Source organism: Nannobrachium achirus (assembly GCF_963921795.1).
Source record: "Nannobrachium achirus genome assembly, chromosome: 4".
Taxonomy (NCBI): domain Eukaryota; kingdom Metazoa; phylum Chordata; class Actinopteri; order Myctophiformes; family Myctophidae; genus Nannobrachium; species Nannobrachium achirus.
The window spans coordinates 28,534,046-28,606,134 of NC_137813.1; the positions used below are offsets into that span (position 1 = coordinate 28,534,046).

A 72,089-nucleotide genomic window follows, 5' to 3' on the forward strand; every position below is an offset into this window, starting at 1 on the left:
ATGACAGTCCTTAGGTCACCAAGTCCAGGGGTCCTTTAGGGCGTTCCAGGGGGTCCCAAGCAAATTAAAAATGTTTTGAAAAATGTGGAGGGAAAAAAATAAATATATGTATATATATATATATATATATATATATATATATATATATATATATATATATATATATACATTTTAACAACACAAATCTTGTATGGGGGTCCCTAGCACGAAATGTTTTCAAATGGGGGTCCGCGGCCAGAAACATTTGTTGGCCCCTTGATATGAAATGAGAACTAGGCCTACTGCCTAGTTCTCAGGATATTGATGTAATCCGTTCAAAAATAATATAGAGTGAACAGCAAGAATAATCCGAGCAGCAAGGAACGTGAAGTTATGCATACATAAGGACAGAGGTAGAAATAATTCATTGCACTGTCACTTAGATAATCTGCGACACTACACCCACAACATGTGTTAGTTGTTGTTCCATCTGTTTCTTTCTCGCCTGGGTAAATAGTGCTTTGGTTTTGGTGTGTATGTGTGTGTGTATATGCTTGTTAAATGAGGCTGTTTGAGATAAACTGGCCTTTGTCTTGTTGAATGTTTGTTTGTGTGTGTGCTGGGTAAATTGTTCTCAGAGTAGTGCTTGTGTTTTGTCTGCGCGTTTGAGGTCCTTAACACATAGGATTTTGCTCACAAGTACTGTTTGAACATTGTGGTGTAGTTGGAGTGTTTGTTCATTGTTTCTAAGACAGTCTAAATGTTTGCTCGTCTCTTTCCCGCAGCCGTTACGGGTCGCCCCAGAGTCCAAAGCAACAGAAGAACTAAAGACAGCAGACCAGAAACAAGGTACTGTATCAGTATACACTGACTGACTGACTGACTGTACACAGCTCATACCATCCTTCAGAATACAGCACATTTGCTAGTATAAACAACAACATCCTAAGTGTTCCTTTAATCTGAAAATATACAAATGTATAGTATCAGAGTTGAATGAACACTCAGAATGACTTGCCTAACCCCATACACCTGGTTGAAGATCATAATATGATCTTCAACCAGGTGTACAGTATGGGCATATTATGTCCAGAATGTGCGTTTGATATTGATGTAATTTGTTCTAGGAAAAGAGAAGAGAGTGGACAGCAAAAGGAAATTGAGCAGGAAAGAATAATGGTAGAATTATCTAAATGTCATACAGTATATTGCATGCGTTTCAAGCAACCAGTAGTATTTATCTATTTTAGAAGGCTCAAATTTGGAGCACCAAAACACACAAAAAAAAAAAAACTACAATGTTTTGGTACTGTAGTGAAAAGCAGCATTAGTTGTAGAAATAAGAACTAATCAAGACTGAAAAGCATATCATATCAAAATCATAAGAACGACATAAAAAGAAAATAAACAAAAACTCAAATAAAACAATTCACAGGAGGTTCCGAGTATAATTGGCTTGCATGCTTTCTGACTCCTCAAAGCTACAATGCCTGTCTCTTACTTTGCTATTAAGCATACATAGATACAAGCTTTGAAAAATAAATGAATGGGAAGAAAAAGTAAAAAAAAATATAATTGGACTAGAATAGGAAACCAACTGTGGTCAGCAGTGCGGCAGCATAATATGTGCTGTGCGTTTAAATCTGCGGCCATGACAGTCAAGCAAAGCTACGGAAACTAAACCAGTCCAGAAAAAGGCCACTTTCAGGGCAACAGGTACTACATCTATTCGAGTGCCTATTACACGCCAAAGCAACATCTGTTTACTTGACAGTATTATACATTTTCCCACTGGATCATGTCTGAACATGACTGGTCAAAATGAACAACACACGTCACGCTCACAAAGTGCAGCCAATCAGTTAACCCCCCCACTGACCTCATCTGGGAGAGAACAATGGTCATCCTGTTGTCTATGTGATTGGCTCATGAATATCAGTGTGACATCACCAGCATGACCCTAACTGGCCCTCATTAGGTCAGTCATCTGCTATCTCACCATTTCAACACAACACAATGCTGATTTGCATGTGTAATAAGTTAATGAATGCAACATTAACGCGTGAATGCATGCAGAGCACCTGCATGCACATACAGGTGAGCAGAGAAACACACAGACATGGATGCTCCTGGACTACTGCATAATAATATAAAGACAAGGCCGTCATTGGTGGATTCAACAGTCTCATGAATGAGACAAGCGTGTGTGGGTAGTGTGCACACACACACACACACACACAGTGCTGTCACGCTCCAGAGTGTTCCCATTAAGGAGTCCTGCTGAATAATTGACAGCGCCACACTCAGTGGCTTTTGCAAGCTGTCACCAGACTCTGTCTCTGCTGGTCAGGACCAACAAGCAGAGTGACTGGAAACCCGAGGTTTTCACTGGCTCGTATTCTGCTAAAGAATGGAATGAGCAAACGGGAAGAACATTTTGTCGTTATCCCTGTCAAAGTCAAACATAAAATTGAGATAAACACAGTTTCCAGGCTATATTAATGCTGTATTCATAATTCTACCATTTGGGATCTTTTTGTTTCGTGGTCCCCAGTCTGCCAGGGGACTATATTGGTTGATGTGTCATTGTTTTCCAACTTATTTGATTCAGACAAAGTTTTATAACCATGGATACTGTTTGTTGTGTTTTCACCCTAGCCCAGAGCCACTGTCCCCACTGTCATGCAAGCCTGCAGCAGACAGCTCCTGTCCAATACAGTGCAAGGATCCCCAACAGATACAATGTAAGTGCGGTTGATGATCAATCTCGTCTTGAGGTCCACGACTCCCCTGCGAGGTTTGTTTCATCACTTACGACTTCACTTGTTTATCCTCTATCTGTATACAGTGTGTATCCCGACCTGAAAATGTATTTTCTATTTACTAAAGAGCTGGAGAGGCGGGTAGACCGGTTACTGAACAAACACTATAGCAACGATTACTGTAGGAACCTGTGTGTTCTCTGTTAACTCTGAGATCATAGTGTCTTCATACTTTTATACAGAATACGGATTTCAAATTCTGTGGTGGATTGGAATATAAAATGATGCCTGTTCTTGTTTTCAGTCAACACAGTACAATCAGCAGTGGTGAGGAACAGAAGGACAGGAGGAGAGGGAAGAGGATCAACTTTTGTCCCTGCAGATAGAGGGAAAACTAAATTCAAGCAGTAATGGAAAAATAAAGCTCATCATCAACCAAACTGCCTGTTCAAGCAATCACAAGAAAAGTGAAACATACCTACAGTACATTACAGTACAGTACAGTACAGTACATACAAAACATACCCATTGTAATGCACTAATGAGCTTGAGCTATATTGCAGTGGTCAAGTGGACCACTAATAAAGTGATGCAAATCTGAGAACTGCAATGAAAAACCCATTTTTATTGCAAATGTTATTAAAGAAAAAGGGACGCTTAGGGAGTTTAAGTGGATATTAATAAGGGTTAGGAGGTTAGGGGAAGGAAAGGTGAATACCATTAAGTAGAAATTATCTTTCCTAATCCTCTGCAGAAATACTTGTGCTCTACCTACACGGTGAGCAGGAAGCTCAGTGTGTAGCTAATAACAATGTAAGATTAAGAAAAGCCTAATGAAATGAACATAGAAATTTCTTCCAACAGGCAGCGAACTTGAAATACACTGGCGCCATCTGTTGGAGAGATGTAGTACAGCATCAGAAATAAGTAAATTATATGTGCAATTTACATTTTAGGCCATATCTTTTTTATTTTATTTTGTACAGCAAGTAAGTGTTGAAGTATATAGCCAGATAATTGAACAACAGACAATTATGTTATGAAGTATTGGTTTCACTGACTTTTCAAAGATGTTGCCATTTCAACATTAACATCCTTTAGTTTCATTTGCAATATTCACATTATCAGATGGGACCAAAAGAAACACATTCCCCATCCTGATGAAGTAGAATAACCACAAGTTATTTTATACATTGTTATTTCCTTCAATTGTATACAACAAAAATAGCTGATCTACAAGCTCAGAACACGCCACATTGTGACATGTTATGAGCGTGTAGATTTGAACTATTTTAGAAAGTTTTCACCTATGCCCAAAATAGAGACGCCAAGTCTAAAGTGGTTAAAGGGTAGCCTTGGGGCTTAAATTAGGGTTATCTTTTTAATATTCGCTGTGAAAACTAAACTAGTATATATATATGATAATTAGTGGAGCCCTAATATACAGTGCATAGCCTTTTATTTATTTTGTGCTTGAATGTTACCCACCCCCCAGGCCTTCAGCCACCATAAAATGACCCGTAACCACTTTATCCTGGTATCCCTATTTAGGGCAAGTATTCTAAAAACGTACATGTTTTAAAACCATTTCATTTCATTTCATTTTATTTTGATATGTGTGAAATACATGTGGCTTAAGAGGTTAAGAGCCCATGGGAACATACTGCTTAGACAAACAGAAATCCATCAACTGTTTTAAGACGTGGGAGACAGATGCCTTAAAGGGAAACAGAGACGTCGCTAACGGAACAGCTACTAACACTGTAAATTACACATCAAGTCCTCAGTGTTCATTCATCCATTTGAGTGCACAAATGCGACCAAATGGACAATTACGGGTCCTTAACACTCAGGATTGTACTTCTACTTCACCATATTCGAAAAGTTCTCCCCCTACACCTCACACCTGCTAGATTTATTTATTTATTTATTTTACAAAAAGATAATCGAACCCTTCAGGGCGTGCCGGGTGGGGGGCTTTCCATCACTCTTTCCATACCGAAAAAGGAACCGATACTTGGGGCTGGGGCCGTGGGGGACATTCAAACGGATTCAGAAAAATTGTGCAGTGAGTTAGTGAAACTCAAAACCTATGCTTTTTCTGGCTTATGATTTACAGGGTTTGTGTCAGAACACATGACCATCAGGATGTTTTGAGCCATCCCATGACTTGTTTTTCCATTTCAAGGAGTCTGCTATAGGATACATGGGACCACTGCAGACTTGGAGCAGACAGATCTATGACCCAGACCGGAAATAACCGTATAAAAATAAAAAATAAAAAGCCCCACACAGACTGAGTGCTTTTGTGAATTTACCGTTACAAATAAACGTTACATTGAGATGGTTTAATGAATAAAAATACAAATATGATATAATAATGGAAAACAAGGCAGGTCCACCGACAGTATTAACGCTTAGGCTCATGAGTCCCGCTTGTCGATGCAGGCACTCGCTCGCCTAGAGTCTCGGTTGTCCGAGCTGGCAAGCCATGGTGGACGGAATAGGTTATCACCCGTTTTAAAATTGCACGTGAACTGAACAAGTGCTCCCCCATCCCCGACATACACAGGATGTTGAGTAAATATATATATATACAGTATAAACAAGCACTCCCTCTGTCTGCTGGCTCATACATCAGCAGGGTCCTGATACTGTCTGGGACGCAGATCGGACAGGGCTCCAGGTCCGCAGACACCCCAACCCCGTTGTACCTTATTCTCATGACAAAGAAATGCAAACATTAAAACGAAAAATTAGTTGAGGAATTCCTCGACCGTACTACTTGTCTATATTTTAGGCACAACACGATACAGTGAAAAATGTTCATATTCTGTTTCTGATGTGTACTTTTTACACTCCTTGTGATTAAAAACGGATGTCTCTTGTGATTCAGAGCAGTGCCTGTTTTCTTCATTGTCGTTTTGATCCCCGTTTTACTTAAGGCAGAAACTTGAAGCAATGGTTAAAGTGGTGCGTGCTTATCCTTAAGTCCTTCCTTCAACCCATCCATCCATCCATCAAATCCAACTGATCCTTTCCGTCCAGTGTCACTGTAACTGGATCTATTTGTCCATTCAGCCTTCAGTATAACAGAAGATGTGGTGGGATAGGGAGGAAAAGTATCTGGGTCTTCACTTGATCATTTCATCAATCCATCAAGCTCCATAAGGTCAATCTATCAATTCATCTGTCTGTCTGTCTGTCTGTCTGTCTGTCTGTCTGTCTGTCTGTCTGTCTGTCTGTCCATCCATCCATTCGATCCATCAAGGACAAGAGAAGGTGGCGTCCATATAACATTGAACACCAAATATGTAACACATCAGCCGTGTTAATTACATATAGCGGGACAGAGTTAGGATATATAGAGGACGACGATATATTTATTTTTAAAACGCCCACCACTGTGCCACTGTAAAAAAGGTTACAATGGAAACAATGCCTCCATCTGTCCACCCCTCTGTCGTACCATGGGTCCAGCCATCCATCTGTCCACTCTCTAGCCATCCGTCAGTCCATCCATGGGGGCGGAGCCGGGTTGACACTGTGTGGCACGGTGGTGTTGGTTCCACAGTCAATGTACTCGTACGTGTCCAGGGAGAGCTGCTCAAAGTGAGCCAGGTAGTACACTGTCAAGGACATCCTAAAGAGGACAAACACAGCACATAGGAACAATTATTAGAATTATAACAAGATCTAGTTTTCTCTTTTTTCCCCCGTCATTCCGGCTTTATTTCTGACAGTAACAGTGAGAGTGTGTGAGAGAGAGAGAGACAGGGAACTAGAAAGATGCAATTCTGGGAAATTGCAAGTGTGTTTTTTTGCGTTTTCCCATTCAAGTCAATGGGGGAAAAAATCCATTAATAAATGATCTCAACATCATATCTCTTAGCAAAATCCAAGCACACAATTCCCGATAAGGCCATCGATTTTACATAATGACTCGAGTGTGTGCTGCCAAAAATGTGCTACAAGTAGTCTGGCAAACTTTTGGGGTTACTCTATAAAGAATAAAGTTGGACAAGTACTATAATGTGTTAGCCATGTGTTAACCACTCTAATGACATGCAGCAAAATCGGATCAGACTCGAACCTGGGCCAACTGCAGTAAGGGCCATAGCCTTATTTATCTGATATGCAGTCTTACCGGACGAGAGCTACCTGGGAGCCATATTAATTATATGAATGTATGGTATATTATTTACAAGCCAACAAAAACCTCAGAGAATCTGTGAGGTCAAGTAAGGCTTGCGTTTGCAGGGAACCTTGTGTGGGTTTTGGCATAGAAACAAACGAATTATCATAATCACAAGCTGTGTGTGTGTTTTGAAGGAAACAAGGTTATTATAGCTAACTAAAACTAATGAAATAAGGGAGGAGAAGGGGAAAAAAAACTAACATTTTAGTTAACAGAAATCAAATAAAGACGAGGCTTTATGGGAAACAAAATGGGGGTGAAGGATGAGCCTAGTGGAGTGGATATGAAATCTTATCTTCCAATTCTTTGTGGTACATTTTGCATCTACCCAATATCCTGCTCCAGTGTACTAATGAAATAAAGTTTAACATTATACAGCATTGGAGGATCCAGCCTATACATTGTTATACCTTTAAAACGGGAAAGCATCCGTGTCATTTTAGTGTTGCTATGTATATAGCAACAGGAATGTATTAATTAAAAATATATATATTTTCTGAAAACCCTATACATTTAGTTTACCAGGGTCCCGTGGGGGTCTGTACTTGACCCCCTCTTTTCTCCCCACAACAAATCTCTTTCCCCGAAAACATGTTGGCCTAGGATGACATGCCCAGAATAGGGATGCTAGGGTGTTCATGTGGTTAAGCAGCATGGTGGAATGCACAATCCTCTTCACACAGTGAGTCATGTGAGTCATGTTCAAGTCACGATGAGAACTGGGCTGGGAGTCAACAGGCAGATAAAAGACTACTCTTGTACCTCCTGCCTCTGCTCTGAGATCTGCTTCTCTCCACTGTTACCAGATCTATAGCAGTGGTTCCCAAACGTTTTAGTTCGACACCCAAAAGAGAAATGTTATGTCTCGCCGGGACCCAAACTAATGAAAATAGCCGATCTACAAATCTTTGAATATATCTATTTTTAAACTGAATATTTGTAACTAAAATATTGCTTTTGGGGGTCCCTGGAACTAAATATTTGGAGATGGGGTGGCCAAATACATATCATTTTGGGGGTCCTTGAAATGAAAAGGTTTGAGCACCACTGACATAGAAAAATAGGTTTTTCAGAAACCTGTTAGGATTTAGGAGACATTTATTATATAGAATTGGGTAACTTGGGTTGAGTCGCACCAGCCCCATTTTAGCTGTGAGAAGTGGTCGTCAAAACTCGGATGAGGAGCTACAATAACAGAAATCCAACAAACCAGGTTAGGGGGATATGTTTTGGTCTGGATTTCCCCTTTAATGGGTTATGGTCTTAAATCGGGTGTGGAAGAATGCAAATGATGAAAAATGAGATACACCTGTGATCCGCACATATCAGGGACCAAGACCCCCTTTCATGAACCGCATGATAATATGTGCTTAGAGAAAATACACCCCACTTTAGTCACTTTATTTACACACTATTCACAAACAGCTTAGTGAATGAGGCCCAATCAATGTTTATTTCAGACTCTAACAGGTCCAAATAAAAAACAACACAACAAAGATTAAAAAAGAAAAGAAAAAACATATAACATAAAAAAAGAATATGTAGAAGAGTTAAGTACCTAACGCCGCCCCTCTTATAGATGGTTAAAGCCGATATGATTCATTTGGAGTCATTCAACCGCGTCATAAATTGTACATAATGATTCCTGATGGGTGAGGACCATCTAAAGTGGGAACACCACTATGTACAAACAATTGGCGGTTACTGGAGCTACAGTAGGATTCTGAGAGCATCATTATATGCCACGCATAACTTGTAATATCTACCTTTATTGTAGCTGCGTCACAAGTGGACAGTATTCAGTGGTGTACAGAAGGCTTTAAAAAAGGGCAATCTTGACATCACCAGTAAACATAAAATACAGTACAGTAGATGGGAGCCGTTCTCCAAAGTCTTGTAGAGAGTTTATTTATATACAACGTAAAAAGCACATGTGAAGAAGTCTCACCCTGTCCAACTGCATTTGTCACTATGAAGGGCACAGATGTAATATCACCCCATCTAACTTGCATGGTTTGATCGGAGAATCAGAAATGTAAACAGTAGGAAGGAACCTCTCACTCTCGTAGTTTTGCAAAATAAAAAGTTTACCATGGTCAATGCAGTGATCGGCTTAAGAGGGTTTAAGTAGTAGTTAAGGCTTAGGGCCGATGCATACTCCATTTTTAGAGACACATTTATTTCAGTTTGGTTCTCTAAAAGTGTAGTATGCACCAGCCCCTTAGAATGTAAGCATTTTAGGCTTAATGCTACTTTTGTTAAATATGTCAGTATTTGCTTGCTGATGAGGAATTAATTAATTAATTATGGCCAAATGAAGCCACGTAAACTTTTACTGTGCAAGAGGCTAGCAGTCTATAATACGGTCAGGCTGTGTGTCTGGAGCCAACTTGCAAACGGCTGTTTCTTGTTTGTTTTTTTCTTCACGTTTTATACTTGAAATATTTAACTTAAATGTATTATGGAAGTCCATGGGGATTGGATCAGGCTGAAACCGTATGTCACGAGCCTGCAGGCATACGGTAAAATCACGATATTCCGACGTCCCATTAGTTCGACTAAGGGTTATGGTTAGGGTTAGGTTTTGGGGTTAGTTTTATGCATAGTTTTACTGAGGTTAGGGTTAGACATAGTAGCATTCACTAGGTTAGCATTCACCAGCGTCGAATGGGACGTGGAACAAATGCTACGTCGTAATATGGCTACGCTGCCCAGGCATACCGGGTCATACTTACTGTAGGTGTATGAACAGAGTGTGGATCTGGATGGAAGTCGACTTGCAGTAGTTACTGAAGAGGCAAAACAGGGGTAAAAAGTATTAATGAGGGATTTCTTTGAGAAGGAACTATTCAGTGGAAGTAGATAACAATAATGAAGATGATTAATTTAAAGTTAGGGTAAGCGATTTAATTTAAATTCAAATAATAATAAATGGGTCTATGTTCTGATAGTATAAATCATCTCAGATAGATAAACTGATTGGTAGATAGATTAATTGATCAATCAATTGAAATAAGACAGGACCACTTCGCATTTACAATCTGGGAGAATGTTACAGATGAATATCTTTACTCTGATGAAACTGTATGCATACCTCATGATGTTAATTTATCAGCAGTAGCCTACAGCTACAGCTCTAAATGTTGGTGAATGCTTTCATATTCAATCTGGAATGTGTGGAAATGATCCAGAAATACACAATGCTAATGGCTTTACCAGCTAAGCAGGGGTTTTGTCACAATGCTTGTAAAAAAACGCCAACTGATTAATCTGATGAACCTTCTTATGAACCTCTAATGTTAAAATAGTTACATGCATTCCATCCAGGGTTGCTGCAATCCTTGTTGATTCAATAATTTAAAAATAGGTTCTTGTTCCCTGTTCTCTGTGTACTGTGGTTAATTGCCTTAATATATACACTTTCAAAAGACTACCTTTGCAAAACTCCAGTTTCTCCTTTTTGTAAATGTATACCACTAAAACCAACTGAGAAGAAATGTCTTTCATCATAAACGTCCGTAATACAACATAATGAAACACTGTGTAATGTTATGCAACAACAAATCACAGAAAAACAGCACCATGAAAGGAAAGCTACCTGTCCTATATGCACTGTACTCAGAAGAGCACAACACATGTTTTACCCAAATACATTGTTTCTTGTGTTCAGAACTGGTGGAGTAACTGCAGAGTAATCCAATCAAAGGTGGACATGGATTTGTGAAAGTATGCGATAATTATAGCTTCATAGCAGAGAAAGAATCCACCATCATAAAGAAAAGGAATGATTTGTGTTACATTTTCTGAATAAATATGTGCTTTAAAACTGCCATTTTAATGAATACATTTATATTTTAACCAATCTGTATAGATTGGTTAAAATAGACTATGGGCACTGTGGAAACCTAGAACCAGAGATAATCCCATTTCCCTGCAGAAGTAGTTATTTTTGCATGCATCGGTCTCCTAGCTACCGCGGATCATTCTTTCAGTAGCGAATGGCGATATTAATACGCTTGCATTAAAAAGATCAAGAGACAGATCTCTGACCTCTGCACAAAACCGATACTTAAAAAAAAACAAAGATCTGAGTCCTCGGCCCGGAATGTGTTAATACAGTATAAATAGCAAACCTAAAGTGTGCTGGAGGGTCTACATACTCTTCTGATGAAACATTTTAGACCCTGGTGTTGGGTAGGACACCTACTGGTGACTAAGTGGTACTGCCTGAAGCCCATAAGCACAATAACTCCCCTGGACAACTGACCCTTTGTCAAGTCCCGCCCGTGGTTGTGCCCCTCTTTGCACCCATTGGTTGCAGTTTCTTGGTTGGACAAAAATCCTTTCTCTCCACCCACTACCATTGAAATTCCATTGAAATACCTTTTGCAGTAGCTTCGTATTGATATTCTGTCTATCTATTCTTGTTTTAAACTTGGTGTCAGTAAAAAGGAACATCTCAGTATAGTGACTGGGCACATGTTTTTTTTTCTTTCTCCAAAAATGATGTTTTAGGTAATTCAACAAAAACAGCAACCATAAGCAGAACCAGGGCGGAACCAGGGCTGAACAAGGCAGAAAGAGCCTGCTGGTTGGTCAGTCAGGGACCAACCAGAAGGCTGACAAACGGTCAATTGATCATTACTTCTTAACTCTTTGGTAGAAAATTGGTCTCTTAGGCTAGGGCTCCACCAAAATGACGGCGTCGTGCCGGCGTCAAAAAATGAACCGGGGCGAATTTGAGCGTCCAACGTTGACGTCGGCAGTGGAGCACCCTTCATTGATTGAAATGGGAGCGTTCCCAGCGTTGACGTTGACGCGACGCGCCCGGTGGAGCCGATGGGTTATGGTTCATGTAAACAACATGCCTGAGTATTCTAATCTACACATGCCTCATTTTGACAAGACACGTTATCTGTTAACAGCATTGGCTAAAAGCTGACTCCACCTCCTTCCCACACACACTATGAATGAGAGACAACTGTACCCACTAAGGGATTTTCCCATCAGGCAAATCAGCAACAGTGGACACTCACTTAAGTCCCGGGTCTGTCAGTTTGATAGGGATCTCAAAGGAGTACTGTTGGAGGAGAGGGAGACACAGAAAGAGAGAGAAAGAGACACACACAGTCAGTCAGACTAGTCGAAAACAAACATTACCTCCGGGCTATAATTCACCTTATCCGATAAGTGAAGTTTACCAAGGCGTGACTGGTAGGAAGCGCTTACAACACAAAGTCCTTTATGTGGGGCAAACAAATAAAGCTGTGTAGTGAGGGTTTTTATAAGGCAGGTAACTGCCTGGCTATCGTTGAGCAGAAACATACAGTAAGTCAAGTATCAAATTCACAGAAGTGAAAGAGTCCATCATTAAAAACAAGACCCTCTTCACTTTTGAAGTTTTGCAACTTCCTCTAAAGCAGTGGTTCTCAACCTTTTTACACCAAGTACCACCTCAGAAAATATCTGTCTCTCCAAGTACCGCCATAATGACTGATGTTAAAATACAGGTGCGTAGACCTACCCCATCCTATTCAGCTATGCACAGTTAACGCAGGAGCATCGCCAAAAGAAGCCTGGGTTTCCGAGGCTAACGCAGGAGGCTTTCCTTATTTGATGATCGGGTCATAGGACTGATTCCACCGGTCATCAAATTATTGTCTTAATAGGAATGCAACAAAAGCAAAAATAATCTCCATGAATTCAAGACTTCATTGGGTGTGTAACTGATATAAAACTAGAAGCAGTGCTCTTCCGAGCACAGGTCTCCACTAGGCCAGGTGTCCTGGTTGTGCTATAACAGGCCAATGTGAAAAGGGTAGCATTTGTTCCTTGACCTAGTGGGAATATGTGTAGCAAATTTCACGCCAATCGCAAACTGCGTTGATGATTTGAGGCATTTTTTTCAAAAACTGAGCAATCCTGCAAACTTTGGAAGCCAATATTAGCCAATTAGGTTGGAATATGAAATATCAGACGGATCGGACTTGATCACATGACTATAGAGATACTGTGTACTGATTTGCATGATTGTTGGAGAAAATCTGATGGAGTAAAAGCAAAGAATGTGTTTTACATAAGTTGTCCTCCTTGTGGCGCTATAAAAGGCAAATGTGAAAAATGCAGGGCAAAGGTTTAGGTTTATCCTTAGCCTCTAGGGAGTGTGCATACAAAGTTTCCCACTTATCGGTGGAGTTAAAGGTAAAAACACAAATTGCCCTTGAGGGTGATTTGAGAAATTTGAGATGGCATTTCTTCCTCAGCCGAGTGGGAACGTGCGCACCCAATTTCACCAAGATTGCACGCTGTGTTCATGATTTGAGGCATTTTGTTCAAAACGGAGCAATCCTGCAAACTTTGGAAGCCAATTGTAGCCAAACAGGATGGAATATGGAAAATCGGACAGATCCATGTTGATCACATGACTGTAGATATATTGTCTAACGATTTGTAGGATTTGTGGACAAAATCTCTAAGAGTAGTGTACAGAAATGTGTTTCGCAAACATCGGCCTCATGGTGGCGCTGCTAGAACAGGGCCATTTGAAAAATGTGGGGCAGATGTTCTGAATTGGCATCCAGGGAGTGTGTGTGCAAAGTTTCACCATGACCAAGCCAACGGCGCCGGGGATTAGCTGGTAACAAACTGGACGCACGCACACATGCACGCACGCACGGTCGGACAGGGGCGAAAACATACTCTCCCCCATGCCTTAGGCTGGTGGGGACAATAAGATATTTTTAATGAACGAATCCCTTAACTACTGCAGTTGTCACACAATGCCACAGACATTGAGAGCCTTTTTTCAACCAAGTGCTTTGTCAGAACTACCTGTAGTATATTTCACTCCACTTTTGTCTTTTTTCTTCTTTTTTGTGTACCACCATAGGAGGGCTCAAGTACCAACAGTGGTACACGTAACACAGGTTGAGAACCACTGCTCTAAAGAATGTAGCACATCTTTCCATCTTGATCCCCATATATGTGTATATCCCTGTCACTGCATCTGTCTGACCCCTGTTATCTGGTTTGGGGAGAGTAACCACATACTGTACCAGGAGGGTGTAACACATGCAGAGGAACAGGCCATCCTTCCCAGTTCAGCTCCTCACTGAACACAGGTATATGAATCAGCGTGTGGGAGTGCCTAGTGCAGCAACAGAGAGCGCCCTTGCCAATCTGCTTCCCACCCCGAAGTACAGTCAATTGTGTTTGTTGGGGCGCCCAGGTCAAGGCTTTGAACCATGGATATAAAACCCTAGATACCTCATTCATATCGTGACCGCCATCCCAGGGAAGGCACGCTGCCACTCAAAGTGACTACTGGCCAATCACAGCGCCACTTTTCCAGGACATATCAATTTAATTCAAAGGAGCTTTATTGGCATGAGAAAAGAAACGTTTACACTGCCAAAGCTAGTGAATGGCAAGATATTCACGCAGCCGAGCCTTCTAATGCATTTATGTCCATTGAAGCATGCAGTCTCTCCACTATTATAATCATCACAACTCCCTGAAGTTGTCAACCGATTTGAACCCCATTCTCCACTGTGGTGGGCAGGAACTTTACCCCTGTACCACCTGGATGTCCAAAGTACATACGAAAAAAAAAACAAAAACAGACAGACAGATATTAAGATTTTAAGTAATATACTGTAAAATGGAAGAAGCTCTCACTATTTTATCCGACAGTGGTTTGACAGTGGTGACGTTCTGGATGAAGACAGTTCCCACCACCGTCTCGAAGTTCAGAGCCTGGACCGTCAGGTTGGAGGCCTTCACCTCAAAAAAGTTCTGATTCGTGATGTTCAGGACATTCTACACAGGAAAGATGAGATGTGATTGGTTAACATTTTATCTATCCATCCTTCCTTCATTGATCCCTCCTATCTGTATCTCTCACTCTATCCAATCCCTTCTCTATGCCTCCCTCCCTCACTGTTTCTTCTCGGGCTGGGTGATAGAACTTCAAATCAATATCACAGTTATTTAAAATGTTTGCCTAAATTACGATTAATTACGATCAGACTAATCTACATCTTTATTATTCATGTATAAGTCGTCATTGGTTCTAAATATTGGTTTCCGTATATATTTGGCTAATTGCCCAGCCCTAGTTTCTTCCTCTCTCCTACTCACAGTTACGTGCATCTCCACTGTATCTGCCGTGAAGAAAACAAAGACGGACTTGACAGCCACCGGCGACAGGATGACAGAACGAGGAAACAGGAAGAACAACACCAAGGAGCTGACCAATAGGCACAAGGCCACAGACACCGCCACGTACAACTTCCTGTTGAAAAACAGAACAGATGACACCTCAGAGAGCTGCAGGATTACATGACAATTGCATCAGCTTAAGTTACTGTACTTCAATGCAATAAACTCATGAGTGTTAAATAAAATAACACAGGATTTTGCAGTGTCATCTACATGTCATTTACATTCCATATCAGGGGGTAGTGGAGAGACACTGAATTGACATGATCATGGCCATCGAAACATCCATTCTATATAATGTTGTGAAGACAACTGGTTGAAACAATGATCCCTTACGTGTGCCTGGGTCTCAACCTCTGGTCATTACAGGGAATAACAGCCACCAGCTTGCTCTCCTGACCTGCAATACAAACACTGATTAAAACAAGGCTGTGGGTTTCCTGCATGATATCAACACAAACGATATTTCTTGAATAACTACTGCATTGAGATTGTAATACAATATTAACTGTGGCTACGTTTATTATTATCTTTTGTTTTGTTTTCTTTAATACTCAGACAGGGAATGCTTACAGCTTGCTACGTTTAAATACAATGAGAACCTGTCTTAATGTAGGCTATAGCTGCGAGCACACTCTATGCTAGAGCAGGAAGCGGTTTGACACATTTGTTCTTCCTTAACACAGGGTGCCCAGGATTATTCACACCTTTAATCACACCTTTAAGGTGCCCATGGCAACCCGCCATTTTAGCTTCTTTTGAGGACTGGCAAAAAAGTTATCTGAGTAAATGTAATCTGAGTATGTCCAGTTTATTTTCACGATAGTATTTTCTTTCAGTCAGGACAGTTTTCTAACAATCGCGGGCATCAGTGCTTTTGTAACGGCCGGTAGAGAAGGCTGCGTTTTAAACATGAAAGTGATTTAAAAGTTAGATTAGGAGAAAAATGTACATTTGTGCAGCAGCGTTACACTGATGTGAATGAGGGAGACAGACTTCCTGGTCACGTGATCTTGCGCTGCATTTCGGGAAATGGAGTGTTTTTCGTCACTGGGGTAGCTTTGTACAGTATAGCTACAGATTAATACAGTTTACTGTCCAACGCGTTGAGCACGTCGATGGGCACAGGGAGACATCAAAGAGATTGACACATTGTGGACCTCCTATGAGTTAAAAATGTCAACACAAAATACTGTGTTAATTATTATCACTCAGAGTTTACTACTGAGACAGTGAATTCCTGGGGTTATAATGAACAATCACTCACGATTATACTGTGAATATATGCAAACCTCCTTGAGGTCCACAAGACCAAGTACCATAGATGGACTTACAAAAGCGCTGTCTAAATTCAAGATATTATTATAATTATTATATGCAATATGAAAATGTATTTAGTTTGTGGTTTTAATAGTTTACTAGTCTCCCAATAAAAACTGGACACGTTTACGCAATTATTGTGAGGTTATTAAGGATGAGGTGTAATTGGTGGTGTGTGTAAGTGACCACAGTCATGAGTAACTTACGGATCCATTTTTACACAGTTTTGCGGTGTAACAGCGACAGACATGCAAATATTGCAATGTCTCAACTTGCCTGAGATTGCATTTCAACCCATCTATGCTTGTGTGTGTGCGTTAGGGATGGGACGATAAGAAAATGTCATGTCACGAAAAAAGACTGTATCAAGTCCGTAATTTCCAAGTCCTTTTCCAAATTATAGAGGGTTTAAAAGGTCAATTGAGTTGAAAAAGGTGAATTGATCCCAGTGCATGATTTCACGATAAATTTAAATCTCCACAATACAATTATTGCGGGTGTTTTTTAAATTACGATAAACGATTATAACAATTATTGTCTCATCCCTAGTGTGCGTGGGTTACCTCTTGGTATTCGTCCAGTGCCCTGGCAGGTGGGACAGTCCAGGGTCTCCCCAGAGCTGTGCCTTCTGCTGGAGCTCCGTCTGGGTTTGACATCCACGATGATCGGAGCCTTGTCGTCACCACTGGGTTCCATTCCTGGCCCCTCGCCGTGGCTGGACAACCTGCTGGCAAGAGCCCCCATACCTGACAATAGAATAGAGTGGAAGAGAAACATTATTGTCAGATTATGCACATTCGTGTGTGGTGGGGAATGCTGCTTTAGATTGGACTGACTTAATACGGCTCAGATATAACTTAGTTACAAACGTATGATACTACTATGTATGTTCACAGCACAGTTCACACCCCATGACTTAATTCTTTGACAAATGAAACAGATAATGAGATCGATAAAAGTTGTATCTATATCATTATCTGTTTCATGTGTTAAATTAAGTCACGGGTTGTGAACTGTGAAAATTGTAACTTTATCATAAAACAGGGCAGGCCTAGATAGACAGGCTACTCATTGTATAACATGGAGTCTCTACTCTCTTTATGATACAATAACATGTCAGAGGGGAACAGCAGCAGATTAAGTTGGGTCTCTTGTGGTTTACAAAGCTGAATTCAAGTTATGTTATGATGACATTCGTTTGAGTAACCACCCCTAGCTCTCTGGTCCATAGTTCTAGAAGTTAAGGAGAACTCCTTGCAACGCTATGGACTGGAGTACAAATAGGCTAGTCAATCTGAGGTTTGACCCAAAAGAAATTGCAATAGTAATGGTTCACGTTTTTTTATGATCCTTAGAGTCATTCAAAACACAAAATCTTCCAAAATATTCTTAGTGGATCAAGGTGAATTCAGGGGGTTCACGTTTGGGTCCCTTCACTTACTATACAGGAAAAAAAGACCTCCAAAATCTGCTACTTAAATCTTATTTAAGTAGCATGTGAGGGGTCTTACTAAAGTGTCTTCATGATCCTCAATTGCAAGCATTTGTTTTGCACAAAAAACATTCCTCGGGCTAAAAAGGGACACAGCAAAACTGAGCTGACCCCAGAAAAGTGATGACTCATCACTAAACCATAGTATTGGGGGTCAGTTTTTAGCCCGAGGAATGTTTTTGGTGCGTGCAAAACAAATGCTTGGAATGGAATTAGAATCATGGAAACCCCTAGTTAGACCCCTCACATGCTACTTAAAGAGGATTTGAACCCCCTGAATTCACCTTGATCCACTAAGAATAAAATGGAAAACTTTTAACATGTTTTTTGTATGACTCTGGGATCATAAAAAACCTTGAACCATTACTATTGCAATTTCTTTTGGGTCAGGCCATTTTTTTGCTTAGATTGACTGGCCTAAAAGGGACCTCAATGCAAACAACTTTAGCCCAAAAGCTTTCTTGTGGTCTTTATCCTTTTAGTTGACCTTGTACCAGTGAACTGTAACGCCCTCCTGTACCCTTCCTATGCAAACTTCTAATAAAGTATTCAACCAATCAGTCAGTCTAGTCAGTGCAAACATAACCTTATAATCTTATAACACAACACAAAAACATACTCACAAATCCGCGCACAACGCCATGCACTCACTATGATCATAAAGAAGACGTCTGGACAAATGACCCAGTTTCGTTTGTTGTCTTAACAACGATTCCTCCAAAGTCCCCCACAGCTTCTTACCTGGTTTATGATTCTGTATGAATATATGGCGTTGACAGCGGCGTCTTCATCACCCACACGCAGCTTTCCTGCGTTCGGAACACAAGGTAGACATTTTATATGTTTCCCGTTTCAGCTGCGACAAGCAGACCTTGGTTCCACAGAGCGCAGTTTGTCAGTGTTTTGTTTTCCTCCTCCTTGGTCTGCTGCTGTGTGAACCCTGCTGACTGGCGTCACCAGTTAGTACCCGTGGAAAGCCTGCCCTTTTCTGATTGCTCTGATCCGGTCATATTTACAATTTATAGAGACATCCGGTCTACACCTACCGTATCCGGTGATTACACACACTCACAGTGTGTAGGCCACACACACGACCGGATCAGCAAACTGCAAAGCAATTTGATCCCAGCCAGAGATCCCAGCCTGTGTCTTTTCCACACTCTTGACATGACACAGCAGAAATTGTGAACTAGGCTTGAATGTGCTGCCTCCCTCAGGAGGTTTGATGAGTAATCATAATTCATGTATATTATTGTATTGTCGTCTACAAACATGTCCTATTTCTTCAGTTAAAGTGTATTCGTTTACTGTTCACTGTCCTGTTATTTACTGTGTGTGTGTGTGTGTGTGTGTGTGTGTGTGTGTGTGTGTGTGTGTGTGTGTGTGTGTGTGTGTGTGTGTGTAGCCTATCTATCTATCTATGCCTATATATCTATATAGATAGATAGGCTACACACACACACACACACACACACACAAAATGTATAGGATGATGATGCGGGATGATGATGATCATGATGAATGTGGTGTGAAGCAAAACTGTCTGGATGAATATGAGAACCATTTTGTTGAGTTGAGTGGACTGACACCGCCGTACTAGTCTAAGGACTGAGGAAAAAGTATCAATACTGCAATGTAGAAGTAGGCTACTCTGTTACAAGTAGAAGTACGGAATTCAAAATGTACTTGTAAAAGTACAAAGGTGTTGGCATCAAAATGTACTCAAAGTACCAAAAATGGAAAGTACTCATTATGCAGAATGTCCCATTTCAATGTCAACAAATGTAAAAATGTATACAAATCTTTTTTGGCCGAAATATATTAAGCGGTTAATGTATGTTTTGAAATAATAAACAAAATCTACAAAGCAACTAGTAACTAAAGTTTTCAAATAAGTGTAGTGGAGTAAAAGTACAATATTTGACTTAGTGGAGTAGAAGAAGTACTGGAAATTGGAAATACTCCAATATAAAAAAATATATACAAAAAAAATAATATATATATATATATATATATATATATATATATATATATATATTATATATAAAAGTACTTAAGTACAGTACTTGAGTAAATGTACTTAGTTACTTTCCACCACTGAGTGTTGGGTAGACTGACCCCACCGTACTTGTAGAAGAATACTGTTCATCTACCTGCCAACAAGTTTACTTTGCTCACCAGAACGTTAATGAGAAAACAAGTGGTAAGTGTAGTGACTTTTTATTACAGACAGATTTGTACATCACATACCATGTTCATAAAGTGCAACACAGACATAAAAGCTTACACTCCTCCCCCCCACACTCAAATACTTCACTTTGTATACAGACCCAGTAGGAAAATAGCTCTAACCTGCCCAACCCTACCCTTATTGAAAGCATACACTGGACTGAATACACTGAGGCTATGCATTTTCCCATTCTGTTGAATGCAGGATTCAACTAGTGACCTGTTTGAAACCCATGGTTATGCATTTGACGTGCAAGGATTCTTTTAAACAAATTGTAAAATAAAGTTTCTATCTAGTGGGGTTCCCGATGACAATAGTAGGAGGAATATAACTGAACTGGGTACTGGTTCATTATTGTTTAAGAAAGCTCTCTTTTGTACTGGTGTGTAGATGACAATAAAACCACATATTCTACCAGTATGAAACAGTGTTTCCTCTTGACAAGGTCACTAGACCAAAGATGTGCCAATATGACCATCCGACGCTAAACCTTACCATTGAAAATAATATAACAGGGAAAGTTTGTAGAAGGTAACGTATGGAGTTGACTATTTAATGAGAAACACTGGTGAGACCTTGAATAATTTTTAAAGAAAGAAACAAAGACTGAAAGAAAGACAGAAAGATAGAATTTGGGAGAGGGGTGCATTTTTACATGCTGGTCCAAATCCTCAATTAAAATCTGTAAGTGAAATATACATCAGCTTATAAGACTATAATTCATCAACAATAAATAAATGTATCCGACAATCCTAGTGATCTCAGTGCTCTTCATACATGGTGGGTCTTGAAACAAAACTGGGACGCAGGACGTTCTGAGAGGGTCATAGATGAAACTTAAAGCTAGCTAGGGGAACTTTGTGTGATATAGTGTGTTTGCTCTTGACATCACAGAGAAGGTAAAATTAGGGTAAATCCAGTTTAGATCCACCATCTATTCCTTCAACTCTACCCCCACCCCCTCAAAATCCCAGTCTTGTTGATTGCAAAAACAATCTTTTCTTGTTAACATTCGCACCAAATTTCACACCGGTCCTAAATTCGGAATCATTACTATTAACATACCACATTCACATATATTCCATATGGAAAATACTTATATGCTCATACATAAAAATAAACCATTAAATAAAACCAAAACCACAAACAATCTTCAATTTTCATACATATCATTTGAGTTCCAGTGTTACAAGTGTTGGAATGCACTCACTACTAGCCATGTACCCACGATTGGCTGTACATGTTGATATTCACTCTTAAATAGAATATTTTTCAAATATAATTCGTTTTGTGACTCACAATAGTCACAAAACAACAATTTTGCCTTACTTGTCAGTACAATGTATGTTAATTATAACAAACCTTGAAAAAGTAAGCATCTTTTGTTTTTAAGCATTCATCCTCATCCTCTATTTATTTATTTGTAGACAATGTCTACAAGGAGAATTGTTCCCTCCGTTGATTGGAGAGACTCAAGTGAATTCACTGATTAACCTGTGGAATCAATGTCAGTCATGAAGTCCATATTGTAAAAAAAAGGTGATAAGACTTCAAATCAGCTAGGTGTTCCTTCCTAATATTTTTGTTAATATTTGAGTTTGCAGATTATAGTTCTGCAAACACCTTCTCTCTCGTAAGTCAATCTTTCAGAAAGCTTTCAGATAAAGAAGAGACACTAATCACTTTAGAGCATTGGTTCTCAAAGTGGGGTCCAGGGAACCCCAGGGGTCACTGGGGGAGTGCCAGGGGGTCCCCAGCTAAATGCATGTTAAACTGGGGGTCCCTGAAATTTACATGGTTGAAAATCACTGCTAAAGCTGTAAAAATCTTCTCTTATATGAGGGTCCCTGGCATATCTTTTCAAATGGGGGTCCGTGGGCTAATACAAATCTTTCAACAAAGATTCTCCACACAAATATGTTGAAGAGTACATTTTCTCTCATAAGCAATTCATCTGCGGGGATGTTTATAGTACTCTAATATTCATATACAGCAGAATATGACTACAGTAGACCTACATAGATACTTGGTGTGTTTGTGCACGTTATTTGATTCTCAGATTTAAGTTCCAGTGATACAGACATAAATCAAATATGAATCGTCTGTTAGAAAAGATAACACACACTTTTTAAACCACTCAAATGCTGCCCAGGTACAGGGACTCACTGCACATTAGCCTCTATCTGGTCCAGGGCCCACCAGCTGTCCAAATGGACCCCTAAGGGTCTGTAACTCTGAGAGCACACATTTCTTTTTATCTTCCATGCATGGAACCAATGAAACCAACGTTTAGTTCCATTTGCACCCTCTCAGAGTTACAGACCTGTAAGGGTCCATTTGGACCCCCTGGTAGTCCCCGGACCCGATGTTGAGAACCAGTGGACAAAAGCACAATTCAGTGAAGATTTTCAGTCCCATTCTAATCACAATTGAACAACCTGGGGTTGTCCGAATTTGAAACCGGCTGGGATGTTTGGCGATCGTAAAAAATATTTTGCCTACACTTTTACTGACTTCCTCTAGATAGGGACATTGAAATATTTTGAATAACAGTTCTCTCATTCGCCTATCTCTGTGTTTGTCCTATGCAAAGCAACTGATCTACCACTATGAAGGCCTACGCTGAATGTACAGTAAGACTATATAGCATGGCGGTTTTTATCCCAGAGAGCTCACCGGAATGTCTCTTGTCTTTATTATGGTCATAGAGAAGCTCGCTTACGGTCAACTTGGTCCAAACAGAGGAAAGTTGGGCAAAGAACAAGGAAGGGAAAAGGAATTGCTCTTTAAGTATTTGACAGGATATATCATCCTCTGCTTCTTTCTCGCATTGTTCTTCTTCCTAACCTTCTTCTCTCCCCTTCTTCCCTCAGATGATGGAGATGATGTTTCACCTCCCTCTCCTTTCTTCTCCACTTTTAATTATGCCTCCTTTCTCATTGATTGAGGGTGGGATTGTCAGTCATTTGCTCTCCTCTTCCTAAGCCCTCTCTCCTTGTCTTAGTAGTGTGGGGAATTCAGGTCACTGTCTATCATCGGAATGGCTCTGTTGGCCACGTCAAATAGACGTGTCGTTGTGTGTTTCTCTTCTCCTCTTCTCCATTCCTCGTCTCATCTCCTTCATCAGTAGCATGTGCAACAAGCTTAAATACCTCATTGATTGTAGTTATATAAGTCCTCTCCTCTCCTCTCCTCTCCTCTCCTCTCCTCTCCTATCCTCCTCCTCAGTAGCGTGTGGAGTACCAGTCGTTGTCCGTCATCTGAACCAGTTCATTGACCACGTCCAGCAGGTTGTAGTTGTGTTTCTTCAGAAGTCTCTGGTTCAGCGGCCGGTCGCTGAAGCCCATCTCCACCAGCACTGCCATCATGGTATCCTGGGTGGACGCATCGACGGGAGGCTGGACGGGACAGAAGATCAAAACGTAACCATGTGGGCCACACATACCTCGAGGACACTGTGTGGCATATGCAAGTTAAGAAGCTGTGTCCACAGAAAGCCTTTTATATGTGGAGGCAGGGGCGTCACAAGGGAGGGAAAAGTGGGACTGAGTTACTAGGGCCCAAGGTGGAGGGGCCTTAATTATGTTATACTTTAGCTATTGAAAAATAGTAGATATACAAGCTCACAGCACGGCACCGAGTAGTGCCGCGCTGCGAGCTTGTAGATTTGCTATTTTTGAAAAGTCGTGAAAATGTGTGCAAATCTTTGAATATTATGTATTTTTTAAGCGAACATTTGTCACTCAAGCTTGCTGTGAGCTTTTATATCAGCTATTTTTCAATAGCAAAAAATAATGCGTAATAATGTGTTCCCAGTCTAAATGGGTTAAACCCCCCTCCCCCTATGAAGAACATTCATGGGGGGTCTGCAGTGAATCCTTGTACCCAGGGCCCAGAATTTGGTGCGACACCCCTGACCAGGGGTGTCTAAACCTTTTTCAAATGGGGCCACATTAGAAAATATTAAAACACCCAAGGGCCGACTATATCTCCTGACATAATGTACCTGTAGTCACAAAGTCACATACATATGCAACTATCATCGTCAAATTTACTATCAATGGTCTTCTGTCAGGTGTGTGCTCTGAACAAAACACAAATAACTCACATTACCAAATGTAACCAGACGTGCAAGGTAAGAAATACAACAAAATAGCCTTTCTTTGACCCCTTCAGAATGAGACAACGGGGAGCAAGGAATCCTGAGAAAATTATACTATCTACATGTGAGCACATTGTATTAAGAGAAAGCTACTAGGGTTTACCTGTGTGCATACAACCGGTTTAGCCTGAGTGACGACATTCTCGTAACACTAAATATAGCTCACTCTCTATGGGTGGCATTGAGTTTGTAGCTGGTTTAACTCAGTGAAACAGGTTAGACTATGTGATGTAACAGTTAGTTGAATGCTGACCACATGTGTATAGCACTTAATAGATTTCCCTCCTTTTATGCTGTCTTTTAGAGGCCTTTAAGTAGGCGTAACACTTGATCATTTGCATTAAAAGCTAGTGAATATCTTGCTGACCTGTGTGGGACCTTGTCCAGTGAACAGGGCCTTGTAGGCCGACGCTGCTACTGACAGGGCTCCTTTAACAAGACCTCCTGTGATACCTGGATGTCTGGAGAGATATAGCACATAGTACAGGTTCATTACAAATACATTATCCTGTTTTACCTGGTTCAAAGTTCAGTGAGAGTTGAGTAACTTGAGATAAATAAATAATCATCATCATCGTCATCATCATCATCATCATCATCATCATCATCATCATCATCATCATCATCACAACAACAATAGTTTTTCCAATACTCCGGGACTCGGGTGGCCTGGCGCGGATCAGAGCGGCATCGAATGCTACTGTAGAGGAAGAGTGGTCTTATATAGGCGTGTGTGTGAGCGTGTGTGCGTGAGAGAGAGACCTGGGGTCCTCAGGGTTCTCGTCCTCAGTGTCTTCATCAGCTGGTGTCTCGTCTGTCAGCGGCTGTTTAGAACTGGACCCTGAGATGAAACACACACACGGTGAGTGTCTGTCTAATGCTGAATGCACACCCGCAGGGATTTCTATCACTCTGTTTTTATCACAAATGAGTGCGACTGATGTATGAACCCTAATGGTGCATTCAAACCTGAAGAGATACAGTATATTTGTTTCTAGTCGCTTCAATCACTTCACTTAGGTCGTGCTGGTCAGTGTTGGAAAAAAACTGTCACGTCAGAATCAAGGCAAAACACCTGGAAAAAAGGGAGTCCCAAACACACAAAACATTTCCTTGTCTGTGTGTGTGTGTGTGTGTGTGTGTGTGTGTGTGTGTGTGTGTGTGTGTGTGTGTGTGTGTGTGTGTGTGTGTGTGTGTGTGTGTGTGTGTGTGCGTGCGCTCACCCTCCTCTGTCTCCCTTCCTCCCTCGGCGTTGGCAGCTGTAGGGTCACTGTCTGTTTGTCCAGCACTCTCTGGACTGAACGACATAACAGTAATACATCAAACATTTTGTTTTGTCCTTACTTAATATTATATCAACAAATCTAAATCAATTAATTAGTCTGATTGACCACTTAAGATATACTTTATAATTTGTTGTACAACGGTGTCACAAAAATTAATTATCTACAAGGTTTTTTCTTCATGTCATTTTGAACAGTTTTTGCCTGTTGTGTTTTTCAAATCTTTCCCCAAAACCGATTTGAAAATGGGGAGAGAGATGGGGAATGACATGTGGCAAAGGTCGTCCGGATCGGGAATCGAACCGGCGACGCCAGCAGGCATCATAGCCTAGTATGTGGTATGCGCCTTGACCACCAGGCCAGCGGGCGCCCCCAATAATGTTTTATAATCGATCTCCTCATCGCCATATTACCTGGGTGTAAGCATGGCTGTGGGCGGAGACACCACCTCTGGTGTGAGGGGCTCGTCGTCCAGAGTCTGAGAGGTACACAGCATGTCGTTGGCACTGCTGGTCCCTGACACCCCCGATCCTGCAGTGGACTGTTCCGCTCCGGCGGCCTCCCCCCGCTCCCCGTCCGGCGTGGCAGGGTCTGTGCCGTCAGAGGAGGGGGTGTCAGGGTCAGTGGGGGTCTCAGCCGGGAGGTCTCCTGGTTGAGACAGGGCTGAACTGGTGGAGGAAGAGGAACAAGGAAGAGAGATGGGGTGTTTACTGCACCAACCCGAGATTCCCGAGATATTGCCGTTGGTCCAGGCCACCACGCCCGAGATTCCCGGGATATTGTTTTATTTAATTTAATTGAAAATCACGCTGGTGCTGATCTGCTCGAAAAGTAGCTGTTCTTGGACCTATAGAACGAAGAGCAAGGTCCTCCTGACATACAATATGGCTTCAAGCAGAAATACAATGGAAAACTGGACAGTTACTCAGCTGGCTTTGAGGTGTGATCAGACCGGTCTGACATGAACATGGCTGGGTAAAAGATACTCTAAAGTGGGTATCGCTAGGGTTCATGTGAATAATGTTGGAGGAACAGAACACAAATGTCCACCAACAAATGCCAGGTGACAGGTCCCCTTTTGAGGGCGCAACAAAAGAGGCATCAACATCATTGGACTGAGTTGAAACTACAAGGGAAGCTAGCATGACTCCCTGCAGCAGATCACTCTTATCTGTCATCTTCACTATCAAAGCAAGATTACAGTTTTGTTAACCAAGCTTAATCTTTCAATTTGGCTTCATGACAGCTCCTCACTGAATATCTATGTATGAATGTGTACGTTTGAATATTTGTTTATGTAATATACAGTATGTGTGCAGGCGTACCTGTACATAGAATCCCCCAGTGGCCTGCTGGTGTCAAAGCAGTCAGGGAGGATGATGATGTAATCCTCAGAAGAGGCAGAGGAAGAGCGACTCCTCACCCCGTCTCTCTTCCCCTCTTTCTCCTTCTTTCCTTCCTCCTCCTCCTCTCCCTCCTTGGGCCTGGGGTCCGTGCCGATGCACTCTGTGTCCGACTCAAGGTCCAAGGCCCTTGGGGGGGCAGAGAGAGGAGCGGCCATGGTGCCGAGGCCCGGGGCCGCTGACAGGGGCGTGGGCAGAGAGGCTTTGAGGGAGACAGGCAAGGAGGCCTTCAGGGCAGCAGGTGGTTTGAGCGGCGAGTCGGAGCTGGCAGGGCTGGTCTCCGTCTCCGGGCTCTGCTCCGTCTTTAGCGCTTTACTTTTCCCACAGGAAGAGGCGGAGCCGCCCTGGACAGCCGGACGCACCACTGAGAGGAAGTACAAAGAAGGGTTTGGGTTGAGTATTTTAAATGTCTGTCTGTCTTTCTATCATGTAAAGGCATGAAATTAAAAATGTCAAAGCCAGGGGAATTCTCTCCTTAAAGGGTTGCCCTATAAAACGGTCCGTAATTTTACAGCATTTCCGGTCAACTCATTCCTGAATTCACATTGGCTGAATATATTAATAACAGCTGTAAATCTGTGCTTGTATTCTTGGCCATTTATCAATAACGTCTCAATTGAAAAGTTGTATCCAATATATTAAATAGAGAAAATAAACTAAATATCGTTCCTATATACATGCCTGGCCTTATCAATGTCCATGTACAACTCACCTTTGCCTGGCGCTGGGCGTGTCCCTCGGAGGGGGGCGGGGTCAGGGCCCTCCTCCAGGGTCAGGGAGCGAATCACAGTCTCACAGACAAACTGAGTCCCACTGATGTCATCCTCACCTTCTTCCTGTGCTGGGACTCCACCCCCCTCTGTTCCAGGAGCCGGCCCCTGGGGCACATCTGAAGAAATGGATCATAATATGATGACGTTCATAATAATAATAGCTCTGTCGAGGTGCCAACTTGTGCACAAGTAGGCCATACAGTACATGGCCTACTTGTGTGCCACCAGATCGCGCCATGAGGTGCGCTCACCACTGGCATCACCACTGGGGTTGCCAGTGACATCACCACTGGCATCAACAGGAATGCTTATCCTGTTTGCAGAGTCCTGCAACGGGCCAGGAACCGGCAGACACCTGACAGGTACCCGAGTTTAACGGGTGAAAAATATATTCTATTCTTATATATATATATGTTATATATATAAGTTCACGGGTACGGGACTGGCGGTACTGAACTAAAAGTACAATAACTTCATGTTAATAGGATACAGATTTGACTCAAGTAGGTGATTACAGTTTCAACTAAGAATCTTTTGGTATCTCACGATTCATTTTCAGTTATTGGGGTAACAATCAGATACAAAACAATTCCCAATTTTTACACCATACATTTTAGGGTGAACTCTAGGAGGAAACAGTAGGTGACTGAGCATAAGCGGCGTACTCAAGTGGGTGGAAGAGAAACTCAAGTGGGTGGATCAGAAACTCAAGTGGATGGATCCCTTAGGCACCTACAGGCACTATCTGTGATTCCACGTGGTGAAAGCAGCCAACGAGTTTAATCAGAAGTTGGTGTGAGGTGGTCTTACCAGCTGCGGTGTTGTTAGGGACACACTCCAGTTCCTGGACGATATTGATGTCCAACAACTCAAAGGACAGCAGATCCTAAGAAAGAGAATGATGCACTTGAAGATAATGCTACCGTAAATATATACCGTATATATACAGTATATGTATATATATTTTTTTTTTCTTTTTTTTTTAATGGTAAGCAACCTATACTTGGTTCTGAGTCAAGTTTGAAATAAGCTTCCTGGCCCAGTATAGAGTAATATCAGTGCTAGCAGTAGTACCTGTGCAGTGAGCAGGTCCACTGATGGAATGTAGTACTCCTCCTGGTCTACTGACATCAGAGGTTGGTCCCTGGAAGAGGTGCACGACTTGCTGTCCTTAGACGCTGCCAACGGATTCTTACCCTACAGAACAGCAAGGATTACAAGAGAAAAAGACAGAATAGATTACAACAACATACAGTATAATAGAGCAGAATAGAACAGATAGATTACAACATATTAGAATGGACAAAATATAACAGTCCAGAATAGAATAACTACAAGAGAATAGAACAGAGCAGAAAAGATACACAAACCACCCAAAGGCACTGTAAGTTATGATATTTCTCCGTTCTTTCTTTCCTTCCTTCCTCCCTCCCTTACTTCCCTCAGCCCCCTTCCTTCCCTCCCTCCTTCCCTCCATCCTACCTGTGGCGTGACGCAGGGCGACACCAGTATCCCATCAGCCATCATGGCAGCAGGCGCCAGGGGATCGACCACGATGCTGCACCACACTCTGGGTCCAAACTGCTCTCCCCCGTGGGCCAGGCGCCAGTGAGAGGTGTAGGAGCCCTCCACACTGGGGGCACACAGTGCTACACTCACCACTCCAACCTGCAACACACGCACACGCACGCACACACACACACACACACACACACACACACACACACACACACACACACACACACACACACACACACACACACACACACCACACACACACACACACACACACACACACACACACACACACATTGTAACATATTTAAAAACAAAAACAGACAGAAGTAAATTATGGTATATAAACCTGCATTAAGAGCATGACTAACGGGGGCGCTATGGAGCAACGTACAGAGTAAGACCCGTTTGTCAGAGCTCCCGCAGAATCTAGTCAAAAAATATATTTAAACGGCGTTTAGGACGCAAACTTTTGTTGAACAGAGTTATTAACAGTACAGTGTCAAGTTTGTGGAGGGGAAAGTGTTGTGAATGGCATATGATTTGGAGGAAATTCAAGTTTACTCGGTCGACTGCGCTGCGGCCTGCAGGCAAGGACGCCTCCTCGGATCAAAGTGACCCACACACCGTGATCAATCAACCCAGCGCCGTCACTCCCAAGAAAGGTTTGGCCATGGATACCACAGTGCTAAAAGCGGACATCATCGCCGCCCTGAGAAGTGATATATCCACGATACTAAGGGAAGAGATAAAGAGTGCCCTGGCCGATGACTTTGATAAACTGAGAAACGAAATGCAGGCTATTAGAACAGAAATTACAAACAGTAACAGTGCTTTTCGTGCGGAACTTGATTCAGTGAAATCAACTGTCAGGGACGTCGAGGGAGGGCTATCTACGTGGTCAGATGAAGTTACTACTCTCCAATCCACTGTTAATATGCTTGAAGGACAGGTGGAGACTTTGAGTAAGAACTATGTGTTAATGGAGGCACGCATGAAGAGGGGAAACGTGCGCATACTAAACGTAGGAGAAACGCCTGGTTCAAGTTCACCCGTGGAAGTAGCTAAGCTACTAAAAGAAGTGTTTCAACTTGATAGAGATATCCGCGTTGAAAGATCACACAGAAGTCTGACAAAGAAGAAGCCAGGAGACAAGCCAAGGATGATCATCGCAAGGCTAAACGACGAGGGAGATGCAGAGGACATTCTGAAGAAGGCTCGGGACGGGAGAAAGCTACAGTACAAAGACAGGGCTATTTCAGTGTTCCCAGACTATCCAGAAAGCATCGCTAAAGCCAGAAGTTCCTTCACACCGGTCCGCGAATTGCTGAAAGGACGCAGCGATGTACGTTACAGAATAAAATGGCCCGCCACCTTCAGAATTACACACAACAATGTGGAGAAACATTTCTTGGACGCATCTGCAGCTATGACCCATGCCAAGTCAATCACCGACGCTGCAAACGCAGCAGCAGACGATCCACCCCCGCCCGCGTCTGACTGAAGTACAGTATGAAACTATGTATCCTTATAAAAAAGAGCATGACTAACTACTAACTAAAAACTCACACCTTGAGGGAGTCGCATTTTCATAGCATAGCAGTGTACTACCCTGGGAACTCGATGAATCTGCCAACTCCAGTTTCGTTTGTTATTGGTCTGGCGATGCCAGGATTAGCAGTACACTGTGTGTGTGTGCGTGTGTGTGTGCGTGCGTGTGTGCACAGGCACGTGCATGCGTGCATGCAAGTCTGTCTGTCTGTAGAAGATGACAAATGAAACCAAATTTATCGTCGCTGTCGGGCAGAAACCTTGTATCTCTTTTCAAATTTCAAATGTGTACGTTTCTTCGTAAAGTAAAGCCCTGCTTCATCACACAAGACTGTCGCACAAAACTAGTGAAAATAGCAGATCAACAATCACACAATGCCTCTCATGATGCAAGGCGTGCTTGTAGATCTGGTGTTTTCAGTATTTTATATCAGTTTTAATCAGGCCGGGAACACATTTTGCTGTTTGGGAGGGGCTTACAGTACATGTACAGTATGTAGCAACATATTTGTTTTGTAGGCTAATTTCTGATTTAGCCCTATTCTATAGGTTAGGCCTAAATGGGTTAAATTGATAAATAAAAAATGAACGGTTTTGGACATACAAGGTTTCCACCCAACAACAACGATATTCTCTATTATGTATCCCACGCCCATATCCTTTTATGTTGGCTCATCTTATTGGCACTCCTCTCTTGACCTATCCTCGACTCCATCTCCTATTTCCTCCCTTTTGCATCTCTGCTCTACTCTCCTGTCTGATCCATTAGTCTCCTCTCTCTCTTCTCACCTGTCCTGGCTGGAGGAAGGGAACAGCCACCTCTCTCCATCGGTCCCCAGAGCCCACAGCCAGGTTCCCCCACATGAACTTCAACTGGAGGGAGAGACAGAGAAACAAGGTCAACTATTACATCTACTTTGACAACATCTGTTAACCACATGAACCTTAGTGTCCCTATTCTGGTGTGAACATTTGGCGAAAATAGCAGATCTACAAGCTTGCAGATAGGCTATATTCTGCAAAGATAGTTAATCTAAAGCGAAAATAGGATGGGGCCTTGTAGAGTGGTTGATGTTAGAATAGTACAAACCTCTTAAAATGTTATCACACTAGGACACTAGTGAGTGACAGGCAGGCTTTTCAGGTTCATTATTTATGACTTGGAAAGTTTGTCACATCACAGTTTATATTATGTGTATCATGTATGAATTTGAAAGAAATTTTAATTGAACTGTGAACGGAAGTCACAAACAAAGGACAGCTTCCTGTCGCAACTTTTGCGAGGTGAAGTTACAGACTATGAAGCATTCAAAAATGTATTCTAAGAAGAGGTTAGATTACAATATACCTTGGTATCTGTGCCCCAGCTGACCGTTCCAGTGTTCCTCATCTTCCAATACTTGATGAACTTGGTTCCAGGTCGGAGTCGGGTCCCATCTGGAAGGTTCTCGTCCAGGAACAGAGCCGTCATGGCTGGGACCACCAGGGGACAGGGACGCTTTGGACGCCTGGGCCGAAAATAATAAAATAAAATCACCTAGTGTGAAGTGAGCAGTGCTATTTTTGAGTTAATTTCATTAACGAAGCTTGGCCAATGTGACCCTACCCTGATAGACTGTTGTGAAAGACATGCCAAAAGAGTTACACAAAGTTAACTCATTGAACACAAACAAAGTGAACCCACCCTTGAGTGTTGTTGTAACCAGTGGCTTCTTTTATCTATTGACACGAAACACTAACACACTAACCTAATATAATCCCCTATCTAAGGTATTTACAGTCAGTGACCCACTGAGAATGAGTCACCATCCACTGAGTGACCAAAGTTTAGTCAGAGTTAGTCACTTTTATTGTACAGTATGTTATGCACAATCAGGTTTGCTGTAAATTCTCCCAGATGCATAATGACATAGCAAAAAGCTGTGTCATTTCCATTCTCCTCTCTTCTGGTTTCGTTATTCATAGTTGTATTTGTAGTCCTACACCAGCCATTTTGAGGACCAACACAGGTGTTTTGATTAAAGGGGAAGACCACCCATTTTCAATATTGAAATATGTCATTAATATACCTTAGAGGAGTTGTGTGGAAATAGAAAAAAGTCCCACCCCCCCTTCTGTGTTGCCTAGAACTGGAGGATTGATTTTGGGGTTTGTATTGTAAAGTACAATGTGTGATGTCATCAAGTTGTACTTTACAATACAAACCCCAAAATCAATCCTCCAGTTCTAGGCAACACAGAAGGGGGGGAACTTTTTTTCTATTTCCACACAACTCCTCTAAGGTATATATGACACAGTTGAATATTGAAAATGGGTGGTCTTCCCCTTTAACGTAGAACATTCATGGTTATATGCCAATCAGACAAATTGAACACCTGTGTTGGTCCTCAATATGGCCGGTTTAGGACTACAAATGCAACCCATGAATAGCTGGTAACTTACTCAGGACTGTTGTGCTGGGTGGCCCGCGGTTGCAAGAGAACGGGGGAGGAGCTCCCGTCTCGGTGGGCGGAGCTCCACTGTATGCCCCGCCTCTCCATCCTCAGCTGCTTCCTGATCTCCTTGACCTCTGCCTTCAGCTGTCGTTTCTCTGCTTTGAGGCGTTGTTTCTCCGCCTTGCGGAAACTACGGTCCCCCCGCCTGTAGAACCTGGATTCATACACAAAGAGTCAAATAGAAGCTATTAGAAGCTAGCTAGAAGGAGATACAGATTCAAAACAAACACATTTGAAAATTGTAAGAATATTCACTATTAAGAATTCACCTCAACAACTCTAGTTGTTGTAAGTTAGATTTTTATTTAACACAAACATGTACTGTAACAAATAACAACTAGAAATACTGTTCCTATGAAACAGTGTGGGCTCACATGGAACACCATGTATGGGCACAAAGATCTACCCTTTGGCTGCTCCTCATTGGTCTCATTGGCCAAGGGCCCTGGCCCCTGCCTTTGTACTGTCAGTCATTTTTTGCGGAGAATAAACTTGACCTATAAAGATTTGGTATAACAGAGTAAAGTATAGCATAACATACTGATATGACATACTGGTCTCGAGCCAACGTGTTGTTGGTATTTATATCAGGTCGCACTTGTTGGTGATGATGTCACCCAGAACGCTGTTCCTCATTGGCCAAGGGCCCTGCCTTTGTACTGCCGGTCATTTTTTTGCAGAAAATAAACATAATGATGTCACCTAGAACGCTGCTCCTCATTGGCTACTACTGCCTTTGTACTGTCTGTAATTCTTTTGGCGGAGAATTAACTTGACCTATAAAGATTTGGTATAACATACTGGTCTCGCCTTTCAGCGAGCCCACAATAACTCCACTAAAATGGGCCACTGTTTCATTTATTTAAATATTCTCATAAAAAGTGCATCTTGGTGAGACTGAATAGCATGTTTGTTTAGGTCAGGACCAGAACATCCATGTTCAGGGTTGGACAGAGGACGGGGTATCCTGGACAGGACCAAATAATGACAGCTGTTTTCCTACCTGCTGTGGTCGGGAGCTGGAGAGCCGTGCTCGGGGATGGACAGAGGAGTCCTGGCCCTCACCAGGTTGTGACTGGGGTCATGAGAGAAGCTACAGGGTTCACAAAGGGTACAGGACGTACACACACTGGAGAGAGAGAGAGAGAGAGAGAGAGAGAGAGAGAGAGAGAGAGAGAGAGAGAGAGAGAGAGAGAGAGAGAGAGAGAAAGAAAGAAAGAAAGAAAGAAAGAAAGAAAGAAAGAAAGAAAGAAAGAAAGAAAGAAAGAGAGAGAGAGAGAGAGAGAGAGAGAGAGAGAGAGAGAGAGAGGGAATAAAATATGTATTAGTTTAGCCATCATAAACAAAAATCACATTAGAGAATTAGAAACTGACCTACTAAATGATGCTTGAAATACAGCTTCAAGCTACAGTAGTACCTTCACAGAGCAGATTATCTTTAAACTCCACTAACATTAACAGAAATGTACCAAGCTTTCCTCCAATGGAGTACTCTCTCCGTATGATTCAGGTACTGTGCAACAGCGCCTGTCTTTATATAGTCCAGAAAGGGAAAGTAGTTGGGGTTGGAGTGTCCTGAACAGAAACTTAGCACTAGTCAGACTAGTGTTAGGTTTCATAATCCAGTTCAAGTAAACGTGATGAATAGGTCAGCATCTTGTGTTCTCTTCTACTAAAATCCCCTTCCTTTCCCTTCTCTTGCATCAACATTTCCTGCTCTCTCCTTCCCTTCAATCTCTGTTTTCACCACTGCAGGTGAGAGAGGAGAGGAGAGGAGAGGAGAGGAGAGGAGAGGAGAGGAGAGGAGAACCATTGCTTTTAGACCAATGACATCAATAGGTCCATTGGCTTCGCTGATTGGCCCACGCAACACAGCGGCTTCACGGATTGGCCGGTGGGCTTCACATGACGTGTGTACCGCTGTTGCATGATGGGAGATCGTATCATCCTCTTTGGATGACACAAAGTATATAACACTACCGCTGATGAGCTGTTCATCTTAGACTTGAGTCCTAGTCTTAAGACGCTGTGTAAGCTAGCAGTTATTCAGTACGGTCTGGAGCAGTCTGGACTCCCACACGACATCAGCTGGGAACTGGTAGCCATGACAACAAACAACGACAGAGAATAGTCTCATAATCGTTTCCATGTTCAAAAGTAGAAGAAATAGCAGATCTACAAGCTCACAACGCGTCGCATCGCGTTGCTTGTAGATCGGTTATTTCCACTATCAATGCATAAGTATAAAGTTGTCAAATATGTCAGTAATTTTTTTGTATATTCAGGTTATATGTCGTATCTGCCACGTGCAACTTCAAAGCCTCAAAGCCAAACAGAAACGTAATTGTCAACGACAAAAACACAATTAAATCGCTAACCGCAAACACTTGAGTGACAATGAAATGAATCGTGATGTAAAATGTCCCAATGGTGACGGCCTGCTCACCTGCACTGGAATCCTCCTCCGGTTGGTCTGGCCCCGGCAGGAGGAGCAGGGAGGGGTGGAGGACGAGGAGGACGAGCGCCTGGCAGCGTGGAGGAGGACACCTCGGGGACCTGCTGGGCCTCTGCGCCTCCTCCTGCCGCCACTCCCCCGCCTCCCCCCCGCTCCTCCAGGCCCTCCGCTTGCCCATGCCACCCAGGGGCTTGTGAATGCAGCACTGGCCAGAGAACTCCCTGCAGATCTTCTCCACCGCCTCACGCACCACCTGGTCCTTGAACTGGAGGGTGGAGAGGAGGACAGAGTGAGAGGAAGGGAAAATGTGAGAGAGAGAGATGTAGGTGGAGGTAGAGATGAAAGAAGAGGAGAAGAAAAGAGGCAAGAGGGGGAGGAAAGAGACAGAAATTGTGAATTATTATTATTAGTGTGGTTGCCCAGCAGGGCAACACATTATAGTCCTAGGGAAACTTTACAGACTTCTAGGGTAACTTCTCCGCTGCCATTGGAAATAGCAGGGATAGGGAATCAATAGGGAACTTTATTTATTACTAGGGTAACTTTTCCGCTGCCATTGAAATGGCAGGGATAGGGAATCAATAGGGAATCAATGGGAGTGGGAATCAGTAGGGAATCAATGGGAGTGGGAATCAATAGGCAATTGTTCGAGCTTCACATGACAGTTAGCTTACTGTATAGTCAGCAACCGTCAGCAACCACACTCGCAATTTCCAATTGCATCTTTCTAGTTATTAATTTATCTCAGTAAAGCTTAAAAACAATTTCAATACTGTAGTTTGTCCTTCAGAGCGCACAGACCTTCTCCATGTAGGAAGTGAACCAGGCCGGAGGAGTCTTGTCTTCTTCTTTGGTGCCTTTCAGTTCCTTCAGGATCACCTTGGAAGAGACAGACAGAGACATAGTGAGTTTTATACATTGACATGATGTAGTTATTTCTGTCTGTGTTGTTTACATTTTATGTTGGTGCAGGATGACCTTGTGCGCAACTGCCACCCCTATTATTTGACAATATAACAAAGAATGCCAGGTTGAAAGGAAACGTAAGCAAATATGCTTCTGTACAACATGTCATGAAGGGTTGCCAACCGTCCCTTGAAATACGCACGTAAATATGTAACTGTCCCTTATTTGGAAACTAAAAGACGTGTGCCTTATTGAACTGAAAAGGGACACACTTTGTCCCTTATTGTTTGGGAATCAATGACACGCAAAGTTCAAACAGATCATATACATATACTAAAAACAGGTTGTTAATATAATATACAAAAGAAAGACATACTGTATACGGTATGATTTTGTTTTTTTCCCCTTGAAATAAGGGTGTCAGGTAGTTAGCAAACTCTAGAACACGTTTAAAAATGTTGGACTACCTCCAAACAGTCGAGGCTTCGCGTCCCCACCTGTGATCTTTGGCACCCCCCGAAGGCGGCCTGACCCCCGATTGGGAACACTGGACTGACTACACAAGCAAATAAAAGTGTACATTCATGAATCGATACAATGGGCTTTCTTACCATGCCCTGTTCGGGGACAGCAGCCTGGATCTTGCGGCTCACCACCTGGGCCAGGGCAGGGCAGTGCTGGGGGGGTCTGAAGCCCCTCTTGGGCTCCGCTCCACTGGACTTGGTGGTGGAGGAGGTGGTGGTGGTGGTGGTGGTGGTGGTGGTGGACCCGCGCTGGCTGGCCCCGCGTCTCATATACATTCAGTGCAGACGGTTCCCTTGCCTCGCCGCACTCTACAGAAAGAAAGAACACTGGTCAAATGTTCCATTTGAGCTGAATTGAATAAATGTATGCGTGGGATACAATATGGTTGCCAGTTGCCACTTATTGAGCTCATATAATGGTTATGCTAATCAAATGTAATTAATATAATTACAAACAGGCAACATGACTAAAATATGTACCATAAGGGCATAGAACAGTACAACTATGGAAATGTGGAAAACATAAGATTACATTACATGATACATGATTAATGAAATACTAATACAAACTTACTTTCAATGCCTCCTCATACTCAGCTGTACAGGAAGCAGAAACCATGTTAATACTGTTATTGAACATCTCATATTCAACCAATAACTCCATATCCATGGTTGTTGTTGTGTGTGTGTGTGTGTGTGTGTGTGTGTGTGTGTGTGTGTGTGCGTGCGTGCGTGCGTGCGTGCGTGCGTGCGTGCGTGCGTGCATGCGTGTGTGTACTTTGCATACCTTGGCTGTTGATGGACACCTGTAACAACAAAGAACAGATATGTAAATGATATGATATAATCGTTTCTAAATGTACGTTTAGTTTATGAAATGTTTTCCTTCAGAATTTTCTGAAGGAACATTCCTGCATTTGCATGGATGATTCAGATGATTAATCGGCATCAAAACTACACAAAACACTAAAATAACAACTGCTTCAACTTTATTGGCATTGTATATGGAAAAACATTTCATTCAGCAGATACTGCAACAAGAACAGAGTTGCAAATGAGACCATTTCATTGGGGATTCATTACTAAATTGTCTGAAAATGCTGTTCACAGATCTCAACTGTGGAATGACAGCAATGAAAGCCTATCAGAGGATGTTACAGAAGTATATTAGGGACATGTCACCACGTTGGAAGAGGAATATCACAATGAGACCCTAACACAGGGGTTGACACTAAGGTCTCAGAGGCACTTGCCCATCGGGCAAGTACAGGTCATGTTGTACTTGCCCGAAGGTAATGCCCACTTGCCCGAAAAGTAAATCGTCCATTATAAAATGATAGGTACGATTTTAATTACAGCTCAATTTAACACTTGTTTCTTTACTTTCTGGGGCTGTGCGATAAAATGTCATACCTCAATACCTCCAAATCCAAATACCAAATACTTTAGCTATGATTGAATATGTCTATGGTTTCACACTTGTTATTTTATATTTTTAAATGTAGCAACAGTAAAAACAGCACATTATAGGTAAATAGTGCTCTTATTTTACATTCCACAGACCAGAAGACACTGGCCACGTTCAGGTGTTTAGACAGATATCTCGTGTTGTGTTTATAGACATTTCTGTCCCCTCTCAAATGAGCACTTGCCCTGTCGGGCAACCTGAAAGCCAACTTCACCTGCCCTGATGTTTTATTTACCTGCCGATTGCAGGTGGGCAAGCCTTAGTGGGGGCAATGCCTGTAACATATACTACTTTGTTTGAGATAAAATATATACACCCCTGCCCCGAGTAAAAACAGGTTGTCACTTCTACAAAATGGTGTGTTCATTGTCTCACCTCCTCGCTCTCCTCATCGAAATAGGTCACCTGCAGGTTACAGAGGCCAAAGGAACGCTTTACCTGTATAGGAAACACACACACACACACACACACACACACACACACACACACACACACACACACACACACACACACACACACACACACACACACACACACACACACACACACACACACACACACACACACACACACACACACACACACACACACACAAAACATCTGTTAAAGGCAGAGCATCGCTCTAAATGACAGAGAGAACAGAGAAGGGATGGACATGGAGGACTGGAGAGAAAGCATCAATCGACCTGCATTTTCAGACAAAACAATCATTTCAATGAGAGTGAACTCAGTGACTCAGCCTGTAGTGTTGAGGCGTGCATGCGTGCATACACATGTACCAACACTCCAAAACAGCCTCCTTATCATAGGTGGATATAGTTACTAAAGGGGGTCCTCCAAATCTTTGAGTGATAGCTAGGAACTTTTTCTCCTTTTTTATATTTGAACCCTAGTGTCCATATTCTAAGATCTTTAGCCAAACATAGCAGATCGGCTATTTTTGGTAAAGAGGTTTGGTGTAGAGGGGGAAAAGAGCAGAGTTACAGGTCAAGTTTATTAAGTATTGACGGTTCAAGTGGTTAAATATCTGGAAACACAAATTAACATGAATCCAAAATACACTGGTGATTGTGCTGTCAAGCAATGACAATCTGAAAAGGTTGTGGGGGTCCCTGCTTCATCTCTCTCTCAACTAAGGGGTCCTTGGCCTGAATACGTTGAAGACCCCTGAACTAGATGAATAAGACTAGACTTTAATGTAAATCATTATGAGAGATCTACGTATTTAAACGTTTCCATCTCTTTTGGGTTGCATTGTGATTGTCCACTTGCCAGAATGATACCAACACACGTATATGTCAAAGTTATATGAAGATATGTTTACACTGCATTTGTGAAACGTTATTCAGCAGTAATGTTAAGATGTTAAATAAAAAATATATAGTTCAGTAAGTTTATATCTGTATGTTATATTTATATTTTTCTTTTTTGGGGGGCAGTTTTCATACCTAATTTAAAAAAGGTATTTATCAAAATATATACATTTCTATTCTCCTCTCCTTTTTTCATTCCTCTCTCTCCATATCTCCCTCTCTCCATCCCACAGTGGAACTACAACTCAACAGGCTGACATCTGCAACTCAGCAGCACTCAGAGAAATTAACTTCTCCCTGTTAGCGTAAATACGAATGGACCATAAATCCAGCAGTCCCTGTATGCCTGTGAGAAGGATTTCAGCCTAGTTCATAATGTTAGCCTCCTCATCAACAGCCACACATCGGTATGTGGCGTTTTCCCCTTGGTTGCATTTTTTTCATGTTTTTCTATGACAGCTATGTTGGCAATTAGCAGTCCAGGCTTGTTGCTAAGTAACTAGTGATTCTAAGGTGGCCCTTGTTTTAAAACAATTGTCATCTCATAAATCTGTGTTCTGGTGTGGTCAACAGTTGGAAAAGTTATATTCTCCTAATGCTATTCATTCATCCAGGAATTTGTTTTTTTGTTACATGACATTTGTCATTCAACACCTAAAATATAGATGAGTCCATCTGCACCTCATCTGATGAGTCCATCCGTCTCCCCAATCCCATCTGCCTGCAGGCTAGCCTCTGTCTCAGATATCTTAACCACTTTGTTGCCCGGGGTTCCCCAGGGTCTATACTTGGTACCATCCTTTTTCCCCCTCTACACCAAACCCCTTCACTGAAAATAGATGATCTAAAAGCTCACAACGTGCCACAGGCCACAGGTGTTTTTGCTATTATGACATGCCCATCCAGAACAGGGATGCTAGGGTTCATTTGTTTCTGTCATCTCAAGTGAGGGTTTAATCATAGATGAGGTGCAATGTTTGCATGTGCCAACAGACAACATGTTATTCTGTAACACTTTACTTAAAGGGTGGGTCTATAAGGCATTATAATCCACATGTCTTGTGGACATCTTCCTCTCTCCCTCTATCCCCTCCTATCTGTCTCTCTGCCCTTATCACGTTACAAATTAACTAATTAAATGAACTGAATAATGAATGAATGAACGAATGAATGAATGAATGAAAGGTGAAATCACTCATTGTCCATCCATGTTCACACCAAACTGAACAGGGTACTGCAGGCAGGCGTAGTTATATTACTCAACATGTTTCCTGTTTGGTTTAACTCTGTTTTAACCACTCAGCCCTGAAGTCCCAGCCAACAGCTTTGCGCCAACTCAACACTAGAGTCCAGCTGCCGAGAAGGTGATTTGCACTATCCTTCATGACTCATTTGAATGCAACCACAGTGATAAAGCTGTAGATATGGCTGTGTCCACTGTGTTTACAGCTGTTACTTTTCTGGCGAGTGCAAATCGCTTCTGATGAGCTACTAATCCAGAATCAAAAGCTTTTTTCTTTTTACTGAATTGATTTGGAAGATGCTGCAATTGTTCACCATTGAGCTTGGCTATGGTAAACCCATTGCATTTGCATTTAAATGAATACAAGAATAACACTTTTTGATGAATGGACCTCTCACTTGGTATATCTGGGTGATATAAGGTTGTTAATGTTGCTATAGCAACACAGTGTTAGTGTGCTTTTCTGTGTGTCATCTAATTGTGTACATACATACTGCATAGACACAATTGCACAATGTCTCCTGCTTGTCTGTGTGTGTGCTTCCAGGCAAGACACACACACACACACACACACACACACACACACACACACACACACACACACACACACACACACACACACACACAAATTAACACAAAGTTCTACATACAGTAGAGCATATGATTGTCAAGAATGTATCTTGTTCTTAAGCACAGAAAACAGTGATTATCAATCAAGGGAAACCTCAACTCTATTTCCATGAATTCCACCAGTGTAATAATAAACAGACATGTCAGACTGATGCAACCTTGCTGGCCTGTGCCTACAGTACCTCTACAGTCCAGGTGCAGACAAAGAGAAAAACATCACCTTATAGGTGGCTTTCCCTTGCGAGAAATAGTCTACAATGTAGACTCTACATCAGATGTCATCTACACAGCACTGCCCTAAAATGTGTATTCTACATCATGGATTCGGTCTTTCATTTGTGAGGCTTGCGTTTAAGATGTTGATCAGCAATCAGCATTCGCTGATGCCATTACAAAATCACACATCACGACTCACACACAACCTCGACATGGATGACAGCAGGTTAAATGACTGATGGTGCGGCCGTGCTTTTGGCTTGGTGTCACACTGTCTGTCTGTCTGTCTGTCTGTCTGTCTTTCATGTGTCCTCTCGTCATGGTGACATGACACACTGTCTGTCTGTCGTTCTGTCATCCGTCTCTTACCATGGCCTCCATCGACTCCCAGCTCTTGGTCTCGGAGCCCGACAGGAGAAAATTCTTCGCATTCCCCCGAAAATTCACCTTCAGATTGATGTAGAAGTCCATGGCTTCGCCTGTCTCTGATCCCCGCGCCTTTACCACATATTACAAACGATGAAAATGTGTCGTTTGGGTTTATTTTTATTTTTCCAAAGGCGAGTTATTGAGGTTAATCTCGCCGATTCTCTCTGCTGTGCCTTATCTGTGGGGATGATGAGATGAGACGTATTTTCTGTTTACATCAGAGCCCTGGCCCCGCCCACAAAGTGACCACATGTCCGGAAAGAGGAGCCCTGTCTTCTGGAGCGTCACCGCTGCGCAAAAATACGCAACTAGTGGTAACGTTTGACACTAGATGGCAGAATTGGGTAAATGATGATTTTTCTTGATCGATTGAAGTATGTATTAGAAGTTTTGCATAGGAAAAGGTAGTTTCATGACAGTACAGTTCACTGATACAAGGTCAACTAAAAGGAAGCTAAGGTAAGGCAAAGCTTATTTCCATTTGAGATCCTTCTACTTCCTATGGTTAATATGAGCATCAAATCAATATTTCAAATGTGTTTGTGTTTTGTTTTTGTTTTTCTGCACATGCATAAGGTTCTTAATTGTCACAACATTAAAGTGGTCTTTCTCTATCTTTAAGAGGGCATTCTTACACTGGCTATTAATTAATGTATATTTATAAGAGGGAAACCCAGGAAGTCCTTTTGGGCCAGAGTGTTAGGGACATATGGAGCATTAACAAAAAATGAAACTGTACCTTTTCCTATGCAAACTTCTAATAAAGTCTTCAATCAATCAATAAATCAAACAAACAAACAATGCTGGTGGAGTACTTTTTGACAGAGTGACACTTCCTGCTATAAAACCTAATGGCTGCAAGCTAGGGAGCAGAAATAAACACATAGCTTCCATTGAGGATTTTATTGACAGTGAACAAGTGATGCCTTTGCCCTGGAAAGAAGAGAGTACGTGCAATTCCCAATAGCGTACAGTACCTCTGCTACATCTTTCTCTGAGAGGAATTAATTGTTGGGTATGAGTCAGGACTCAGGAGCTTATCAAAATCATCGACGGACTGGTCTCCCCACATCTGAAAAAGAGGAAACAGATCAGTGTTAAATAATTCATACGGTACCACTCATTACTAATCCATAAACGTGCTGTTATATTGGACTATGGTCTGCTCTTCACTCTTGTGCTCTTTCTAGTGAATTGTCTGATGGACCTCACAGATGGGCGTTATTCATGCATTCTTTCAGAGTTTAAAATGGGTGTGGTGGGTGATTCAAAACAGAACAGCGTACCCTCCTTTTTGCCTTATCGTCATTGACCAAAGCATCCCTCGACACATGGAGAGCAAACTTCAGTTGAACACATGAAGTAGATCTGAGGGTAAGAAAAAGGAATACCCGTAAATCCTCTTATAGAAACCCAGGCTTTGTCTCAACAGTAGCAGGCACCAGGCTTTTATTGAAAGGAGGCATGTATAAGAGAGAAGGCCTATATATACACAGCTGCATTCTTTCCCTCAACATAAAAAAAAAAAAAAAAAACATTTACATTTTCTTTTGTCTGCTCATCAATAGTCTTGCTGTCAAGGAACTGGAAGTAGCTGATGGTGAATCTGCGTATTTGCCGAGACAGAGGGAGGGACAGCCTGCTCGGGGGCTGGATCCAAGGCACATCTAAAAAGTAAAAGACATAAAAACGTAAAAATATTGAATATCAAAAACATTTACAACACCATGGGGCCCTATTATGATCCAGGTCTTATGCCTTATGCCTTAACTTCTTTACCTTTTTTTCACTATTTTGAAAAACATTTTTAAATACTTCAAATGCTGATTTACATCTGCACGTTGTGAACTTGCAGATCAGCTATTTTAAATATTTAAAAAACAAAAACAAAATAGTAAAAAAAAAGGCAAAGGAGTTAAGGCATAAGGCATAAGACCTGGATCATAATAGGGCCCCAAAAGTGCCCTCCTCAGAGCACAGGTCTCCGCCAGGCCGGGTTGCCTACCCAAAATTTGGAAGGCAGTCATAGTCAACTCAATTGGAATGGAATCTGAAAAGTCTTGATCACATGACCACATAAATTATATGTACCGATTTGTGTTAGCTTAAATCAGACTCAGAGAGGACAACTATTCAGTCAAACTGAAGCCCAACTACAGATTTAGTCGAATACCATTCAACAGAAAGGAAAACCCTCCTGAAACCCTCCTTCAGTCCCCTGCCAGTCTTGGCTGAACAGGACTGACCCCACAAAGCCTTCACGACAGTCTCTGGCTGGGCTTTGCAGGGGTTAAAGGGCCATTTCACCTCTGGGACAACCCTAAAATGCATCACTGATGATGCAAAATGCATCACTAGTCATGCTGAAATACTAAAATATCTAAAAACACAGATTGAACACAAAACATAACTCAGGATTGTGTTGATCGTGTTCCAAACAATAATAAAATGTCCCAGAGGTGAAGTGGCCCTTTAAGGTACCAGGGACATCCTGCTTGTTGGCCAACACCAGGCAGAGGGCCTGTCCTAAGGCTTCCTACACATAGTAAAGTCATATACCCATTGAGGATGACGTCCAATTCATTCTCTATGGAAGTCACATGGTTTTCATGCCTCTTCCAAGCCTCTTGGCTCAAAGAGCCATGGCTTGGAAGAGACATATATCAACACAAAACTAAAACTAAAGTGACGTACTGTGGGAAGGAGGAATGAGTTAACGCAGTAAGAGGGACGGCCCGCCAGGCTAGTACACAGTATCTCGAGAGCGTGTCGCTTTTTTTTTTTCATCTTTTCGACACCCGACTAACCCTCACCATAACCCTAACCTCCGTGGAGTGAGTCGCTAACCCTCCGGTCGAAAGAGTCGGTCGAAAGAGTCGTTCGAAAGAGCGTGATTTTGCCCAGTATCTCTACAGTCATGTCATCAACATGGAGCTGTCCCATTTCCCATATTCCCTGCTGATTGGCTACCATTGCCTTCCAAAGTTTGTGTATGCGACCTGACGGTCGCTTATCTCCCGATTTAGGGAGTCTTACTGGTTTTATCAGTTTTTGCTGTGCAATGCCAGAGTCGCACATTACCTTCTTAAGTTAATTGTTTTCACCTTGTGCTGCTGTGAGCTGGCCTGATTAAGCAGTCCACTCAGAGAGTGGGCGGGTCTATTTGGGCTGGAGCCAGGCAAGCAGGCAAAGATCTCCGCCAGGCCAGGTTTGTCTACCCAGTCCTGTGAAATTCATTCAGGAGGTCAAAGTGGCATCCTATCATAGGATCTCGGGATACACATGGAATGGTGTGGCTTCAATGCTCAATAGCCAAACTGTGACGTCAATCACAGAGCCCCTTTGACTTCCATTATAAAAGCTAAATAAAAAACATTCCTTTTAATTTCTGGTAAAATGTTCCCTCCCAGCGATGAAAAAGTGATTCAATCAAATAATTTCAGAATATGTCTACCTTTATTATGAGACACTGGAAGATTGACAAGGTGCTCCTTTACCTTTAAAAAAATCAAATGAAAATGTGCATGGATCAAATATTCAATTAGTACAGGGCTCAGTTTGAAATATGGGTTTCAATAATTGCCTGCAGTACACTGGGTTTTGATAGTCTACATAGGGTTTGTGCAGCCTGCAGTGGGTTTAGCCATAAATTATAACTTCCAGGAGAGGGCGGTAATATTCGGACGTTATGTCTCTCCTGGAGTTATAAGCCAGAGTCATATGGCTCTCGCTGGTTGAGCCCCAAAGTCCATACTAGGCTCAAAACATGTACAAATCAATAAGTTGCTCACCGAGTCGTCGAAACAGCTTTATATCTACCGGCCGGCACACTCGTTGGCATGTGTTAGTCCATATGTTTCTAATAAATTAATGTTTACTAAAACTTCAGTCTCATCGCTCAACTTCAGTCTCATCGCTTTCCTTGTTTTTGAACTGCTTGGGTAAAAATGGCCGAACATATCACGTGACGTTGATCGCCGTTGCGATTCGCTCATACTAGGACATGACGTTTTTGTATGCGGAAGTATTCCAACGTTCTGTAGTTCTGAAGGCGACGAGGAAACGTGAGTCTCTGTGAAGTTTTATTAAACATTAATTTATTAGAAACATATGGACTAACACATGCCAACGAGTGTGCCGGCCGGTAGATATAAAGCTGTTTCGACGACTCGGTGAGCAACTTATTGATTTGTACATGTTTTGAGCCTAGTATGGACTTTGGGGCTCAACCAGCGAGAGCCATATGACTCTGGCTTATAACTCCAGGAGAGACATAACGTCCGAATATTACCGCCCTCTCCTGGAAGTTCTATAATTTATGGCTACAGTGGGTTGCTGGTTCGATTCCTGAGCCCTACCCAGGTTTGCTGCCCGTCTCTCCCTAGTTTTGTGTCCATCTACAGTCTGTCGTTAAAGGCATAAAAAACCTAAAAATATATATTAAAGAAAAAAAATGTACTTAAGTAGGCCTACAGTACTTAAGTAAAAGGAGTAGTTCACCACTTTTCAATCTGTCTTCATATAATAGGTCCTCACTAATGTTCATAATAAAATAGCACAATTTTGTTCTATTCAGTCTGGGTCTCATAGGAGAGCTGTCAAATCCTTCCTACCGGTGACATCGTTTGACAAAAAAAAATTAAATAACATTTTTGAAAAAAAAAAAAAAGATTTGTATTATCACGAGAACAATGGCTTCCACTTTAACATTGCAACTTTTTCAGGAATATAAAGCCTGCAGTTTCTATTAGCTTGCATTTCCCATTGATGATGTCACCGGTAGGAAGGATTTGACCCACCCACAGCTCTCCTATGAGACCCAAACTGAGTAGGGAAAAAAATGATATTTTATCATGAACATTAGTGAGGACCTATTATATGAAGATAGGTTGAAAAGTGGTGGAGTGCCCCTTTAAGTAAATGTACTTAGTTACTTTACACCACTGAATTTTGTTAACGACCCACTAAAGAAATGACCGTAACTTACTCCTCTCAGTGAGCTAGCTCTGTTAGCGTTGCCTGTTGCCTGCCTGGTCTGACGAGTTGGGGGCCGGGGTTCGACTCCCACTCGGGTCGCGTAAAACTTGCTCCTGTACCGGTGCCTGTGGTACTGCCAGTGCCATGCGATAGACCGGCGGTAACTTGCTCCGCTAAGGGAGCTAGCTCTCTTCACATTGTTGATCGGCTATTTTTACATGACCGAAATGCATATAGGCCTAGTCTGTTTTATAATAATACTAATCAAAACCTACAAAGTAACTATAGTGACTAAAGCTTTAAAATAATTGCAGTGGAGTAAAAAGTACAATATTTGGATCCGAAATGTAGTGGAGTGTAAAAGTATTGGAAATTGGAAATAGGTCAATTACAAATACCTCAAAAGTGTAGCCTAGGCTACTTTCCACCGCTATTTCAAGAACTCCCCGTATATGCACCAGGCCAAGGGACGGGTCTCAATTTGAGGATCTATAGGCCTAATAGTCTAATAATGTTTGTTGCAAGAGGAACAACTAGTTTGTTTTATTAATGTACCAATAATAATTTTTGTCATATGAGACAGTGTGCAAATGGAACCAAATGGTGCCCTGCGCTGTAATAGCCTAATGGTCCATTTGGTTCCATTTAAATGCATGACAGTTCACGCTGTCCTATTGTAACACTAAGGAGTTTACTGTGTAGTTTATAAAAAGGAACAAAACCCAACATGGGGACAGATTCACTGAACAGTCTCCAGAAAAGAATTTGAAAGGCCTAGCTATCAATCTATTAATTTCCAAAGGTGTTTTGGTTATAGTAGGCTACTTGCCTCAGTTGCCTGCCTGACAATCTGAATTGAGGGGGGGGGGGGGGGGGGGGGGAGAACGAAAAGAAAATCCATGTTTTGTTCTTTTTTTAAATCAGATCCAAAAGTTGTCAGCAGCTAGATCCTCAACAGTTTGACATTGTTATCAGTTAACAAAGTTAATTGTTTTCACCTGCACTCAGAGAGTGGGCAGGTCTATGGGCTGGAGCCAGGCAAGAGTAGAAGTGCATATTTACACCACATACTAGCACGTTTGACGCTAGATGGCAGTATTGGGTAAATTATTGTTGATTGATAGGAGGGTATAGGTTGCAAAAACAAGCAAAATCGAAACGTTGAATGTCAGACAAATATATGCAAAAACATCATTATGAATGAGTAGAAATCGAAAATAAAAATATGTACAGAAGCCTTTAATAATAGTAGCCTAAACTGTTCGGGAGGTGATTTTCAATGGCAGAAACACTAGGCTATAGCTGTGGTTCTCAAGCTTTTTAATTTCAAGGACCATATCTGTACTGCTACCCTGTAGCCTACCAGAAGGTTACAGAGCCCCAAAGACCCCTGTTTGGTCCCTGGACCCTGCTGTGAGCATCACTGCACTATAGGCCGTTGATCCAAAAAAACAGACTAGTCATTAAAAAGCTCTTGTACAACTTTGCTGGACTTATGATATATTTGCCTACCCTTAGGGGTGGCTCCAGGGAGGAGCTAGAGGGGGCTTTAAGCCTCTATCAGAGTCCAGGGTGAAGAGCTATTCACTTCACCGCTGTGTAGTTTTCTAGCTATCACCTAAAAATACATAACAAAGCCTAGATGATAGCTAGGAAACTACAACGCGGCGAAGTGAACAGCTCTTCACCCTGGACTCTGATAGAGGCTTTAGTCCCCTGGTGAAGGCTTAGCCCCCCTAAGCCCCCTCCCTACAAACCCAATTGTGATTAAAACTATTTATGGCATAAATAAATACAAATATATAGCCTATAGATATGTGAAAGACAATTATAACATTATACTGTTCATGCTGGAAAGCATCTTCAGCCTATAACAAAAACCCTACCCGATCACAGTCCATAGATTTAAACCTGGTATCTGCCAATGATCTGATCTGTTCAGTTTTGCATACCTAAGCCAGAGAATCTAATTTGTGGTATTAGTATTATTCATTATTGTATGTTGCCAAAATTCATTAGCCCCTGCTCTAAAAAAGCCAGCAACCCCATAGTAGCCCCCCTAGTCACAATTCTCTGGAGCTACCGCTGCCTACCCTAGAGGGTCAGCAAAGAAAACATACAAAATAAAACAAATCAAGGTTCCTGTTGTTGCATAACATTGTTCATAACATTGTGCAAAAATAATAGCCTATTTAAAATGCATTTCAGTTGTATAATCTTTTTTATAGGCAAAGGGTTTCTTTTTTCCTTGTTTTTTTCCTCCCTGTAAGCACAAGATGACCCTTTTGCAGATGTTTGTGCCGGTATGTTACATGTAGAATATGTTACAGGTAGGCCTACATGTGTTTGTTATATTGAGCCTGGATCGAGGGATTATACCGTGTAGGTCTATACTTCGCACAGAGAATTTCTTGAGAATTCAATGTTTGTTCCAGAAATACCCCCCTCCATCCCTCTCTCTCTCTCTCTCTCTCTCTCTCTCTCTCTCTCTCTCTCTCTCTCTCTCTCTCTCTCTCTCTCTCTGACACACACACACACACACACACACACACACACACACACACACACACACACACACACACACACACACACACTCACTCCTCTTTTTATGTCTCCTTTATTTGTATCTCTCCTTCATCTGTCCCCCCCTTTCCGTTTCCATTTCTCTTCCTTTAACCCAGTGGTTCTCAAACGTTTTGGGCTTCAGTACCCCCTTTTCCTTATTGCTGAATCCAAGTACCCCCTTCAATTGTCAGCAACATTTTGACTAGAAAATACTGACATCAAAAGTCCAGTTTTTACGTCAATATGTTGAAAATAAGTAGATTGTTTTCTATTCAGTAACAGTAAAATTCTTACTTAGTTTGGTTTAAAGCTTAACGGAGCAGCACGTACATTCACATAAATTTGTCAATGTTGTTTTATCATTAAAAAACCAGTAAAATATGTTCTCTCAAGTACCCCCTGATGTAGTACCTCTGCGTAACCCTAGGGGTACACGTACCCCCATTTGAGAAACACTGCTTTAACCAGTCTCTTTCTCACCCTTTTTGTGAACGTATTTAATCTCTCCTCTTATCTCCTATTCCCCTGGACCTCCCTGCATTCCACTACTATACACAGTAATACTTCATTCAGACAAGATGGTGCAGGCCTCTCTCTCTCTCTCTCTCTCTCTCTCTCTCTCTCTCTCTCTCTCTCTCTCTCTCTCACTCTTGTGACTCCTGGAACACTCCATACAATCACATCTGGACTCAAACTGAGCAGTTCTTTATGTTGTTTTTAACCAGTGGACTCTCTTTATTTTCTCCCCCATGACAGTGGCCATTAGTATAGATCAGTGTGTAAACATGTATTGTAATTACTTTGTTGTTTGCTTATAAAGCATCAGTTCAAGTCAAACTCTGTATAAAACAAATCATACTCTCACCTACCACTTTTCCATTGACAAGGAAAATAATTGGCAAATTTTAGCCCAAGGAATGTTTTTCATGCAAAACAGATGTTTGCAATGGATTCAGAATCATGAAAAAACCATAGTTTCACCCCTCATATAGGCCTACTACTTAAAGCAGATTCATATTTTGCTTTTTTCCCCCTGTATAGTAAAGTTAATGGGACACCAACTCTAGCAGCTGATAATACCAATTTAGCTGTGTCTCAGAAAGGGTTATCATACCAAATTTAATCTACAGATATAGAGCTTTTCAAAAAAGCATGGTATTGGTAACCTTTGCCACCTTTTGAATACCGACATCTCGTATGGCCCATGGACTAATTTGGGTGTCCTTCAAAGAAAAAATAAAGCATGCTCCATTGTTTGGTGAGCTGAAACGGTGCCATGAAACTGCCAGAGCAGTATTACTAACAAACAAAAGAATGGCTCGCAAGTCACTTTCAGTAGCTCCAATATTTATTTGAGACAACAAGCAGCATACACATAAACGTTTAGACCGCACTTGGTCTTCTTCAGTATATCCGCGAAACGGAAACTGTGTCATTAAATACACATTTGGGGTGAATACTTATTGGCTCCACCTGGTGAGCAGGAGCTCCATGCACCACCAATAATACATGATAATATTTACAAACATGATTCATAACAAAATTTGTTACATGATTCTTCTAAATGTACATAGTTCTCTGCAAATACAGGTATACGTGATTGTAGCCAACAGTGCATCAATATTTTTGTATTTTTTACTTTTTATAAATATTTGGGTGTCCTTGACATGAAAATGTTTGAGAAACAGCGTCAATGTTTCTTTACCCCGAGGCACAGCGCGCCGGCCACGCAGTACGGCACGACGGCCACAGTGGCCAGAGGTACCATGGCGCTCTTACAGAAAGACAGGAGATAGAACAGCACCCTACTGTGTGCGGGCAGCCTGAACGTAGAGTCAAACAGATGCAACAGCACCAGGGAGACAACTATGCACCCCGACCTGTACGTGGCACCGGCACCACCAGCACCAACGCCGCCGCTGCCAGCGAGTGTTCTCTTGGTCACTGCATGGAGGGGAGAGTGGAGACCCAAGCCCAGACCAAACAGGGTGCCGGCGTTTCGGAACAGGCTGGCGAAGGGGCTCATGTCCATGTTGACCCACTCCGACCGGTGGCACCAGCGCTGGGCCTTGTCCAGGGTCCAGAGGAGGTCCACACCCACCGCCTGCAGGAGCAGGTAGAGGAGGAGAGCCAGGGAGATGAGGAAGGCGGTGGTGTGGAGGTAGCGGCAAAGACTGGCCCCGTAGATCCACTGCAGGCGGTTGAATGTCTCTGCGATCAGGATGCCTGAGGAAACGACATGGGAGAAGGCAAATGTTATCAGAGCATATTAGACAGACAGACAGACACTAACTGTCTCACACACACACACACACACACACACACACACACACACACACACACACACACACACACACACACACACAACACACACACACACACACACACACACACACACACACACACACACACACACACACACACACACACACACACACTGTCTGAAGGAAGCCAAACAAAAATAAGTTTTACTCTTTTATGTACCTGTACAAAAGATGTAACAATAAAGTACAACCTTGAACCTTGAGACAGAGACAGAGAGAGCAGAGCTTAAGCGAAAGATATAGAGGGAGAGAGCCGAGTGTTGTACTGACCTATAATTACCCCAGAGATGACCTGGTGAGGGAAGTGAGCAGCCAGAAATACCCTGGAGAGGCCCACACACACCTGAACACACCAGAACACCATCCACATGGACACACACACACACCTGGGGGGAGAGACATAAACAGGGTCAGAAGTCATATGGTTTTACATACAAACACACACACACGCACACACACACACACACACACACACACACACACACACATGCACTGAGTCACGACACAGGCACACACACGCACCCACACACACACACACACACACACACACACACACACACACACACACACACACACACACACACACACACACACACACACACACACACACACACACACACACACACACACACACACACACACACAAATAGTAATACTGTTCAAATGTTACTACTACTCGCAAGTACTGAGCCAAAGTGTAGGTGCAGGCCAGATTGTGCTGCGCATGTGCCATACCCCGGTACCACGGCTGGGACACGCCCAGTGTGATATCCTTCTCTTTTTATTCTAGGGTTTGTCTACCCAGTCCTGTGAAATTCATTCAGGAAGTCAAAGTGGCCAATTGGAATGGAATCCTATCATAGGATCTCGGGATACACATGGAATGGTGTGGCTTCAATGCTCAATAGCCAAACTGTGACGTCAATCACAGAGCCCCTTTGACTTCCATTATAAAAGCTAAATAAAAAACATTCCTTTTCATTTCCGGTAAAATGTTCCCTCCCGACAGCGATGAAAAAGTGATTCAATCAAATAATTTCAGAATATGTCTACCTTTATTATGAGACACTGGAACATTGACAAGGTGCTCCTTTACCTTTAAAAAAAATCAAATGAAAATGTGCATGGATCAAATATTCAAATAGTACAGGGCTCAGTTTGAAATATGGGTTTCAATAATTGCCTGCAGTACACTGGGTTTTGATAGTCTACATAGGGTTTGTGCAGCCTGCAGTGGGTTGCTGGTTCGATTCCTGAGCCCTACCCAGGTTTGCTGCGTGTCTCTCCCTGTCTCTCCCTAGTTTTGTGTCCATCTACAGTCTGTCGATAAAGGCATAAAAAGCCTAAAAATATATATTAAAGAAAAAAAAATGTACTTAAGTAGGCCTACAGTACTTAAGTAAAAGGAGTAGTTCACCACTTTTCAACCTGTCTTCATATAATAGGCCCTCACTAATGTTCATAATAAAATAGCACAATTTTTTTCTATTCAGTCTGGGTCTCATAGGAGAGCTGTCAAATCCTTCCTACCGGTGACATCATCGTTTGACAAAAAAAGATTCAATAATATATATATATTTTTTTAAATAGATTTTTATTATCACGAGAACAATGGCTTCCACTTTAACATTGCAACTTTTTCAGGAATAGAAAGCCTGCAGTTTCTATTAGCTTGCATTTCCCATTGATGATGTCACCGGTAGGAAGGATTTGACCCACCCACAGCTCTCCTATGAGACCCAAACTGAGTAGAAAAAAAATGATATTTTATCATGAACATTAGTGAGGACATATGAAGATAGGTTGAAAAGTGGTGGAGTTCCCCTTTAAGAAAATGTACTTAGTTACTTTACACCACTGAGTTACTTTAAACCACTGAATTTTGTTAACGACCCACTGAAGAAATGACCGTAACTTGCTCTCTCCTCTCAGTGAGCTAGCTCTGTTAGCGTTGCCTGTTGCCTGCCTGGTCTGACGAGTTGGGGGCCGGGGTTCGACTCCCACTCGGGTCGCATCAAACTTGCTCATAACCGGTACCAGTGCCATGCGATAGACCGGCGGTAACTTGCTCCGCTAAGGGAGCTATCTCTCTTCACATTGTTGATCGGCTATTTTTACATGACCGAAATGCATATAGGCCTATATAGTCTGTTTTATAATAATACTAATCAAAACCTACAAAGTAACTATAGTGACTAAAGCTTTCAAATAATTGCAGTGGAGTAAAAAGTACAGTATTTGGATCCGAAATGTAGTGGAGTAGAAGTAAAAGTATTGGAAATTGGAAATAGGTCAATTACAAATACCTCAAAAGTGTAGCCTACTTTCCACCGCTATTTCAAGAAACAGTAGATATGCACCAGGCCAAGGGACGGGTCTCAATTTGAGGATCTATAGGCCTAATAGTCTAATAATGTTTGTTGCAAGAGGAACAACTAGTTTGTTTTATTAATGTATCAATAATAATTTCTGTCATGTAATTATGAGACAGTGTGCAAATGGAACCAAATGGTGCCCTGCTGTAATAGCCTAATGGTCCATTTGGTTCCATTTGCAGTCTGCAAATGCATGACAGTTCACGCTGTCCTATTGTAACACTAAGGAGTTTACTGTGTAGTTTATAAAAAGGAACAAAACCCAACATGGGGACAGATTCACTGAACAGTCTCCAGAAAAGAATTTGAAAGGCCTAGCTATCAATCTATTCATTTCCAAAGGTGCTCAGTTGCCTGCCTGACAATCTGAATGGGGGGGGGGTAGAACGATTCTGCCTTATTGTTCCTCGCTGGCAGAATAACCACAAACCACAATATAGTCTAATTATGGATAAATCATCTGACTGATTATTAATGAGGTGAGCCTATGTACAGTAATGCCAGCAAGTCTAAAAGCTATAGCAGTCTCATTGATTGTCAAAGGGCAGAGATTGTGTGCAAATGAAACGGTAAGCTAAACAACCCGACATCTGCTAATCAATATATATTAATGAAAGTGTCAAAACAGTAGTAACGTTCCAAATTATGGTCTTAATAATCAGCAACCAATAGAATTACAATGAGAGAGAAGCTGTGAAGTGTGAACCATACCTCTATCGCTCTGGCAGACAATAAGTAGGCTAATAATAATAATAATCCTTTGGCAAAAAGAAAATCCATGTTTTGTTCTTTTTTTAAATCAGATCCAAAAGTTGTCAGCAGCTAGATCCTCAACAGTTTGACATTGTTATCAGTTAACAAAGTTAATTGTTTTCACCTGCACTCAGAGAGTGGGCAGGTCTATGGGCTGGAGCCAGGCAAGAGTAGAAGTGCATATTTACACCACATACTAGCACGTTTGACGCTAGATGGCAGTATTGGGTAAATTATTGTTGATTGATAGGAGGGTATAGGTTGCAAAAACAAGCAAAATCGAAACGTTGAATGTCAGACAAATATATGCAAACACATCATTATTCATTATGAATGAGTAGAAATCGAAAATAAAAATATGTACAGAAGCCTTTAATAATAGTAGCCTAAACTGTTCGGGAGGTGATTTTCAATGGCAGAAACACTAGGCTATAGCTGTGGTTCTCAAGCTTTTTAATTTCAAGGACCATATCTGTACTGCTACCCTGTAGCCTACCAGAAGGTTACAGAGCCCCAAAGACCCCTGTTTGGTCCCTGGACCCTGCTGTGAGCATCACTGCACTACAGGCCGTTGATCCAAAAAAACAGACTAGTCATTAAAAAGCTCTTGTACAACTTTGCTGGACTTATGATATATTTGCCTACCCTTAGGGGTGGCTCCAGGGAGGAGCTAGAGAATCACCCAATTGTGATTAAAACTATTTATGGCATAAATAAATAAAAATATATAGCCAGTGAAAGACAATTATAACATTATACTGTTCATGCTGGAAAGCATCTTCAGCCTATAACAAAAACCCTACCCGATCACAGTCCATAGATTTAAACCTGGTATCTGCCAATGATCTGATCTGTTCAGTTTTCCATACCTAAGCCAGAGAATCTAATTTGTGGTATTAGTATTATTCATTATTGTATGTTGCCAAAATTCATTAGCCCCTGCTCTAAAAAAGCCAGCAACCCATAGTAGCCCCCCTAGTCACAATTCTCTGGAGCTACCGCTGCCTACCCTAGAGGGTCAGCAAAGAAAACATACAAAATAAAACAAATCAAGGTTCCTGTTGTTGCATAACATTGTTCATAACATTGTGCAAAAATAATAGCCTATTTAAAATGCATTTCAGTTGTATAATCTTTTTTATAGGCAAAGGGTTTATTTTTTCCTTGTTTTTTTCCTCCCTGTAAGCACAAGATGACCCTTTTGCAGATGTTTGTATGTGCCGGTATGTTACATGTAGAATATGTTACAGATAGGCCTACATGTGTTTGTTATATTGAGCCTGGATCGAGGGATTATACCGTGTAGGTCTATACTTCGCACAGAGAACTTCTTGAGAATTCAATGTTTGTTCCAGAAATACCCCCCTCCCTCCCTCCCTCTCTCTCTCTCTCTCTCTCTCTCTCTCTGACACACACACACACACTCACACGCACACACACACACACACACACACACACACACACACACACACACACACACACACACACACACACACACTCACTCCTCTTTTTATGTCTCCTTTATTTGTATCTCTCCTTCATCTGCCCCCCCCCCCCCCCCCCCCTTTCCGTTTCCATTTCTCTTCCTTTAACCCAGTGGTTCTCAAACGTTTTGGGCTTCAGTACCCCCTTTTCCTTATTGCTGAATCCAAGTACCCCCTTCAATTGTCAGCAACATTTTGACTAGAAAATACTGACATCAAAAGTCCAGTTTTTACGTCAATATGTTGAAAATAAGTAGATTGTTTTCTATTCAGTAACAGTAAAATTCGTACTTAGTTTGGTTTAAAGCTTAACGGAGCAGCACGTACATTCACATACATTTGTCAATGTTTTATCATTAAACAACCAGTAAAATATGTTCTCTCAAGTACCCCCTGTAGTACCTCTGCGTAACCCTAGGGGTACACGTACCCCCATTTGAGAAACACTGCTTTAACCAGTCTCTTTCTCACCCTTTTTGTGAACGTATTTAATCTCTCCTCTTATCTCCTATTCCCCTGGACCTCCCTGCATTCCACTACTATACAGTAATACTTCATTCAGACAAGATGGTGCAGGCCTCTCTCTCTCTCTCTCTCTCTCTCTCTCTCTCTCTCTCTCTCTCTCTCTCTCTCTCTCTCTCTCTCTATCTCTCTCTCTCTCTCTCTCTCTCTCTCTCTCTCTCTCACTCTTGTGACTCCTGGAACACTCCATACAATCACATCTGGACTCAAACTGAGCAGTTCTTTATGTTGTTTTTAACCAGTGGACTCTCTTTATTTTCTCCCCCATGACAATGGCCATTAGTATAGATCAGTGGGTAAACATGTATTGTAATTACTTTGTTGTTTGCTTATAAAGCATCAGTTCAAGTCAAACTCTGTATAAAACAAATCATACTCTCACCTACCACTTTTCCATTGACAAGGAAAAGAATTGGCAAATTTTAGCCCAAGGAATGTTTTTCATGCAAAACAGATGTTTGCAATGGATTCAGAATCATGAAAAAACCCTAGTTTGACCCCTCATATAGGCCTACTACTTAAAGCAGATTCATTTTTTGCTTTTTTCCCCCCTGTATAGTAAAGTTAATGGGACACCAACTCTAGCGGCTGATAATACCAATTTAGCTGTGTCTCAGAAAGGGTTATCATACCAAATTATAATCTACAGATATAGAGCTTTTCAAAAAAGCATGGTAACCTTTGCCACCTTTTGGATACCGACATCTCGTATGGCCCATGGACTAATTTGGGTGTCCTTCAAAGAAAAAATAAAGCATCCTCCGTTGTTTGGTGAGCTGAAACGGTGCCATGAAACTGCCAGAGCAGTATTACTGACAAATAAAAGAATGGCTCGCAAGTCACTTTCAGTAGCTCCAATATTTATTTGAGACAACAAGCAGCATACACATAAACGTTTAGACTGCACTTGGTCTTCTTCAGTATATCCGGGAAACAGAAACTGTGTCATTAAATACACATTTGGGGTGAATACTTATTGGCCCCACCTGGTGAGCAGGAGCTCCATGCACCACCAATAATACATGATAATATTTACAAACATGATTCATTACAAAATTTGTTACATGATTCTTCTAAATGTACATTGTTCTCTGCAAATAGGTATACATGATTGTAGCCAACAGTGCATCAATATTTTTGTATTTTTTACTTTTTATAAATATTTGGGTGTCCTTGACATGAAAATGTTTGAGAAACAGCGTCAATGTTTCTTTACCCTGAGGCACAGCGCGCCGGCCACGCAGTACGGCACGACGGCCACAGTGGCCAGAGGCACCATGGCGCTCTTACAGAAAGACAGGAGATAGAACAGCACCCTACTGTGTGCGGGCAGCCTGAACGTAGAGTCAAACAGATGCAACAGCACCAGGGAGACAACTATGCACCCCGACCTGTACGTGGCACCGGCACCACCAGCACCAACGCCGCCGCTGCCAGCGAGTGTTCTCTTGGTCACTGCATGGAGAGGAGAGTGGAGACCCAAGCCCAGACCAAACAGGGTGCCGGCGTTTCGGAACAGGCTGGCGAAGGGGCTCGTGTCCATGTTGACCCACTCCGACCGGTGGCACCAGCGCTGGGCCTTGTCCAGAGTCCAGAGGAGGTCCACACCCACCGCCTGCAGGAGCAGGTAGAGGAGGAGAGCCAGGGAGATGAGGAAGACGGTGGTGTGGAGGTAGCGGCAAAGACTGGCCCCGTAGATCCACTGCAGGCGGTTGAATGTCTCTGCGATCAGGATGCCTGAGGAAACAACGTGGGAGAAGGGAAATGGGATCAGAGCATGTTAGACAGACAGACTGACAGACAGACAGACAGACAGACAGACAGACAGACAGACAGACAGACAGACAGACAGACAGACAGACAGACAGACAGACAGACAGACACTAACTGTTACACACACACACACGCACGCACGCACGCACGCACGCACGCACGCACGCACGCACGCACGCACGCACGCACGCACGCACGCACACACACACACACACACACACACACACACACACACTAACATTGTCTGAAGGAAGCCAAACAAAAATAAGTTTTACTCTTTTATGTACCCGTACAAAAGATGTAACAATATGTACAACCTTGAACCTTGAACCTTGAGACAGAGACAGAGAGAGCAGAGCTTAAGCGAAAGATACAGAGGGAGAGAGCCGAGTGTTGTACTGACCTATAATTACCCCAGAGATGACCTGGTGAGGGAAGTGAGCAGCCAGAAATACCCTGGAGAGGCCCACACACACCTGAACACACCAAAACACCATCCACATGGACCCACACACACACCTGGGGGGAGAGACATAAACAGGGTCAGAAGTCATACGGTTTTACACACACACACACACACACACACACACACACACACACACACACACACACACACACACACACACACACACACACACACACTGAGTCACGACACAGGCACACACATGCACCCACCCACCCACACACACACACACACACAAACACACACACACACACACACACACACACACACACACACACACACACACACACACACACACACACACACACACACACACACAAAATAGTAATACTGTTCAAATGTCCAACTTGCTTGAGTTTGACCTCACCACTTTATGATGCGACTTCCCTGTTCCTTCAGCACTGTGGCGAGGAGTGATGACATCATGGCGTAGTAAACCCCTGCAGCCCCCATGGCGTGACCTGACGGACTTCCTGTCAGAAGAGGAGGTTGTCTGATGATACGGTAACTTCGGTAAGATATACTTTTACAACAAACCAACTGCCTATACTGTGAATGTCAATTTGATGTGAAATTGAGATTTAGAAACACCTTTTTCATATACCAGTAAGACTCCCTAATCGGGAGATAAGCGACCGTCAGGACGCATACACAAACTTTAGAAGGCAATGGTAGGCAATCAGGAGGGAATATGGGAAATGGGACAGATCCATGTTGATGACAGGACTGTAGAGCTACTGTGTACCGCTTTGCGTGATTTTAGGGCAAAATCGGTAGGAGCAGTGTCCAAAAATTTGTTTTGCAAGAATCTGCCTCATGGTGGCGCTAGAAGAGGGCCATGTGAGAAATGAGGGGTGGAGGTTGTGGTTCGGCAGCCAAGGAGTGTGTGTGCAAAGTTTGGCATGGATAGGGGCAACGGTGGCAGAGATATGAGTAGGGCAAAAGTGTGACGTGTGACGTGTGACTGACAGACAGACAGACTGACAGCCGTTAGAGGTTTTGATAGTAACTGCGACCTAACGGTCGCAACAACACAGTGTATCTATATTTAACTTTAAAAGTGCAAGTGTGAATTTCAGAGTTGAATAAACACTCTTGGTAAAAACACCCCCGCTCCCCATTAGTTTTTTTGTTTTGTTTTGTTTTTACAAATCGTTCTAATGGTTTTTCAGTGGACACCACGAAGCAGGAAAGAAACGAAAATGAGAGACAAAGAGAATAGTGAAGGAAAAGAACCATGACAAAGACTAAGAGAGAGATTCCCACCTGGTCCAGTCTCACAGGTCATCGGGAACTGCTCGATCATTGGCTGGGAGGAGTTGCCATAGTAACCTGTCTCCTGAACCCACCAATAGGGACGTTCTCCAAACAGAAGCCTGGGCAGAATGACATTGTTCAAGTTCAAGTTTCTTTTATTGTCATTCATACATTTACATCAGAGAATACATGGCAGAACAAAATTGCTAAATGTGCAATAGCAGTAGCACCATTAAAGGCACCACAGTTGTACACATACATTTTCAAATTTTAAATTAATGTATATCTTCAACAAAATCAGAATAGGGCAGCGATTCCCAACCTGTGGTCCGGGGCCCACTGATGGGACTTCAGGATATAAGTGGGAGGCCAAATAATTGGCAAGACACTAAGATTTGATTGCAAACATAACATTAACATTTTAAAAAAATGTTATCGTCTTTTTTCTTATGACCCTGAGAAAAAGAAACAAGTTTTCATTGTGATACCGATAAGTAGGAACTTAAATGTACATACTAGCCTACATTAGTACCGTTCATCCATGTCTGGAACACAATCGACTGATTCATCATTAAAATAAACAAAAAGGCCATCCATCTGATCTGACCACACAGCAGCCAAAAAGCTGCAGTGTTAAGTGGTCAGTTGGGTGGTTTCAAGTGGGCCCTGCATGGTCCAGAAAAGGCTGCATGGGAACCACTGACCTGTAGAGTTTCATGGCCTTTTAAGCGGCTGACTTACTAATCACCCACCATTTCAGTATGAGATTGAGCCAGTCCCCCACCGCCGCCACCCACACCAGCTTGACCCCTACGGGCTGCCGTAGGTGGAAACAGACAGGGAAGAACAGGAAGAAGGTGTTCCTTAGGTCTGTTGCCGTGGACACGTGCAGGAAGTATCCCTGGCTGTGCCTGTAGTTGGTCTGCAGGTACTGTGTGGCACTCACTCCAGAGCTATGGACCAAGTCCATCGTTGCTGTTGCGGGACAGGAGAGCAATGACACGGTGTGTCCTGTGCAAGGACGTGCAGAGAATGTTAGAGAGGCAGGGGCTGAAATTTCGAAAAGGGCCTTTTGGTGAAAATAGCAAACCTCCAAGCTCACAACGCGCCGCAGCGCAACGCGTTGTGAGCTTGGAGGTCGGCTATTTTCGGTGCTTGATACCACACTGAATTAAGCATAATCAATTTCTTTCACCATAGTAAAAACTGCATTCATGTTCTTTACAGACGGATAAAAGGGCAAGTGCTCAAGCCCCCTTTGATTTGTGCACGTGTGTGTGTGTGTGTGTGTGTGTGTGTGTGTGTGTGTGTGTGTGTGTGTGTGTGTGTGTGTGTGTGTGCGTGTGCGTGCGTGCGTGCGTGTGAGGGTGTGTTTGCTCTTCACAGGTTTGTTGTACATGTACATCATTTTCAGTTTAGAGTAGACAATTAGCAGATGCTGCAGTATAGTTCAGAGTATGGCATGAGCCCTAATCAACAAACAACTGGGTAAATTAATAGATTGCAGTTAAATACACACACTAAATAACATTCTTGGCATAATTATGTGGTCAGCAGTCACTATACAGTAGTATAACTGGCAACCATCAAGAAATAAACAACAAGAAGTGAAACAAGGAATAAAGGTTTGTAGGGTTGAGGTAGAGTATTAAATGAAAAGAAATTATATAAAACGAGGAGTGAATCCAGCAGTTCTAACTTGGGGGGGATCATTCCAAAGTTTGGGAGCCTGGAGGGAGAAGAGTCTAGAATGCTTGGATTGGTGGGTGTCATAGGAAAAGGAATAGTGTTGCTGATCTAAGTATGTGGGAAGGGGTCTAGCCACCAGTGCATAATATCCTGGAAAATGTTATCCCTGGCTATATATAATGACAGGTGTAATTGTGCTCAAAGGTGCGTGCGTGCCTGGGTGTGTGCCTGGGTGCATGCATACATGCCTGGGTGCATGTGCGTGTGCGTGTGACTGTGCGTGTTCATCTAAACAGAGCAAATTGAATTACATTTTGCAAAAAGATGATAAAACTTGATAGAGTCATACTGTACTTACAATGTGTGCTGACGATGTCCTGCTTGTAATGTCCTCCCTCTGTCTCTGAGTATCGGTGCCTCTAATGTGAATCTAAGCGACAAAACAACAGACCCTCTTAAAGCCTGCTGCAATATCTGCTATAAATGGACGTCCTATCTCCACAGCCATGGGGGAGTCCTCAGCTCAAGTGACCTTGGAGGTGTCCACTGAAATGCCTGCTGACTGTTTGTATGATACGAGAGTCCGTTGTGTGTTCGATTGTGGAGCGTGTACGCAGTATGATACTGCTGTGTGAGTTGTGCATGAACGGAATATTGTACAAAAACATTAGTATCCCAAGATGATCTGCGAACATAGTCTTATGTGTATTTGTCCAAATGAGGCTTGTGTGTGTGTGTGTGTGTGTGTGTGTGTGTGTGTGTCTAATATGTATGCCAGTGTGACACCACCCGTGCCTTTTATACTCTGAGGATGTACCTGGTCACACTTTGGACTTTGGCCTGGATGGCTGAGAGAGAGAGAGAGAGAGAGAGAGAGAGAGAGAGAGAGAGAGAGAGAGAGAGAGAGAGAGATGGAGAGAGAGAGAGAGAGAGAGGGAGGGAGGGAGGGAGGGAGGGAGGGATGTTAGGAGAGAATTAAGGGTGGAATGGGGGGGTTCAGAAAGTGGAAGGGAGAGGAGGGGAGCCAGAGAGAGAAGAGAGAGGTTAACATCATGCTCTCGGCGCCTGATGGAGCCACACGGAATCATGACTGTCTGGTCTGCTGTTGACTCGTGTACATGCATGCACACACACACACGCCACACGCACACACATGCACACGCACACACACACACACACACACACACACACACACACACACACACACACACACACACACACACACACACACACACACACACACACACAAACACACACTACAGCCTGTGCTTGTTTAATGGGGTTGTTTTGGTGCTGAGACAATTCTGTCCACATGATGTTTCAGTAAGAGCTGTCACCACATGGCTGAAATCAAACTCTGTATAGAGTGGTTTCTCAACCTTTTCAGGCCGCAACCCCCAAATAGACGATCTACATGCTCACAACGCCTCGCGTTGCGTTGTGAGTATGTAGATCGGCTATTTTCACAATTTCTGCCTCTAATATTTGAGAATTTGCATGGCCAATGTTTAATTTCGTAATTTTAGAGGTATTAAAAAGTCCTTTAATTGTCACTTTAGAAATGTGCATACCCTTCTATACACGAAAACGTTATGTTGGTTTGTTTACTGTTGAGTGAGAAAACAATGTTGCACATTAAGTTAATCATCTGGGGACCCCCCCCCCCCCCCCCCCCCCCCCAAAAAAAAAGAAAGAAAAGAAAATTATTTGGGGACCCCCCTGGTGGTCCCGACCCACAGGTTGAGAACCACTGCTCTATAGTATAGAGTAGCTCAGCTCTACAGTGTGGGGGTCAAACCTGGGTTATGTACTGTGTTCTGTACACAATAGCACTTGGTTACTATTGTTGTGTGTCTGACCTACAAATTGCTGTCTAGCTTCAGTCAAAAAGTAACCTGCAGATGTCCTGACCAACACACAATGAATGACCTGAGATGAGTAGACTGTCCAACATTCTGGTCCCAAACAAGATATCTTGAAAACTACTGACTGGCCATACAGGCCAAAAATAGCGGATTTGCAAGCTCACAATGAGTCGCAAGATTTGCTGTAGATGGAAATAACAGCTGATACAGTACAGTTGCGCTTTGGTCCTTTTCGCTACAGAGGATTTAAGTGTCTAACCCTGGTAACCCTATTTTGATTTAAATGTAAAGATAATATGTTTTCAAACCTTTCTCTTCTCTCTACAATATACAGTATACCATATAGTGAAAGACATTACAAATCAACAGAGCTAAAGTAAAAGACGGGTAGATGGCAATGGAAACTAGGGGAGTCCTGTAATAGCTCTAATGATGTTTACCTCCTGTGTTTCACAGCTGGCTGACAACACACACACAATCACACACAAGCACGCACGCACGCACGCCGCCCGCCCGCCCGCCCGCGCCCGCCCGCACGCACGCACGCACGCACGCACGCACGCACGCACGCACGCACGCACGCACGCACGCCCACACACACACACACACACACACACACACACACACACACACACACACACACACACACACACACACACACACACACACACACACGCAAACGCAAACACGCAGTCACATGCATGTCCATATGCTTAAATGTCCACTGTCATACAAACGCCCACTTGGATGCACTCAATCCTTCATGACATTTTGACCCTGACTGCACTTGTACATTATTGTAATATCCTTGTGTTAATTTAACTCAGAACATTGGAACTTGGAACACCAGGATTCCAGGAACCATTCATCACGTGCACATGCAATGAGACCCCGAGAGGGAAGGAGGGAGTTCCGAGGGCCACAGAGAGGTCAACCCTTTATCTTAACATTTAGACCTTATTACGCATTATCACGTTAACCATTATGTTATGCTATAACTATTAAAAAATAGCAGATATACAAGCTCACAGCGAGTTTGTAGATATGCTACTTTTTGAAAAATCATGAACATGTGTGCAAGTCTTCTATAAGTCAAGTCTTCTTCTCTTCTATAATGTCTTCTAAATCCGTCTTCTAAATCAGTGGTTCTCAAAGTTTTTCAAGTCAAGGACCCCCAAAATTACATCTATTTGGCCACGGACCCCCCCATCTCAAAATATGTTGTTCCATGAATGTTCAATTTTAAAAAGATATACTGTATTCAAAGACACAGTGTGGTGCGGTGTATTGTGGTGTGGTTTCCTCAGACCACAGCCTTCACAGAGACATGAGATGACTCTCTCATATTGGGAAGAAGGTCAGTGATTTAAAGGACCCCATTCACCTCCGGGACAACCAGATCTGTGTTTTTAGATATTTTAGTATTTCAGCATGCTACAAAGCATCATATGATGCATTTTGCATCATAATATTATGATGCATCATATGATGCAATATCATGCTACAAAGCATGATGCTTTGTAGCATGCTGAAATACTAAAATATCTAAAAACACAGATTGAACACAAAAAATAACTGTCCCAAACAACAATAAAATAAGATCTGGTTATCCCAGAGGTGAAATGGTCCTTTAACTAGGCCAGGTGTGTCTGATCTCCAGGTCCACAGTGAGGTGGATGGTGTCTCTGTCCGTGGTGCTGAACTGTCTCTGTCCTTGGTCCTGATGCCTCTCCCCATTTCTAACCCAGTGTGTTTCCTAACTAACCTTTTCCTTATTTGTCCTATTGTTCCTTCCTCTTGTTTCCACATACTTCTTGCCTCATGCTCTCATCTCCACAGTTGCATGACTTGGGGATTGAGTGCCTGACCAGGTCAACAGGCCTGCCTTCCTTCCTGCCTGCCTGCCTGCCTGCCTTCCTTCCTTCCTTCCTTCCTTCCTTCCTTCCTTCCTTCCTTCCTTCCTTCCTTCCTTCCTTCCTCCCGTCCCCCTCCCACATCCTTTCCTCTCCTCTCCCACCCCTATATCACAGGGTTAGAATAAACTATGCAGCAAACGGCTCATTAATCTAATGCCTGTGTGTACACTGGCCTGTATCACTGAGGAACCAGGTCATACACACACAGCATAACACAGTGACCTATCATGTGCAAACACAGACCTATCATGTGCAAACACAGACATACAGACACCTCGACCTCCTTCCCTCCCTTTCTCAGCCCCGGCCTCCTTCATAATTCCTTCTTTCCCTGGCTTAATCCCTTCTTCTTTCGTCCATTTCATCTCCTCTTATTTCTCAACTCTTCCCACCATCCCTGGGCAAGTTGTTTGCAAGAGAAAGCGGTTACACACATTCACACGCTCACAGCTGGGAGCCATCACAGGAACTGGAGGAGTAAACAGGTTAATTTAGAGCCTTGCTCGAGGGCAGATCACCATTCTCAACCCCTGCAACAATTTTCCCAATTGGAATTTAAATGTATACCCCACCCTGTCCCCATGCATCATGCAGTTAGCACAAAGCCCCCGCACTAAAAGGCCCCCTATCCTGTGCAGCAATGGTTCATTACTCTAATAGCTCTGGGTTGTCCCCACTAAGAAATCAGGTTATACACACACAGCTGCTGGGAACCAGTTACGCGAAGATACACTTTCTTGCTTATTTATATTTTATTATTAATGCATTCAGTCATTCATTCATTCATTCATTCATTCATTCATTCATTAACTAGACTGCACTCTGCCAAGTGCATGTGTGTGTGTGTGCGTGTGTGTGTCTGCCAACTTGCTCCTTGTAGCCAAATATGGCTGGTAATTCGTGTCACTTTCCGAAGAAAACGACTAAGTGCGACCAGCAGAGCACGCAAGTAGGGTGATGATAGCTGTCTGTGGGTATGTAGGTAGACAAGTTGGCACTCTGTCAAGGTACCAACTTGCGCTTTGTTATTTATATCAGGTCGTACTTGGTGGTGAGGTCACCACCCTGCTCCCTCATTGGCTAAAGGCCCAGCCTTTGTATTGTCAGCCACACACACACACACAGTCTCACATTCCACTTCAATGAACATGCAGGGGAAATTTAAGGGGAATATTAACCATTCAGACTGTAAGCCAACATCATATCACTCTGCTTTTAGACAATTTAAAGAAACATGATGGCAACATTTTGCTGTGAAGAAAAACAAACAGTGAAGGAGACGAACACTAATAACTGAGTCATAAATCAATGGTGGATTGTAGAGAAGGACAGATGCAACAGCACCCTCTAGCAGATTTCAGGGCATACTACTGTGCCAAGAAGCAATAGAACAGTAAGCCAATAAGCTTTGTTCATGGTGCATGCGGGCGTGCGTGTGAGCGTGTGCGTGTGTGAGTGCATGTCGGGTGGGAAACACAACCCTGAGTATGATGTAAGAGCAAATGTCAGGCCGCCATGTGAATAATGTAAACTGGCGAGGTTCACGTACAAACCCTTGTCTCAAGTCAAGGAAAGTTTGTAGAATACATGAAAAAAACAAGGCAATTCAAATTCTATGCATTAATGACAAGACAGCATTAAGACTTTAAAAACATTTAAAAAATAAAACAGAAAAACGAGAGAGTGAAATTACAGTGCACTAGAATCTTTGATTTAACTACTTGATGTCACTACAAGCACCTCAATTAACTGTAGTCTAAAGGCACAGTGCCATGAGCAGGGGGTGATATGTGAGATGTCTATAGTTCCACTATTTCTGTATGACAAAGTATTAAATAGGGCTTAAGTGGTTGCGCTGCATCTTCATCAGATTCATGATATTACACTACTGATCAGCATCTTTTTGCCATTATCTTATGGTAATGCGTAGAGGTGAAGTAAGGACTAACTTTGCAGAGCAGAGAAGAACCTGGACTGTGTCAACAAAGCTGTGCTTCCCACATTCATGGGAGACCTGCTACTTGCTACTGTCAAACACCCATGAGGACCCAGCAGCTCCATACATAGACCTGGATGTGTCTGTGTACAGTGCTACTGTCTCTGTTTAAACTAAGAGAAGTTTTACTGTCAAAACACAAGACAACAGAGAGACAACAATGGGATTGTCAGGGTAAATTCTTACACTTTCAGTTAAATTAAGACTCAGGAATTCCACTGCAGTAATTCTCAACCCTTTTAAATTCAAGAACAGCCAGTTTAATGTATTAGGCCATGGACCCCCATTTGATATTATTTTTTATTTCTGGGATAGCTCTAAAATTCTCTGTGATGTTTGTACTCTGAGAATGTACAAATTAATCCTTATGGGTCCATTTGGTTACATTAGTAGACTCTTTGAGTTACATAACCGTTAGGTTCCATTTGGTTACTAGCAATCAATGTTTTGGTTGGGGACCCCCTTAACAGTGTTTGCCGACCTGGTGTCAAAGATACATTTTAAACATGTTGCACAAACTCAAAACTGGCTTTCATCCACTGTCTGCCTTCATGTTCACAATGTGATATCAGTCAGTCCAACTTCATAAGAATCTATTATCTATCCCACATGTAACATCCTTCTGTGAACTACAGTAATAATATTGTTATTGTTAGGCCTATTTTGGGCATTTCATAGCTGTAAGAAATGACAGAAACAGTCAACAATCTCCTCTATAGCTGGTAGTTCGGCTAATTTTGTATCTATAGTATTCATCTTATGAACATGTCTGTGTGTGTGTGTGTGTGTGTGTGTGTGTGTGTGTGTGTGTGTGTGTGTGTGTGTGTGTGTGTGTGTGTGTGTGTGTGTGTGTGTGTGTGTGTGTGTGTGTGTGTGCGTGCGTGCGTGCGTGCGTGCGTGCGTGCGTGCGTGCGTGCGTGCGTGCGTGCGTGCGTGCGTGCGTGTGTGTGAGACCGTCCTTGCGTGCATGCACATTTGTGTGTGTATAGGGGGGGGGGCTGGGTACTACAGTATATAATGCTCCATAAACACCTTCCCTTGATTACTTTAGGTCTTAATTGGAGAAGGCAGCTCTGTATGGTCGTTGTAAACTTGATACTGTATTCACTTAGCCTCGGGCCAGCCTAGATACTAATGCATCTAGCTAACTGACTGCAGTATGATGTATCTTCCCTCCTTGTTTTAACATGGGTCGGGATGTCTAGCTGGCTAGGCTAGTATTCACTGCCCTCTTTTGGAAAAGGACCTGAGTGTTGAGTAGATGTAGATGGGGTTGTTTTAAGATGTTATGGAATTTGCTATTGAGTTTCCAGTAAGTGTCATATTGGACCTGACTCAAAAATACCACTTAACTAGTCTGTATACTTTGTTTACCAGAGTCTCCCAGGGCTCTATACAAGGCCCGCTCCTTTTGTTTCCACTACAATAACTATTTTTGCAGACAATTAGACGACCGATGACATGTTGTGAGCTTGAAGATCAGGTCTTTTGGCAGAAGGTTCGCCCCAAAATAGGGTTCATGTTGGTAAATCATTTGTTATGGAATGCTCCCAGATAAGTCCAGTGACCTTTTGTCATTCACACTCTTATCCTTCTAAGTTTATACATCCATCTTTTGGCAAAGGAGCACTGCCAGGAAACAGAGTGATCAAAAAGGATATACTGACAGTCAAATTTAAAAATGTCACCTCACAGCTGTCACAGATTCTTTTTTGTTAAATATTGATGTATTGATTTATACAGTAAACTTGCAATTCCGACGAGTTTGCGTAAATGTTGCCTACAAATACATTTTGACTTCAAATATTGATGTACTTGGTTGGACAAACATCAAATGCTGACACTGTTTTATATCACCACAATTGAAAGCCCTAAGACCTCAAATATTGGCTAAATCAGGTCGGTCTCCAAACAAGTGCATTATGTGCGGACAGTGCGGCTGACTATGCAGTGAGATGATGTAAGTCTACCCTTTCGACAGATCAAGGATAGGAAAAAGTCCAAAGTAGTCTGGGTCTGGAGTTGTGGAGTTAAGTAAATTGGAAAGAGATTCACAGATTTGCTATTGCGGGGTTAGCTCAGGAACAAAACCTTCTATGGTCTACTATGGTGAATGGTCAATGTTCAGTGGTCTACTTTAGACTCTAGCGTTATCGCATACTAACTGGTAGAATAGAAAACTATTGACAACCACTGGTGTTGGATATACTTGGATATGTTTATGGTTAATATTCATATCTTTCATCAATATTGTTGCATGCCAACAATGACTGTTATGTGCAGTGACTGTTATGTGCACTCTTTTGTTTGGCACTGTTTGTTAAGTTATGCTTTGAGTATAGCTTTTGTGTGTGTGTGACGTGTCACTTATGAGTGTTGAATGTTTCGTGGTCACTTTATGTATATATTCTTCTTCTTTTTTTTTTTGCAATAGCTTTCGACACTTTATGTTTTATTTATCTTTTTTTGTGCTTGCTCTTTGGACTGTACACTACAGTACTCTTTTTCTTTTTCTTACTTCTCTGTAACTTGTAACCTTAACTGCTGTGTTGCCTCTGGGCAACTGAATTTCCCACGTGGGATAATAAAGGTATCTATCTATCTATCTATCTATCTATCTATCTATCTATCTATCCATCTGACCTGGCGGAGACGTGTCAGGTAACAACCTTGCGATGTCCAACCCTTGTGCTTCTTTGTCAAAGCATACACTCTCTAGCTGTCTGGAGCCCAGTGTTGTTGCAAATGGGCCAAAGCAACACTGATATGAAGGATTGTTGTGGAACGAATAGGTAGTACTAAACTCTGGCTGAACTCTGGTTACCATAACAGCGCCCCTTTAAGCCTATATTTTGGTCTAGCTGAAGACATCCTGGAACTCAAAGGATATGAACTATATTGCCAATGAACATTGATCAGATTCACATGTCAAGATATCAACATGCCGAAGACACCATGCCCTCATCCTGTCATCTATTATTGTTATAACAATAGTCATATTTGTGTAAACACCCATGAGATAAGAACACTTTATAAAACTCTTGCCTTCTTTAATTAGTCAGAAGGAACCATGCATCTTTAATCTGTAACCTCTGTCCAGTTCCTTTGAATACAATGGCTGTCTGAGTCTTATTTCTTGTTTTCTTGTCAGATATTCATATCTAACTGGTCTGAGAGGAATTGTTTGCACAAAACAAAGACGTAGGACTGCTTCCTTGAAATCTGATCCTGTTCCTCTCTGTGCAACAAAAAGTACAAAAACAAAAGGATTTCCCAAAATAGTCCATGGACAGGGACTACCTCACACATCCAGGCGATTAGAGAGACTTTCCTGTAACTGGGACGTCAACGGTTCAAATTCCGCACCAATATGTGTTTAGCAACCGAGGTGAATTGTGTGTTTCAAGTCCTTGAGAAAGTCATTGAATGCTCTGCACCCATTCTCAAGTCACACAACTGCAGACAGTGTACGGTAAATGACTGCAAGTGTATAAACAGACAGTGTTGCACATTGACTGGGAGGCTAGAGGAATCTACATCAGTGATTAGAACGACTTAATAAA

General features: G+C 42.3%; 3 protein-coding genes and 1 pseudogene across 4 annotated transcripts; all 4 read right to left on the bottom strand.

Annotated features, from left to right (window-relative positions):
• Positions 1 to 3,702: 3,702 nt before the first annotated feature.
• On the bottom strand, positions 3,703 to 18,886 carry LOC308283530 (transmembrane protein 106B-like). The gene is made up of 8 exons (XM_080723972.1): positions 18,713 to 18,886; positions 17,043 to 17,225; positions 15,496 to 15,559; positions 15,079 to 15,232; positions 14,617 to 14,757; positions 11,976 to 12,019; positions 9,675 to 9,728; positions 3,703 to 6,384 (listed from the first exon to the last, which is right to left on the bottom strand). The coding sequence occupies exons 2-8, from the start codon at positions 17,221 to 17,223 to the stop codon at positions 6,252 to 6,254; spliced, it is 771 nt and encodes a 256-aa protein (XP_080580098.1). The 5' UTR covers positions 17,224 to 17,225; positions 18,713 to 18,886; the 3' UTR covers positions 3,703 to 6,251.
• A 1,381-nt stretch (positions 18,887 to 20,267) lies between these two features.
• On the bottom strand, positions 20,268 to 42,734 carry LOC308283444 (next to BRCA1 gene 1 protein-like; annotated as a pseudogene). Its single transcript, XR_013963334.1, has 21 exons — positions 42,508 to 42,734; positions 39,112 to 39,174; positions 38,056 to 38,074; positions 37,843 to 37,865; positions 37,356 to 37,577; positions 36,640 to 36,717; positions 35,830 to 36,103; positions 34,387 to 34,512; positions 33,331 to 33,537; positions 32,237 to 32,396; positions 31,678 to 31,761; positions 29,305 to 29,490; positions 28,897 to 29,019; positions 28,633 to 28,708; positions 27,762 to 27,938; positions 26,972 to 27,413; positions 26,060 to 26,314; positions 25,587 to 25,660; positions 25,126 to 25,204; positions 24,731 to 24,824; positions 20,268 to 23,599 (listed from the first exon to the last, which is right to left on the bottom strand). The product of XR_013963334.1 is annotated as a next to BRCA1 gene 1 protein-like (transcript).
• Positions 42,735 to 51,799: 9,065 nt separating this feature from the next.
• Positions 51,800 to 58,591, bottom strand: LOC308282809 (glucose-6-phosphatase catalytic subunit 1-like; the record flags this gene model as incomplete). The annotated part of the gene is made up of 3 exons (XM_080723196.1): positions 51,800 to 52,335; positions 52,704 to 52,819; positions 58,554 to 58,591. The coding sequence occupies 3 exons, from the start codon at positions 58,589 to 58,591 to the stop codon at positions 51,800 to 51,802; spliced, it is 690 nt and encodes a 229-aa protein (XP_080579322.1).
• A 177-nt stretch (positions 58,592 to 58,768) lies between these two features.
• On the bottom strand, positions 58,769 to 62,030 carry LOC308282810 (glucose-6-phosphatase catalytic subunit 1-like; the record flags this gene model as incomplete). Its single annotated transcript, XM_080723197.1, has 5 exons — positions 58,769 to 59,304; positions 59,744 to 59,859; positions 60,171 to 60,276; positions 61,070 to 61,179; positions 61,813 to 62,030. 5 exons carry the CDS (start codon positions 62,028 to 62,030, stop codon positions 58,769 to 58,771), a joined length of 1,086 nt encoding a protein of 361 aa, XP_080579323.1.
• Positions 62,031 to 72,089: the final 10,059 nt, after the last annotated feature.

What these genes read in the sequence shown, in the direction of transcription:
- LOC308283530 (XM_080723972.1), bottom strand. Translation starts at nt 17,223, where the DNA reads ATGGGGGCTCTTGCCAGCAGGTTGTCCAGCCACGGCGAGGGGCCAGGA. An exon ending in AACCACTGTCGGATAAAATA is followed by an intron (nt 12,020 to 14,616) that starts GTGAGAGCTTCT and finishes CTCCTCCAACAG; the next exon opens with TACTCCTTTGAGATCCCTAT. An exon ending in CTGACAGACCCGGGACTTAA is followed by an intron (nt 9,729 to 11,975) that starts GTGAGTGTCCAC and finishes TTGCCTCTTCAG; the next exon opens with TAACTACTGCAAGTCGACTT.